General features: G+C 36.7%; 1 protein-coding gene across 1 annotated transcript; it reads right to left on the bottom strand.

Moving 5' to 3' along the window:
* Positions 1–13,815: 13,815 nt before the first annotated feature.
* Positions 13,816–69,965, bottom strand: HNF1B (HNF1 homeobox B). Its single transcript, XM_075195723.1, has 9 exons — positions 69,473–69,965; positions 56,024–56,223; positions 54,037–54,301; positions 50,031–50,275; positions 25,549–25,709; positions 23,842–23,983; positions 22,589–22,780; positions 21,456–21,574; positions 13,816–16,345 (listed from the first exon to the last, which is right to left on the bottom strand). Exons 1-9 carry the CDS (start codon positions 69,808–69,810, stop codon positions 16,325–16,327), a joined length of 1,683 nt encoding a protein of 560 aa, XP_075051824.1. The 5' UTR covers positions 69,811–69,965; the 3' UTR covers positions 13,816–16,324.
* Positions 69,966–72,089: the final 2,124 nt, after the last annotated feature.

Below are 72,089 nucleotides of genomic sequence, written 5' to 3'. Positions count from 1 at the left end.
TTAAATACTACAGATATGACAGAAGGTCTCAAGGAGTTTATCACTGAGTCTATCACATTCATTTTGAACAATAACTATTTTCGATTTAAAGATGAATATTTTATTTTGTTGTCTCCCTTTTATTATCCACTGCAATACCTTTGGAACATGAAATGTTTGAAAACTCTGGTTTGTGTATCTCTGATAAATACATCAATGCGCATGTCACTATGTGCAAAAACCAAGCCTCGATATGGTTTTGGAATCCAGAAGCCGCAGATGCCATTATGCGGTCATGTGACTATGCTCTGAATATCGATTGGCATGTATTTCCACGTGATCGGACATAATGAATATATAACACTGCGCTATTGCCCTACCATCGGCTGAGAATCGCTACACTGCACAGTAGAGAGAATAACCGGTTCCGGTAACTTCATCCTCTTGTCGTTTTGTGCATGTTATCTCAGACTTTTGGTACGCTGATAGAAGGACACCACTTCTATTTTAATGTTTTAATGTTTTATATTTGCCATCAATAAATGGAATTACACTATGTCATTCTGTTTTTGGCTTTATATATTCATCGCTGGAGTCAAGTTCCATAGAAGGACTTCCTTTTCACCATCAGAGATTTATTGAATGCAGTGTGAAAGAATTCCTCTTGTAAGCAGATACCCTGCGGGGATTCCCTCACGTGGTTCTACTTAGATTGGCCCAATACACGCTGCACACTTTACAAGGGATCCCCCCTGGGACACTATAGTCATCTATTTTTATACTTTAAAGACAGTACTGTGCTATGTATCTAATTATTCGTTACAGTTTTCCATGATTATCTGACGAATTTGTGTGTGTGATCATCCGTTTAGCGCTGTGAGTTATACTATTGCATCCATAACAGCCATTATTTGAAAGTAAGTGGACTTTCGTGTATATCTTTGGCAGCTTCTGGATATTCATTAGCGCCCATTTCTGTTATCCTCTGTTCTGTATACTGCATTTACAGTTTAATTTGGTTATGCACAAATAGAGGAAATCTATATCCTTTTTACCTTAATGGAAAAAAATATACTAGAACATGTAATTAAAAAAATATTTACAAATCTTACTCCTGTCTTCAACTCATTGGGATGACACGTCCTAGTCATGCTTTCGATATGAAAATGATGCATTTTGCATGAGACTTCGTTATTGTTGCAGAAATTAGATGGCCCTAATTTCAAATTCCCACCTTTTCCAAACCAAGCTTCCACCTTGTGTAGCTGCAGCATACAGTCACAAATAAAGACATTAAAAAGTCAGCCTATTGGCCCTATATCATTGCTTCTGTTACAATTCACATGTTTGGTGTTGCTTTACATGGGAGAACGAGATGATTACTTGTTAGGACACATTTCCAGGTTAGCATCAATTATTTAAGTATCTCTAGTTAAAATGCATTATTTCCTATTTTTGCCTGTTCATCCAGCTTTAATGCCCAAAAGTAATGTAAGAAATAAAATCAAGCTACTAAAAAGCCTTTGTAAGCCTCACCACATCACTTCACAACCTTATCTCACCCTCTATAATCACTGACCCTTACCACAGGGCCTCAGGTAAAGATTGAACCTGTGACTGAAGAAATAGAGCAGGATGGATACAAATTTTGGGTGGGCAAAGTGACAAAGTAACATCAAAATTAATAGTTGTATCTTCACTTCTTTCATTTGGACGCATAGATGAGTGGATGCCTATTATAGTGACTAATGATGCTCCAAGTACAACTTCTCATTCCATTCAATGTGAGACATTTGAACAACCACACTGTTGGCTTGAAAACACTGGAGAAGTTACAGGCATTAGGGGAGCCACTGCTTTTGTATGTTAACGTATCACATCTATGTCAACGCAAAATGCCATTTTTAGTTTCAGGCTGAATTTAATATTCAATTGATGTGTATTGACTTTTCATTTTTATTCTTTGAAGTTTTTAATAGTTTAGTTGACATATTAATATATTAAAAATGTCCTGAAAGGTTGTATTTTTAGTATGCTCCCCTACACCTATTCAGACCTCGTTTGCTGCTAATCCGCAGCTTATATTGGATAACTGGCCCAATATTGACATATGTGTGGCTTAAAAATTACTACAATGTTGGTAAATGTAAGGTTACTTACTGACATTAACAGGCCACAGTCATGCCAAAAGGAATCCAGATGCATCTAGCCCATTGTGGCCACTCGTGCAGGGTCACTGATCTTGTTGTTCAGCGATCACGCTGATCAGCAGTATCGCCCCATGTTTTTTTTTCATATGCATACAATTTTTTCCAGTGCACACACCTCATAGACTGGCGACTGACATCCCCTATAAAAGAGCAGACTGATCGCTAGCCAGTTGCAAGTTAAAAACCAGTTTCTCTAGACTAGTGCCATTGACCTTGTTCCATTCTGAGTGTTACCAATATTTTGATCTTTGGCTTTTGGACAACTGCCTATTTTACTGCCTACCACCTGGACCATTCTTTTGGCTGAAATTTAAATCCTCCAGTTTGAATACAACTGCATACTTGTAGTTGCTGAGTTATTACTATTTACACTCCTGCTAGTGGAATTCACCCATTAATTTCTGCATTATCAAAGGGCATTTACGACTTTATATAAAGATGTGTAATCATTAATTACTTGAAAGGTGTAGTGTTGAGTACTTCATTGTAACTGATCTGCAGTTGAGTTTTCTATGACTTTGCGGGAGGAGATTTGCACCAATGACTAACAAACCGGAGAAGGGCAAAATGTGCAGATAGATGGCACATTTATTTTTAGTTTTTATAATTCTATTCAATTTTTGCATTAGTTATTGACAATGAATGATATCTAGCCATGGTTTAAAATCGCAAGTTTAATATAATATAAAATTATTCCAGTTCTTTTCTTAAAAGAAATGTCTGATTACCTATAATTCACCCTAATAACGTAGTAGTATCACATATACAAGAAGTTGTCAGTACAAGTGAAGCACACTGTGTTGTTGGTTAACACTATGGCGCTGATGCTAAGTTGGGCATATGTCTGCTTGTTTAGTCTATAATCTGCAGTATATACAGCGCTTGCCCACAAAAAGAGCATACGCCTACATCCATATGCAGATCTGACACTTGCACCTCCTTACACTTGGAGAGGAGGAACGGAGAAGGAAGGGACTGTCAAACGCAGTTCAAGTACTATAAGCGCATGTTAACATTATTGTGACTGTAGCAGAAACGCATGGAGACACAAATACACCTATCAGTAACTGTTTTAAGTACATGCATTGATGATGATGATGACAGTCATCAGCACTAGTTAGGCACTGGTGATTGACTGATTGTGGATATCCCTCTGAAGCTCATAGGTGCATTTTTCATATATCGTGCCTATATTTTAGAATTTTGTGGGCTAATTATGAATTAACTTTTTTGCTACTTTCATTCATTCACGAGAAGGAAGATTATACCTGCAGCATAATAAAGGGTTTTTATTTAACTCAAACCTAATAATGAATGCACTTTTCATATTCGAAATCAATGTTTAAAAACTTTTTTTTGCGCTTATAACTTGGTTGGGTATAAGTGTATATGATGTACGCCTGATATAAACCTGGCACATTTAAATGCTTCTCTTTTATGCATGTGAGTCCAACTCAGCATCAGCCTCTATATGCTATTATTCAACATTTTCATTTTTTGTGTCATCTTGTATCTTTAATATGAAATTGAAAATCTTTCCTTTTAATTCCTAATGAAATGTATTCCATAAACATTGTATCCTTATTACTTATATTGCATTTTTATTTTATATGAAAGCTGAATTTAAACCAAGTGGGAAACATTGCCATTGGACCATTACATGGGTGCATAAAGATTTAGTGAAACACAACTAAAAAACAGCCTTTATTTTTATATATGTTAGCATTCTCCGCACAAATCATTAAACCTTTACAAATTGGCCAAATTTATTGTAACCATAAAGCTGTGGTACATCTTTATAGGGTAATTTCTGCATATGGGTCTTTACAATAATCTTAATGAGAATGTAATTACAAAAGCTGCCTAATTTCATTAAAAAAACTCACCATCTCATTTAAATAAGAAGACAAAACCTCACAAACAACTTTTGTTCACACATGTCTACGTTTGCATGATTTACAGTATAATTAGTCCTTCAATACACTGTTACACCCCAGCCCCTTTCCTATCAATCACTTTACAAGGCTTCACATGGGAATTTCTGCTGGGATGAAAATTGTATTGAAGTAATCTATCAAACTATTTTATATTTTCTCACAGGCTGAGCAAAGACAAGAACTGTAGTTTGTACATCTGGAAACTTTAGTGGTCTTAAGTTGGTCCTTACTGATCATGAAAGTGAATATATATGGGTTGCTGGTAAAGAAAATAACAATGTTTTTTTCATCTAAATTCCGTGGAAAATGATTAAGCATGACACTGCTAACTTTAATTCTTACATTTATTGACTTTCTAATTTCTTCTTATAGAAAGGGTAAGACAGTTGGATGCAAGAATATTTCAGGAGTAAGGAAAGGCATAAGGAGTTTGTTCAGCCTGGCCTGGATGGAATATGGGAATAGGTCTGCATGATATGGATACCTTCTGTATAGAATATCTTTTAATAAATATGAGACCAAAATTCAGCCTTAAACTTTTTAAATTATATAAACTGAATCTCTCAAATTTTACTATTGTGTGCTTAAATTAATATCATTATGAGACACCATTATTAATCACTTAAATGCATCAGACTAGTAAACCTTTGTCAGTCTTACATCTAAATGTTACATATTAATATTTTGGTATGACAAAACTACATTGTAAGGAAAACTTGGGAATTCCTCCATTTGATAGATGCTCGGTGCTTGGTATATTACATTTGTGCCACCAATCAGACATGTATTGGGTAGGTAGGATCACTGTGTTGCGTAAGTATAATACATAACTTTACCTCATTTTTCCAGTTATATTAATTAGAGAAGTAAAGTCCTCCTTGTAGAATATCTTATGCGCAAACATTTTAGATGAAGGTAAAGACAAACTAAATTTACTTCTCTTTATGTAAAGCAAACATTAGCGTAATATTTCAGAATGGCAGTTTCACTTTCAACCCATCCATTATTAGCATAATCTCGAAACAGTCATATAAATATGGTTGTTGCTGGTTTTTTTGGAAGCCATGATACACGTTATAAGAAGTTTGATCGGTTCATAAAAACATATATGCTTGCTTTTGGCTATCAACTCACTAAAATAATTATAGGATAAAAATATTTTGCTGCTTCTATATTCATAAAATCTCTATTCATAAAAAAGTAATACACACAGAATGTACTGATCCTCTCTGGGCAGATATAACATATTCAGTAGACCAGTGCTGGGGACCACAGAAGTTGAGTGAGATGTGGGACTTTCTCTGTGCAGTATTTAAGTCGGTACTTTTTTGTCTGATTAACAAAATAAAATGAACTGAAGAAAAAAATAAATACATTTATCAAGTGGGCTGCTGAGCGTGAAATTAACTGTGGGTGGCATAACATGAAGAACATGAGGGAATATTAATTGTGGATTGAAGAACAGCTATATTATTTTATTGTAGATTGGAAAAATGTCTATTCCTTACATTAATCTAATATATATGTATTGGCTAAAGATTACTTTGTATTTTTTCACCAGGTATGTTATTATATATTAAAAATAAGTGTTAAAACAATTAGGGTATAGCACTATGTTTAATACTGTAAGTAAAATAAATGTTAAAGCTTCATTTGCAAAATCTATGGTTTATTTAAAATGTTTATTCTAATAGTAGTTATTCTCTTGTAAAAAATAACACATATATTTACAAGACCATGCATACACAGTCAATATTTTTCTAAATCAATGACAGACTTTGATTAATAAAGATTTTGAATGTTTAGCTTAAGCTTAAAACATGGAAACACATAATAAAGCAAAACATGAATAACAAAAGTGACCCTTACACCTACACCCAGCTGCAAGACTTGCAATTATCATATCATATTTTTGATAGACACTATTTTATACAGACAACATACACAATCATGTAGCAATGCAAAGGGAAACTTAGATTGCTGCAGAGAGACATGTATTGTGTAGGTAGGATTCAACTTTTTACTTAGCTCCTTCCATGTCACCAAAAAACATTCATATAAAAATGATTCACCAGGAACCCTGATAGCTTAATGTAATACACCAGCTTATGACCATGTTTTTTCCGGCTGGGTATTATAAATATCTGTGGTAAACTACACTGTGACCTCTAATGTTTGCCATGTTGACGCATGTGCCCCCAGTAGGGAGTTGAAGGCTCGTAAGTGAGATCCAAGAGACACAAGTGTTACTACGCCATCCTTCTTGCCCAGAGCATCAAAACCATAGCAATAAGTCTCCAGACAAGTTTATCTATTTCACATTGATTAAGAGGGGTATATCACTCATACATTTTAGTCATCAATTTCTACAAAGTTTGTTTCATTTGGCTGAGAGTGTAATACTTTTAACATTCCACATTATATTGCTGCTAGCTATTATGTACCAAGTAAATGACATTAACTGTTTTTTTAAACAGAAATTGTGTCAATATAATTACCATTAATCAGAAAATCCACAAACCACCCAAACACAGCAACAGTAACAAATGATAAAAGCAAAGTAAAAACAACAGTAGTACTCTTCTGAATGAAGATGAAGCTGAACTCTGGTGAATCAGGCAAATAGATCAGGTAAGAAGAACTGTGAGCACATACAATAAAACTCATGCGACCATTTCCATAAATTAGCACATTAACAGCTAGTTAAGAATATAGAGATCCAATGATCTCTAGGAGCACGAAAGAAATAAATTAGACCTAAAAGCACGCTGGTGAAATTTCATGTGGTATCAGTCATCCTTGAACCAGATGCAGTGGAGGAAATTTATGAAAAATGGTGGCCAGGGGAAAGGTGCTGTTACCTATTACGGCCATTCATATATTAGCTGATATTTGTCTAGTGCATGGTAGAAAATGTTTAATTGGTTGCTATATATTAAAACACATTTTCCTGTGCACATGTCTACTCTCTCAGAATATCCAGGAGACTCACAAATTTTGGGTACTTTCAGGCCTTTCTCCCAGATCTCACCCACTTCTTTAGGAAGGGGCAAAAATGATGTGATTTATGTCACCCACCCCTGCACTTGCCACATGTCCACCCCTCAGCGATCTCTCTGAGGGGTGATTTCTCAACCTGAAAAGTATGTATGTGCATAATTTTTCCAAAATGCCCCGTAGAATCCTTACAGTAGCACACACAGATAGCAATGTTTGCGAAGGGTGGGTTCTCTTCCAGAAAGAATTGTGTGTGCTTTACCATGTCATATATTCTCAGAGTAGCTTTTTGTGCTTGGGGGAATTTTGTGTGAGCTTTTCATTTTTAACATTTTATTTTTAAGCAGTAAAATAGCCCACTGCTTTGATTCTGGAATGTCTATAATTTTAACAGTGGTCTGCTTCCATCTATTTCTATTATTGCCTGCATTTGGCAGCATTTAAGTGTAACTAACCCATAGCAACCAATCAGATGCTTACCTTTATAGTCTAACGTGTGCTAGAAAGATAATTGCTGATTGGTTGCTGTGGTTCAGTGCAAATTGTGCACCTAATGATAGTAATGAACCCTATTGTGTTGAATTTTCCAGGCTTTCTGTGAGAGATTTAATGTCTACTTTATGTACTTATTGTTATAGAAAGGGCATAGCAGTTCTTTGGCCACATTGAGTACATTGTATTGATAATCTAACACATTGCTGTCAAAGGTATTATGGTATTGCTTCACAGTTGTAGGCCAATTTTTTTAAAAAATTCTAACAATATATAATAGAGTTACATTTTTTAAAGGAGGTGGAGTGCACAAAAAAATACTTGTAGAGCTGCATCTGGCCCAGTTGCCATCATAGCCTTAATTTAGCTAATTTAACTCTTACTATAATTCTAAGACTTATAGGGCTTCAGTTTTTGTGTTCAGATCCTTCCTAGAAGTGAGGGAGCTTTTTTTGGTACTAGGTTACGATTGCTTATTTATACTAGAAGTTGAGCTGATTAATAATTAGCGGAAAGGTGTTCATAGACACTGGGATTACAGGCCCTGGTCCTGAGTCTCCAATTTATTAGACATTGAGTTGGGGGTCTGAGCCCTGGGTCTTCAGAGAACCTACTTTTTAACCACACAAGGCATCATATCAGTCAGTTACATCTTCGCACCGGTGCTAGAAGTTTTTGCAAATATTCTTTTAACATTGTTTGTACCGCACTTCAATTCAGTATAAACCATCTAGGGAAAATCATTGTTCTGCTAGTAACTAAAATAGCAGCTCATGGTTTGTTGCCCACAGTATTTGAAAAGATTAATAGCAAAAAAGCTTAAGCCAACAATTAAATATTTAATATTATATTATTTAAAAAACATATGTAAGTGAAAATATATTCTTTATGACCTTAACAAAAGTAAAAATGTCAAACATTACTGTATTTATTATAAAAGCTCATACATCGTACATTATGAAATAAAACAAGTCAGTTTATTTAGGATATAAGTGTATAATTATTACAGTTATGTTTTCTTAGTTAAGCTGAAAAATAAGTCTAGACACTTAATGCTAGATTTACTAAACTGCGGGTTTGGAAAAGTGGAGATGTTGCCTATAGCAACCAATCAGATTCTAGCTTTCATTTATTTAGTGCATTCTACAAAATGACAGCTAGAATCTGATTGGTTGCTATAGGCAACATCTCCACTTTTTCAAACCCGCAGTTTAGTAAATATACCCCTTAATGTCAGTCATCTTGAAATATGTAACTTTATACGTAGTACATACCTCCTGTATTTGTTAGTTTTAGGTATTTATCATCATTATACAAATGATTATGATTATACAGTGTAATTTTGAGCTGCAATATATCTAGTAAAAAAAAAGGCCATTTACGTTTACATTTACATTTGTTTGTTGTATTCACTCCAAAATATTGTTAAATCACTTTGTTTTTGCTGTATTGTCTCAACTAATATGCACATAACTACCAATGATTATAGCTGTGACTCATGACCTTAGACCCCTGCCGTGCCCTCCAAACCATTAGCAGGCTTCATGTCCTTTAGATCTCGGTATGACTTGATGTAGTGTCTATTCTCTTTGAGGAGAAAACATGCTCCCCTATTCATTTGGCCATTTCCACTTTCTGTTGCTTTGTCTTGTCCTTCTGTTCCCTGTGTTGTAACCTGGTCACAACTTCTTGACCCTGTGCCCCCTCCCTCCCCCCTCAGGTCTTACAACTCCCTATACAGTAAAAGAAACTTTTGCTTTTCTTGTTTTAGGCTTAGGGCAGTGAAACAACTTCCAACTGAGTAATAGCTACCTGCTTTGAACACCATTAGGTTAATTTCTGACTTAATTTAATTTGTAATTGACACATTAAAAACTAATTTGCATTTACATAATTGGCATAAAAACATGTTCTCATTATTATTTAATAATATATATTTTTTTATAATAAAAGAGGGGCTGAAAATAAAATGTCCCAAAATGTAGATATCCAATACTCATTTTATTTAACATGCCTGTTCAAATCTAAAATCATATCAGTAAAAAAATCATAACATATACTGTATGTTTCTAAGAAAAAAAAAAGAAAACTGAATAATAGCCCTGCCTGGACATCATATATCATCAAGAAAGTGATGTATTAAAATAAAAAACAGCAAAATTCACAAATAGCAGTCATCGGTGAAAATATCAGTGAACATAAAAAATAATAAATTAATTTAATACCCTGATCATCACTGTCCTTGCAGCTACCTTTTATCAAACATAAGAAACATCATGTACCATTGATTTAGTCCCAGACCCCTTTTTGACACCTAAGGCTGCCTGTGGCTGCACACTATGTGCAGGTCCGTTTGGCAGAGACAAGCAGGGACAGTGTGCTGTCCGGCTGCTCTGATTTTCGAACAGACCTGCTCATAGTGTGCAGCCGCCGGCAGCAGGCCCATGCCAGGTGGGGGTGGGGGGGGGGGGTGCATATTGTTTGCAAAAATCACACTGCGCATGATCAAAACCATATGATACGCAACATAACGCAGTCACAATCAAGTCAGCTTCGAGCGCAAATGACACTTACTACAGCCTACGAGTTAGCGGAGTGAACAGAGTGGGGAATAGGCGGATTCACGTAGGCAATATACTATAAGGGCATTCCCGTGCAGCCACGTACAAGTCAAACTCAGGTGCACTCAGAAGTACACTGGTTTACTGCCGTATCTAGTATGCCATAATACTAGTGCCGACTGCTGAGTATGTATGCTAAAACATGTGTTTGCAATCAGGAACAACTGTAAAAATTTATTTTCTGCACAGTAGACATTAAGGACAGTCTACTAAATGTTTTTCCAAAGGCAATAAAATATATTAAAAAACAAACAAACAATGTTTTTTAAAATTTCCATTTATAATCAACCATAAATGCCTATATTATTGACAGGTAACTTTAATTGCTTAATTTTTTTTCCTGTGAGTTCTTTTGAGATGGTATACTCCACATAGGTATTGTACGTATCCTGCAGTGTCTGGTCTAGTAGAGCAGAGTAAACTTACACACGTAGTCATCACCACACATATCTTTAGATCTGTTCCTTATTGACTTCGGGAGTATGCAGAACCAATTTACGTGCAGTTTAATGACTTTGAAAATTCACTTCAGTTTTAAAGCTCTTATTTTTTTATATGAATATTACATTCTGGGCTAACTAGTAATTTGTGAAGTAGTAATGTCACAAAAAACGTGTTTCTTCTGATCCGCAGACAACTCTGGGAATTTAGGGCCTGATGCAGAGTTGAACATATATTTGCATAGTGTAACTTGCGTGATTTTGCTCTGCGCATGCCCACAAAAAACTTGCAAGTATCTATACCTATGCTGAGTTGCATGCTTACACATGCTTGCGCCTGAAGAGGTGTGACACTAGGGGGAAAGAGACTTCCAATGTAGCTAACAGCACTAGCTAACAGTTTCTGATTGTCTGATTGCAATCTCACCTCCGAAGCTACTGGGTGCTTTCCTCATAGGCTGCGCATATATTATAGGATTTTTTGTGTATATTTCCCCCAAAAAATGTTTTACTTTCTTGCGTGCGGAAAAATTAAGTTTATATCTGCTGTATTATATAAAGCCTAATAGCAAATATTTTTCCCTATGAAAACAAATGTTTACAAAGTTTTATTGCACTTACAAGCACACCTGTTATTAACCTGTTGTATATTCTACATATGCAGAGTTGGATGCATCTTGAGATGCAAGGGCATAACTACAATAGGTGCAGGGAGTGCAGTTGCTATAGGGCTCACAGCCCTATAGTGACAAGGAATACGGGGTCCGTCTTCCTTGTCAACACTCCTTGTGTATATGTGAGTTTTTCAACATTGGGAGGTACACGGGAACCCATACAAAAATTTGCTATGGGTCCCACAAATGTCTACGTCTAGTTAAGCAGCTGTTGGGGTGCGTCTGATTCAGCATATGGGTTGAAATACCTTTTTTTTTTTACATGCACATATTTAGCCCATAAATTACACCCAAATTGGGTTCAATTTGGCATTAACCCTAGTGGTCGAAGTGGAAATGTAGCAATTTAGAAGCAGTGTTATGAAAAATGTAACTGAATAGAATTAAATAGTTTTACAATGAAGCCAGTATAGGAGAAGTGACTATATGGCATACCACCATATACGCCCCCACTTCCACCACTGAATAGGCCCCCAATGTCCAAAAATAAATTAAAAACTGTGTGAGATAAAGAAATTAACCCTGTTGTTAGCTGGGATTTAATACTTATATATTTCACCAATCTATTTTTAATTCTTTTCCGTTTAGTGTTTGAATGTCATTTCAGTCCTTTCATACACTTTTAGGAATTCATATACAGTCAACTATGCAGAATGTTATTCCACATTTTAAACATTACCAATATACCAATTGGGAGGGAACTTTCATACACATATTAATGTTCTCACATTCCAGTTGATTATCTGTCTTTATAATCCTGTAGCTGAATTCAATCTGTGCTCAGTTTATATAAAATTTAGCCAGTTAAACAGCGTGCACTAGGACTTTTCAGACTTTTCTGAAGACTTTGATTACCGCTCCCAACTGTAACAATATTTGTCATATTACAATGGAATATCTATGAGACACAGTGACAGCTGACGTCTGTGGGGCTCCTGATTGAGGTCTGCTGAGTGCAGGCACCATTGGGAGATTGGTTGTCCACAAACTCCTTATCATACACTGCCTTTACTTACCTGCTTCTCACAAGTGAGACTGCGGTCTATTGTTGGGTTTGCATTAATGCTTTGTATTCAGACACATTTGGTGAGTGCAAGTTTTTAACACTGAACATTCTGCACACTGCTAATATATTTCTGTGCACTGATTGATGCAAGGCACTAAGCTATTCAGAGCAACTGTATCTTTAATTAAGAGTATCTTAATTGTTTTTTATGTATATATTGAGAATGAAAACAATTTATTAAGGACTTTTCTGATTCAACTAACCTTATCTGATTCAGATAACCTTCTGAAAATACAATAGCTTGGGGCATAGTCTACTGGAAAGGAGTATGACATCACTGAGACAGGATATGATATCAGTGTGAGTGTGGACAGGGACTGGTGTCCTGAAGATTTGATGGTAAGAAGGTGTTAGATAATAGGTGTTTGTTCATAGCCTGTACATAGAGATAGCATAAATCTAGGTCTAGCAGATGATTTCCACTGTAAATGGCTCACGTAAGCAAGGAAAAATTTTAACGTAAGAGTGTCTTGGGGGAAAGCTGCTGTTCTGCAGATTTTTGGAGTCGTTAATCAACAAATAATAATAACAATACAGATTTAAAAATTCTAAACTGGACATTGGATATTATATACATATACTAATGTAAATAGATATAATTGTATATGGAAAAAAATATCTTAGCAGTCAAAGAAATAATAAGTTCCCTCACCACTAATGTTTTCATTGAATTCTTAAAGAAGAATTGTAGGCGAAGCATTGCATTTGGCAGGGCTGTAACTAGTGCTGTGCGACAGGGGCGACCGCCCAGGGTGCAACGATGAAGAGGGGCGCAATTTAGCAATATTTTAGGTTAATTTGGTTAAAATTGAGGGCTAGGGGGGCGGCATTTTTCTTTCTCGCCCCAGGCGCTAGAATTCTAAGTTACGGCTCTGGCATTTGGCCGTGGTCATGGGTTATGCTAACTTTCCATGTGTCTTCTAATAGTGATGTCTGTGAGTGGTGGTTCTGTGGAGTTGTGTGTAGAAACATTTTCTTTTGGTAGCAAATTAAAACAACAAAATAAAGAATTAGATACAAAAAATAAAGTCGTTCTATGCTAATCTGAGTGAGATCATAGATCACAGCTGTAACCATTCAAATCCTAATTTCTTCCCCAGTCTTTCAGCGTTATGGACCTTTAAGATAAAACATCCAATCCCATCACATCACATCCCTTCTAATTGGTAGAAATTTCTCAAAGATTTGTAATCCCGCACAATGAGTGGTATTATGTATTGTGGTGGTGAAACTTTACGAAACTAAACTAGTTTTATTTTCTATTCATTTTTAACTGTTACATACTTGAAAAAATGCAACCTGATCTATATCTAAACTGGATCTAGATTTTTATAAATATGAGAGTTTACAGAGCAAACATAAAAATTAGGCAACACATAGCATTTATACATCTTTCTGGTTTACTTGAAAAATTGACTTTACAACAAATATAAATATGATTAAAAAAGATTGGCTTCAATTTCTTACAAACAAATAATATATTACAAGAAATCATCAAGTGAAATCTTCCTTCCCTATAGAGGACTGGATCTTTGGCAGTAATTTGGTGGGCCGACATTTTGTCAAATTGTTCTTTTTAATTCTAGTACAGGTAAGAAAGCATTTTTGCAAAATATCTGTAGTGGGAAGAATTTATCCAGTGTGAACACTATGTTTGAGCATCATTGGATACACATATTCTTTTAAACATTACAATGAAACAAAAGACCTAAAGAGTAAATTAATACTGCTGCATATAAAACATTGTCAAATGATCCTTTAAAACATACACTGGATTTATATTGAACAGTTACAAATGCACTGTAAAATCATAAGGAGATCTTAAATAATACTGTTTATCATGAAATTGACATATCTGTAGTATATTATTTCTCTGCTAGGGTTTGAAACTGGCAACTGTAAACATCCTAAATCTTAGTTCCTTCTTTGCCCAGTGATGTATAGATGTTTGTTTTTTCCCCTTCCTTTCTCGTTGACCTTTGTTCCAATGTACTAATTTGATGGTCTGTATAGACTGTCAGTCTTCCAAAGACAACATTATAAAGGTGCTAGTTTGTTCAATGAGGCAAGAGAGCTGGGGGTCACATGACAGGGTCACATGACAACTCACTTCTGTTCTCCACTGCAGTGAGCAAAAACTAATGAATCTAACGTTTGTTACTGGTTGGGTAGCATGAAATTAACTGTTCTAATCTAAACATAGATTCGAACAGAAATAGTTAACCTAATTTGAGAATGCTTGGGGGTAACACTATATGACAGACTGAAAGATTAGTAATACACAAAGATAAAAGGGTTTCTCATATGTGTCATGAGGAGCCAAGTATTGTTATATGTAATTGCTTTTTAAATGTATGACAATTTCCAATTTTTCCATCATAAGGTGCACCTGTGATAAGATATATCACAGGTGCTGGAACTAATATTATATATTTTTTCACTTCCATTCCCATAACAGATTGACAAACTTGCTTCGATTAAACACTATTAACAAAAGAAGAGTTGAATTGCAAGTTTTTTGCACGGGCAGCTAGATCACTAGTAAATATATTAAAATAGTTTTGATTTTTTTATATGGTAACTAACAGGCAGCCGTTCTGTTTGACCTATGGACTCCACTATTTTGAAGAAACAATTAAAATATTATAAGATTGTGTTTGTGTACATCAAAAGAATATATGTGTATAAAGTACACATTTGTAAAGTTATTCTTATGTGTGTTCCTTCAATTACTACCATCCTTTTGGGAGAAAACTTTGAACTCAACTTTGGCTAGCTCCCCAGCAACTCCAGGTTAAGGTTGCTATCTGCTAAAGATACCATTTCCTGTCATGAGAATCGTTTTTTTTAATGGTATTAGTTTATATAATGAATAATGTTAAGGCAGTGATATAACAGTAATAAAAGTGAAAAAAAATCACATGGAAAGAATATGGTAACATCAGTATTTACATTGTTGGGCAACATGGTTGTCATAGATAAGTAAAAGTTGTTGTTCTTTAATGCTATACATTGGTCTGTCCTTTCTATTCAGATTATAAATTTGTGTCTGTCACTGGGAAAATATTTCACTTTTGTCATGTTTTCCTCTTCAGTGTACATTTATCTTGAAAAATGTCCTACTGCACAAACATTTGACTAAACAGAAGAATAAACATAAAGGCTAGAGTAGAAGTCTGCTAGGAAGCCCTATGTCAGTCACATACAGGTCCCAATGATGACAGCATGCCATGGACTGCATTAAATGCAATACACAACCTCGGAATACAGTTTTTGTGCAACACTGCAAATTCATCCCATGGCTTTATGCATATTGATCAAAGGTTTTTGCTTTTAACATGAATATTTGACCTTTCCCTTTAAACAAGCTCAAACATATTTATGCATTATGTACAAAATAATTGCACTTTGTTTACAATTTACAGCTATTCAACAGATTAACTTCTATGGCAATCATTCACTTTTTTATTCCAACATTTACAATGGCTCAGTTCAGCTTTGTGTACAATTTTCGGCTCCTGATTTTCCAGTTTTCATGGCACTGTTCCAGCAGCAGTCTATGCACCTCATGGGTTTGTAGTTCCTCTTACAAATAAGTAATTGCACTTTATCACACTCCATCTCCATGTCATGTCTGGGGCATGATATTGAGGAAAACACACAGGTCTTCAAATCACTGAGATGGAGACTGAAAATCAAGTATTATGGTGGAGATTACAGAGTATCAATCTCTAAAGCGTTTCCACCTTGATCAGAGACTCTGGCCCTCAAGTACATGCAGCCAGCATCTGAAACTGATCTTCAGTCAATTCCTCCTGGCAACATCTGAAAGTCCTAGATGTTACCACTGAGATGTTCATGTGATTGTTCATCTTGCTATGCAAAAGGAAGATACATTTGGCAGGATATCACCAGGCTTGCAAAGGACACTGCAAGGGAGAAAGAAAAAAAGACTTACTTTCTGAATCTATATTTTATTGTGATAAATTACCCTAATTTAGCAAAATGATTTTATGGCACAGCAAATGCATTTTATGACAGTGCTACTTGGCCATGAAATATGGACATTTGCCCTTAACTATATATATATATTTAGCTACAGTACTAAGATACATAGGTAAGCATGTAGAAGGATACAAAAGTACAATCAGCAGATCTGAACAAGTAGCGGGAGGACACTTCCAAGATATAGAAGAAGCTATAGGTGTAGAACTTTATTGTTATAGGGTTCTGTGAAGTAACATTTGTAATATTTACTGTGAGAGACAAATGGAAAGATCAAACGTGAAGAATAAAACTGCAATCTTGTCTATTTTGTTCTGAGAAGAGTAAACATTGTTAGCAAGTTAATATGACACCAAACACCAAAACCCTATGGTAGACCCTTAAATAAATAATATCTAGGGGTAAATGTATGAAAGTCCGGTTTTTTCAACTCGCCTGAAATCGGCGAGTTTACAGCTAAAATTTAAAGCGGCGATGGCTTGTAAAGGCAAACTTGCCAGCGCCGCTTTAAATTTTATCCCCTTGTGTTTACTTATATAATTTGCCCCTAGTATTTACTTATATAATTACTTATATAATTTGTGCATCTGAAGGATAATATGGTAAACTCGTGAACATGTTTTTTTTATATTAATGGCAATATAATGCAACACTATCGAGCCAACACACAGCATATAAATACTTGCTAACTAGTATTTCAGTGTAAAATTAAAACCATGCCAGACAGTATGAGATTGCAGTAGTTAATGTAATCTAATGAAGGACATAGAATGTGCACATTTATGAAATCCTGTGTGGAATCTTACTATGTTCATTAGGTTCTGTTTGAGTCAAACCAGTTTCAGTACTATAACCATAAATCTTCAAACCTCAAGCAACAGAGGTATTTAAGGAAAGCAACAGATTCTTTACACCAACAAATGGAAATATATTGTATGAACAGGCATTTGCCAGAAATGCTGGGAATAGAATGTTATATTAATTGGTGAACTATTGTTGTTGTTACTAAGGTTGTGCTACAGTTATCTCAAACAGAAAATTGCAACTCAACTTATAGTCAGAGGAAGGGACTGTCTCCTTATTCTAGTTACATGCAGTACCCTACTGCAAAAAACAAACAGGTACAACATAAAATTACTGGTCCTAGCATAGCCATATCAGTTTGCATGCATTAATTTGATCCAAAACTGTTATTGTGTGGATTACTTTGGCCAGTCTCCCATACATTTTATTCTTTACTAATAACATTTTTTAGTTACATTTATCATGTAAAATGACCCACTTACTCCACCTGAGGTACCACTTGGGGTACATTTCCCACAGGTAGATTCTAATTAGAAAGCAAAATGTTCTCTTCACCCACCAAAACACTAACGCCAGCTACCCACAAGACAATTTTGTTGGTCACCTTAGCTCCAACTGTCTGAAAGCACCGTGTGTACGGTCTTCCATGATCATTGAGAATGATTAAAATCTCATAGGAGTTTTAAGGAAAAAAATTGTCAAAAGCCCTCAATGTGTGTGTGGTCATCTGCTTACTACACTGACTGAGCACTACATGAGCTAATATGTCACCACATGCACATGACTGGGTTTAGCCAACATGATTATCTATTTAATACTTACTGGCATGCCACAGACTAAAAACTATGGTAGTGTTCAGCATGTTTCCACAATATTTACCTCTGTATACCTGTAACCATCAATTATGATTCTACATTTGTTGAGGCAACTCACCTAATACAAATTAAATACTTTAAATAAAATTGAATTCCATTTTATTTAACTTGACACCATTGCATTAAGAGCTACAGGACACTGTATAAACCAAACTTATTTAAAAGTACATTTTAAATGTTATACTGTACACTCAACGTTTTTGGCATATGTGTAGTATTCAAGATGAAAGAGTTTACAATTCTAAGAGTGAAGGGTACAATGAATGGAGAGGGCATATGAATAAGCATGTATTAAACTTGGCACCCACTTGTGATTGTGTTTCTTAACAATATTAAAAATACAATTGGAAACACTTGTCAAATACAGCATTACTAGTGGAATAGGCTTCCACAATGTGTTTACCCACTATAAAAGCATATGGATCGAACATTCTAAAAACTGTAATGCAAAACTAAAATTACTACAATGTATTTGATTAAAGGGCTTTGTACTCCTCACATTATCACATTTAACACCATCGGCTGGGAGAGAGAGAAGCAGCGGTATGCCTGGCGGAAGAGGGCAGCATGTGATGGGATTTGAGCATTACCTTTCACATCAGAGTTGATACATTTTTCTGTAAGACTTTAATGATGATTCAGACATCTCCTTTAGCTACAGCAACTGTCCAATATTTATATCGGTCCTTTCTTCTAATTGTATCAGTAAAATGTAAGATGCTATTCAAAAGAATCCTGTGCTCACAAATTACTTAGTGTGACATTAATAGGAGCAGCTTGGGTTCAGAGATTCCCAATCTCTGGAGACACAATATAACAACAGCGCTACACTTAGTTAGTTGTGATGGAATGCAAAATATACATGCTCATAGATGATGTCTTCTCATAGCCAAATTTTGAAATATGGATATGGGGTAGACACAAGTAATTATGGATTGATACTTTATGTTTAAGATTAAAAACAATCAATGATACAAACATAAGGTGTCAGTAAAATGTAAGGTAAATATTTGGACATTAACTAAAATAAAACTCTGTATAGTCTTTTATGACTATTTGGTGGGCTAAAAATTTATAACAAATATTATATTGGCCAAATGCCCAAAAATATTAAGAGACAGTCTGAATAAAAAAAAAGCTGAAAAATTAACGGATGGCTTGTTTAATGTAGCCCTTGTCTGACAAAGCCAATAATGAAAATGTAATTCAATGTACTCCTGGTTAGCTCTTTTTTAGATTTCCCACTCTTTGTAGTCAAGAGAAAAACATTTATCTAACCCCACAAATCATAATCAGTCAGGCAATCAAGCACATCAAGGCTCCGTGGAATACTATTTCCTTGAAAGGTCTTATCAATCCATCTGGTGGGCACTCAGCCCTAACCGAACCTGATTAATTATTCATCTTGCCCAAGCCGACTTTGATGCTTGTTGAAACAAGCCCTACAGATGCAGGACATAATTATCTAATCCAAGTGTATTACGATTCTGCCCGTTAGGATGTCATAACTACCAATAATTACTGTTCCATTGAATATGTCGTGATTAAGGTTTAATTAGATTGTCTTTACTTTTTATGGCAACATTATTTATTAGTACACTTTACATGCCAATCTCAATGTTGCACAATGTCTGCTTATCACAATTTTACACTTTTAAATTATTAGGTTATGAATTCCGACGTGGCAATTATATCTGTATCTTCTATTGCAAATTACTGTGAGGCTGCAAATTAAACTATAGACAAAATTGTCCAATTAATATTTGTATTTGCTATATTTAGTGAAGCAGCACTAGTTACATATTTATAATTCAGTGCAACATGGCTTCTGGAAATTGATAGAATTATTTTGGTCTAATGTGCTTAAAATCTCAATATTTCCTCAAATATGGTACTTTTGCTAAAATTTCTATTTCATACAAGGGTGTAACTACCATAGATGCAGGGAATGCAACTCCTATGGGGACCACAGCTGAGAGGGGCCCACCTTCCCTGCCAAAAGTACTTATGTATATGTGAATTTTTCACCATTTGGCAGCACTTTGGGGCCCTTGTCAAATTTTGCTATGAGGCCCACTAATGTCTAGTCACGCCCATGATTCGTGCATTTTGCCACTTTAGTTACACAATTCCAGATAAAATACACATGACAAAACAATGAAAGGTGGCACAGTAAATACCATTATTGGGCACTTTAGCAAGTTGGGCTACGTATAAAGATGGGTCCAGCTGAGGAGCTTTGGGAAAAAGACAAAAGACAACATGCAATGAGATGAACACTCTATCACCCACAATGGTGTCTGTTATTAGTACATTTCTTATATAAAGCCTGTTTGTTCCTGATGGGTAACTTTATCAATGAGGATTCAATCACAACTGAGTAATGAAATTGGTATATAAAGACTGTATTCAATATTTTATCAAAATTAGACAGTGGTTCGATTTATGCCCCAAGCTCCCACTAATGAAAATTTAAGTAGTGAGTTTTACTCTAACTTGTCTTATTTGAAAATTTCCATGACAGTGTTAGGAGTCTCTGAAACTGTTTAACTGCAGATTGTGGTTAGATTTGTATTTCTTTTCAAATCTAGATTTCTGCATCTAATTTTTTTTTCTGTCCAGGGTTCTTGAAACCTCTAATTTTTAGGGCACATTATCTGTGCATGCGAGAATAATTTTTGTTACATACAGTATGACTTCACAAGATTTTTTGGGACAAAAGTTACTATATGTTTTTTTTTATATCTGTTCTTAATTTTTTCTCCTTACTCTATTTTACCTTAAACCTTTCTCCTTGATGTGTCCTACCTATGGAACACCTTACCTCTCTGCCTATAGCAAATCTACTCCACCTCCCAATTGCAGCTAAGAAAGCTACAGGGAACATGAACATAAACTTTCATACTCTATTTCATGCTGACTAAGCATATACTGCCCAATAGCAGCATCACCGGCATCTGCAGCATTTATTCATCATTTTGCCTAAATATAATTTCATAGGTACACAAGGGGTTATGTAGGTTATAGAGTTATTTATTAGTTACAGGAATGCCATCATGTGAGTGGAGGAGGAGAGCGGGATTGATGCTGCACACGTGTAAAGCACACTGTGGTTCCCCTATCATTGTCTATATGGGAGTGCACCTGCCCGTGCTGGAGCACAGAGGATATGTATATACCCTAACAGAGTGATTCCATTCTAATCTACATTTAAAGTACTTGTAAAAATGAAACTTCCACTATACAGAGAATTGAGAGATCAAATTCTATTTTAGACTTTAACTTAACTAGTAATATAAATAACGAAAGCAGAGTGTGAAACCTATTATAATCTATAATATCTTGTTTTGCTTACCTGTTTACTGGAAGACATGTTCGATAATGTGCTGATGCTGCCGGAATCTGTGACCACCATGGCTGAAGGAAAGCGGGATGTGTGTGAATACTGGGGAGGTTCATGCTTGTGTGCATACACTGCAGACATCAAAACACAAGAACAATATTTATTAAATATTAAAAAGCCAGTGAAAATCGCAATGTTACAATGTATACAGAAACATAACATTTATGACAGGAAAGAACCTACAGGTTCACATAGTCCATTCCTTTTCACATGTTTTTTCTTTTTAATATTTATTATTTTTTTATTTGAAATGTATTTTATTTTATTTTACATTGTATATTATTGACTACTAATCTGCTTTTTTAAACATATTAATAATTATTGACAGCTAAATAACATTAATTAAAGATTCTATGGCACAGGAAAAACAAAAGTGATCATTTGAAGGCTGCAGACACTCAAGGTGACTAAAGAATTTGTATCATTATGGGAATAATTTAAAAACTAACTTTTTTATTACCAATTACAACTCCTCTACTAGTGTCATTTTACCGCTGAGGTTATTTTACTTTCCTTTATGGTAATTTCAGTCCATGGACAGTCCAAATGCAAAGAAACAGGGATCTGAATGGCTTTACAGATTCCATATTGCAGGAATCTGTAGAGATTATGTATTAACCCAAGTAAATATAATGTGACATTGGAGCCATAAATCTATTTACAGTGGTAAGCAAAGCATTGGGTGTGGAAGTAACAGGACAGACACAGGGTTATTTGCACTGGTCTTGAGAGCAGATGTAGCTATATATTGAAACATTTTCTCTTTCTTTATATTTATTGAAATGTAATTTCAAATTTACATTTTGTAACCAACAATTTCCACTGAAAAATCAACAGTCCCTGAAAAAAACCCATATATCTTTGTGGATATATGGACTTTTACTTGAGATTTCCCAGCTTGTTAGGTTTAATGATGTTATAGCCCTAATTCATAGGACCTGTTTCCCTTTCATGATACCACAAGAATAAACTGATCTTATTAGAGATACAAGCAAGTCGACAAGTGAAATAGATAAAGTTCAAAGGCACCAAAGGCCAAATCATGTGTAAAATGTCAAACAACATTACTTTAGCACTTTACTTACTGTGTGAATTCTGAAGTTGAGTCATTGTAGCCATAAATGGTTGTTGTGTCATATGAGCAGAAGAATGTTGCATTAATTGTTGTTGATGTGGACTGTGCAGTTGTGATGAAAACTGCACCGACTGTAAAGCTGCTAGGCTTCCTGCAACACTGTTGATGACAGGGACACTCTGTGCCTGAGTGGTATTTAAATCTAAGAACGAGAACGCCACAAAATGATTAATGTTTTCATGCATCTATTTTTGTCCCCAACATGACTGAACAATATGGATCTATGTTCTGGTGATTGAGTATTAACATTTCAACTCTGATAAATTAGATTACGTAACACTTATATATTTCACCTTAAAGATATCGCTACTGTGCTTCCATTGTCTCCATTTTTCAAGCCTATGGTCAGTATCATAAATTAAAGAGCAATTAAAACTACTTTTTGACAGTGATATATATATATATATATATATATATATATATATATATATATATATATATATATAAATAAAGCTAGCTATGGGTTTCTGAACTGAATAATATACCTGAAATAAATGGAAAAAGTCCAGATATCTAAGCAAAATATGTTTTGTTCAGTGTTAACCTGACGTTCTGCTGCAGGTGTTTTAAAACTTTTTTGTCTTACCAGGACTGTGCCTGTTTTAAAACAACATGCTCTAATTGCTACCCTTTAACATAACATCATAATAGCACCAAACATGTAAAACGATTAAATAAAATTCTATAAAACTTTTAGCTGACCTCTAGACTCAATCCCGAGCTTTACATTGCATGTGACCGAATCTAGGAAATATTCTCCACAGAGCTAAATTATAGAATAATGTGAATACTAACTACGCTAAAACATACTTGACAATTTTTAGGACCTCCAGTAGGGAACGTCAGGTGACAAGTGTGGGAGGGGGTCTTGCCGCTATTCACGGTACCGTGCAGCAGGAGTGGAGCCTGATGTGGCAAATCCTGTCATTAAGCACTGCCTCTGGGAAATTCAGGAGCCTTCCAGACATTCCAGGATAGTAGGCAAGTATGCGCTAAATTAAGACTTCATGGCTACATCTGTTTTCATATAATGATCAAATGATGTTGTAACTGAAACTAAACGCTAAAAACTGTTTTTTTTCTTTTGCTCAACTATTATCATTTCTTGTATCTCTCCAAAACAAGGGCAGAAATTTAATCTGTTTTTTGTAAGATTTTCATTTCATAAATTCTATGAAACATATCCACCTAATAGGTACTTACTTTGTGTTATTGCCATGACTCCAGAAATTGGTGCCATAATCAGGTTCTGCGATTGTTGAGAATTGTGGTGAACTGGCTGTGACAAACTGTGAATATTTGTCAAGGTGCTCACTGGTGGTAGTCCACCCCCAGAAACAGAGATCTGTAAAGATTGAGAAACTGTTTAATGCAATTTCTAAATAATATTTTTATCTGTGTGTTTTCCTTTGGAAAATAAAAATTCCAAAATTGTAAGAGTACTAATGGAGACACTTAATTGACTCATTTAGAACACTAGAACATCAGGTCTGACAGTCCCTGGGGGAGGTATCCTGGGAATGGGTTCTGCTGAAAATGTAGAATTTGTGGGGTTTATCGTTGAGGTAGTCTGTCATTTTTTCCATTGTGGCCAGGGTGTCATAGTTTGCTGAGGACCAGTTTCAAAGAGGGAGCATCTGGGCATTTCCAATGGGAGGCTACCAAACGTCTGTAAACATTGATAATCTGAACAGCTATCTTATCTGTGTGTTTATCAAGGCTGTTGGCAGGTGCAGGAGGAAGGACCAGGGGTTCTTAATAATGGAGATGTTGGTCAGTTTACTGAGGCCATCTGAGATCCCATCTCGAAAGGCCACAATTTTAGGACAGGATGTCCATATGAGCAGAAAAGAACCTATGCCACCGCATCTTCTCTAGCATGGAGATGCGGTCTAGAAATACATTTTATGTAATCTAATAGGGACCAGGTACCATCTCTAGTAACTTTGTAGGCATTCTTCTTAACAAAAGTAGATATAATTCATTTCAAAACCCTTTGTCTTATAGTGAACCAAACGTCCACCTCCGGGGGGGCTGCCTAGCACAAATCCCAGTGTCAGGTGCATTTTCATAGACAATGAGTTAAAAATAATGTTGTCAAAGTCATAAAATAGACACATCAGTGAAAAAGAAAATATTGGATCATGATACCCCTGAGCACAACGCTATAATGTTCAGAACTATGTAACATTCAGAGCTTTATAAAGATAATAATAACCATTTACAATTTTGAACAGTTAGACTAATAGTTGCACGTGGTCTCTGATCCCTTTCTCTGAATAACTTTGACAGACATCAGCCATGTTTATGTCATCAGTGATATAATCAACTTGTACAGGTATTTTAAAGACATGTGCTTGTTTTATCAAAAATTGTTTTCACCGAATAAGGTGTTAAACCTTGACTAGATTATTATCTCACTGGTAACATGGCTGACATCTCTGCATTGACTACTGAAACAAAAATGTTTTGAGTGCTGAATAAAGAAACAAATGACTAGAAAAGAAAAAGGGAAAGTAGTTTTACTATCAGTGAAAAGAATCTGTCCTGTCTATACCTAACCTACCCCTTTAAAGAGAAGGCTTTAGGAGAGCCAGTTTTATCAATGTGCATGTCATCTGCAAGGAAAAACAAACACTGTTCCACCCACTTTTCTACTTTGTAAGGTATTTAATCAATAAAAAGTGAACAGCTCTTTGTTACATTTGTTGGTCAGCTTCAAAAAGGCCTTAAAGTGGGTCAGAGTACTGCTTTTTAGTGCAAACTGTGCATTCAAGATTTTTAGTGTACAATGATTCTTTGTTTACTTCTGACCCTGTGAGAACCTAAAAAAAAGAATACTGTGTATTTTGCTTGCTTGTCTCTCTTATCTTATCAGCACTGCTGTTACAATAGGCCAGGTGTACTCACCAATTTACCATCAGGTGAAAGCATGTTATGGCCAGGATCCAAGCTCACTGGGGAGACTTGCTGGAGGACAGACTGGCTGGTCAACATGGCATTGTTACCATGGTGATTAATTGTTGATGAAGAAGTCACATCACTGTTTCCTTGTTGACTATATCTTACTCCTGCAAAATAATAGTCATATAATGCATAGTAAGTACTTGTGATACCACTTTTAAAAATGTATATTCATGAATAAAAGTAAACGTTATTTGAGCAGTGAATATGACCTGTCTGAATATTTATTCCCAAACCTAACTATTGTTAACACATAAACTCACAGAACAGATGCATCAAGTTTAGAGCATATTTACTGCATGAGGTATGAAGATCATGGGTTACAGTTTGTTTTCTGTTTGCCTAAGTACACCAATTGTACCCCTTTATAGGCAAGTAATTTGTACCCCCTTATAGGCAAGTAATGTAATAATAGAATCCTGTGATGTGTACATTTAGAAAAAGAAGAGCTGGGCCCATATAATTCATACAGAATTAAAAGCACTTAAGTACCATATTAACCTGGCTGGATACACCTCTTTCTCAAACCCTACCAACCATCCACTTAACCCCCATCTCCTCCGCTCATTCTCCCCTCTCTCCCATTCCCTCAACTGGCTCCTCTTGTGCCTAGTCTGTTTATCCCTCCCTTAGGATGTAAGCTCCCATGAGCAGGGCTCTCTTCCCTCCTGTCTCCTTACCCGTTCTTCTGCTCCGTGTCTATTGCATCTGCCTGCCTGGAGTTTCTGAAGTATTGGTACTTTTGTTTATTGTTCTGTACTGTTATACCCGTATAGTCTACTGTTTGTACTATGTGTGGCGCTGCGGAAACCTTGTAGCGCCTAACAAATAAATGATAATAATAATAATTATGTTTGTATCATGTAGAAGTGCATTTGACATCACAATGTTCCTGTATCAATTACACACAAACATCACTACTCTTGCTGTCATAGAATCTCGTTCCTCCCACTATGTATGTCAGTCCGTGGCCTCCTAACTTTTTCTATTCACCTTCTCACATCATAACACAGGCCCTATCCTCACACAGTCGCAGATTTGCCCTACAAGAACAGTACTTCTCAACTCCTAAAATCTTATGTGCTGCTACAAACATTTCAATGGTCATTGGTTACAGGTTGTTCAATCCCCACCCACTGCAATACAGGGTACACACAGAAGAACAGGAGATCAAGTATGAATACAAAGAGACTCACACCCTTGTCAGATGTACGTTAAAATAAAACAATCAAGGTGCACATATTACAGCTCTAGATATTATAATGTCACAACCCTCTCTATTATTTCTCGTTTAGTGATTGTTGTGTCAGCTAAATTCTCTGTGAAAAAGAAGTCAGTGATTTTTATTTCTACCCAAGGAAATGACCTTGTGTTTTACACCTAACAAATTCTTATACCAGGTGTGGTACATAAGAAAATTTTGCAATCAAAGAAAACTAGACTTCTTCAAATAATAATTTCTAAAATAAGTATTGCCACAACAGTATCATTTTTAATTGTTATTTTGCTCATTATTAAGCAGTTCTTGGGAAACAAAGATTATTTCTATCTGCTTAAAAATTGTCTTTACAAAAAGGAAGCAGACCAATACAAGAGCCTCAGTTTCTAACAGTGTAAACATTAATTAACCCAGGCAATGTTAGACGCACATTCTTCTGATGTATTTTTAACCTCATGCATAGCTGCATAGTTATTAAGCTTGAAAAAGGCAAGTCCACAAAGTTCAAGCTTTCCTCTATTACCCCACTGTTGTTCAGGAAAGGCAAACAAATCCCTGTGCTAACCATTTTCAATTTGACACACTGGGAAAAAAATGTGTTCTTGTCTACAAAAATAATCAGATTACTCTCTGGATCAGAAATTCCTCTTCACAAACAAACGTTCACAGGCATGTGTTTATGTACATAATCCATCCTATGAAACAAAATAATATGTAAATAATATACTGTAAATATTCCATTTTATGTTACTGTTTTTCTTGATCTGTCTTCTTGTAGTTTGTACAGGTTTGAAGCACATAACATGCTAATGTGTCTAAATAAATAATTTCATTGTAAAAGAGTCTCTAATCTAATATAAAGAACATATTTTTTCTTATTAAATGATATTTGTGCAATGTCTTTTTCATACTCTGGTGAGGAAACTTCTATACCATATGGAATATGAGGTAGAATTACACCTTACATACTTACATACATGTAGCAGTGTTTTGGGCTAGACTACATGGGTTACTCTCAGAAGCACCATCTCACTATTAATCTCATAACAAATATTACTTGTTTTTTAACTCATTGTTTATTATGTGCTCTACTAGGCAAGCAATTTTACCTCCATGCAGTGCGATGATTTCCTTTAATCGCACAATGCCATACATTAATTGCCTCACATGAACTTCAGACAATTACTATCCTCCATAAAGCTTAATGGGCTAAGCGATTTATCCCTATTTCAGGAGATATTGTATGATCCTGTGCAGGAATAAGAACTGAGGGATAAAATATAAGCCTGAAGGCAATGTAAAAGCCGAGGCTGTATCTTCAAACTGTATTATTCTCTGGAGTTAATAGTTAACTATGAAGTATGCCCATCTGTTGTCATTCGGGAGGGGTAGACAGGATCTATAAGTTGGATGTGTGGAGAATTAAGCAGTCTCTACATTCCGGACAATGACCACCCACCCTCCCTGGTTGGCGGTACTTGGTAGCACGGATGCAAGGCTGGATGCTTATCATGTTGTTGCTCAGTTATTGGCATACTGGCACGGCTGGTGGTGATCCTGGATGGAGATTTGCCATAAAGCTCAGTATTGTCGACGGCCAGTGGTTGGGGCGCATATTACAGTAGAGGGTATACTGAACCCGCCTCTCTTCGAGTGAATCAGCTATAGTCTCGGTACATGTACCTCCCCTGTGGGTTGTCCTGTGGTTGCTTTCCGTCTAGCCCAGCGTAAGGTCGGGTTCTGTAAGCACGGGATGCATGTCCCGCTAAGGTAGATATGTGTGCCCGAGGTTTAATTGGTTGTCCCCCACTTGAACCCGGGGTTTGAATGATTGTCCCCCAGTTGATGAGGGCCCATGGTTAATGCTGGGACAGTTGGGCTTTGCCTGGCGGACGTCGGACTGACTGCTCTCTTCTCCACCACCATATTTATATAAACTATTTAAATTTGCCACTGTTATGTCTCATGCCAGTTATTTAAGGATATAGTTAAATAAGAGTAAGAGGGCAAAAGAAGTCAGGATATCAGCCGTTAATTTATCCATACTTTAGATTAGCTACTTTTCCAATGTAGTCAGATACCAAATATGTATACCTTTAACACATATTAGGCATAGTTATATGATGGAGAATTTGATTGGATATTTTTTTTTAAATTACTTTACATTTTTGATTTCTCTCTATATGTTTCTTCAAAGTGACCTTCTACTGTATAGTCAGCACTGGAGGATTCAGACTGTCCTTAGCACTTCCATAGAGTTCTACTGAAGTGATTGAATGGCTTACAGAATGCATGTTTTGGAAATGAAAAAGTAGCGAGCTGGCTCTCCAATACAGGAAACAAAGAAGTTCACAGGAAAGTTCCTATATCTAGAGGCAAGGCAGGACAACCATTGAATTCTTTAGGTTTTCCCATTTATCTAATGTTCCACTGAAAGGGTTTTCTATTTAATAAGAGTCTGGTAACAGAATATGCAAAGAACTTGGTTAAAAATACTTGCCCATTGATTGGCTCCCCTGAATTTCTGTGCTGTGCTCCCAGCTGCCTATTGTCAGGCGCCGTCCTGCTTCTGCCTCTAGATGGACGCCTGCCCCCTTGTGATGACCGCGTCCCGTTCTATATCGACGGAACATTCTATATGCATGCCTACGCAGAGCGTGGTATTCCATCGCTTAGCGATAAGAGACGCTTCCCAGTTCTGTTCCGCACACTTGCGCAGGGCATCGCGTTATGTCGCATAGCGACAAGAGACACTATTTTCCTGATTAGCGGTTGGTTGCGTTTTTCCGTCGAAAATGGCAGTACCAATCAGGGAACACTTCTCTCTATTTAGAGATCACTCAGACACCATTAGGTGCCAGGGTATTTGGTCTTCAGCCTTGCTCCAGCGTTTGTTCCTGTGAAACTCTTGCTCTTTCGGATTCTGACCGTGGCTTGTTCCTGACTTCCCCTTTGGCTCCTGATTCTGGCTTAGAGTGATTTCCTGGTTCTGACTCGGCTTCCTGACCATTCTCCTGCATCTGATTTTGGCTCTGATGGTCTCTCTGGTTTCAACCCGACTCTGCTGACTACCTTGTGCATTGCTGCATTCAGACTTCCATCCAGTATTCTGGTGCTCCTTCACTGCTGCCTCCCTGAACACCTCTCCAGTTCACTGATATCAAGGGCCACGACCTGCACGCCTCTTGCAGCGGAGTCCGTACTCCCTTGCGGGGGTCCCTGGCAGGGGCGTGCTGGGCCGGGAGGCAGGGGGGCATCGGCCCCCCGGGCCGCTCAGATTTTGCGCTTTTAGTTGGTTTGCAACAGTGCATTCCAACAATATTATTATTACATAGTTACACAGTGAGGTTGAAAAAGACACAGGTCCATCAAGTTCAACTCCATAAATCCTAATTGTGTTGATCCAGTGGAAGGCAAAATAAAACCCCCATTGCAAGAGATCTTTATATAGCCTCACATAGGGAAGATAAAATGTTTACTGAGCACAATAAAATCAGATAAATTCCCTGGATCAATCACCCCCAAATTTCCTCTACTAGTCATAGCTAAAGATACCATTTCTTGCAATCCAATCTTTTTAAATTATATTTGTGAATTTTCCATCACCACCTCATTTGGCAAGTAATTCTGCTGCCGATTTAAGGTCTTTGATAAGAAAAGTTCATTAGACAAACCTTTGTATTGACCTTGGATATATTTATACACATTAGTTAGGTCATCTCCAAGGCATCTTTTTTTTCAACAATAAGCAATCCAAGTTTTCAAAGCTCTGTTTAGAATGCAACCCTTCCATTACTCCCATTATTAATGAGGATCCCCTGGAGTCCTCCTATGTACTTCTTGCAGTGCGGCACCCATATTCAATATGTGGTCTAACTAGTGACTTATGCAATGGTAAGACTTTATTTGTATCGTGTACATGTATTGTCATTTGTATGCTCTTTACCTATTAGCTTTTCTAAGTAATTTTTCTATCTCAAATTTTGTCAGCTGTGTTCTATTTAATGTGTAAGTAACATAGTTATTACCAAAGCCTAGCTGCACAGCAGTACATTTATCTACATGATATTTTATCTCCAATTTCAGGGTCAAGATAGCCATTTCGTCTAAATCAGATATGTCAAAATGACGGCCCGCGGGTTGCATGCGACCCAAACACAGATTTTTTGCAGCTCCGCATTACTCTTGGCAGACAAGTGGAATGCTGCCCGCATCTTATTTTATTTCACTGAATACGTCAAAACAGTTTGCATGTCAGTACAGTCAACATTCCCCGTCAGTGTCACGTGACATGTGTCCGCCGATTTTGCTAGTCTCTCTCTACCCGCTCTGCATCCTGGCGCCGCATTCAGAGCAGTACACTTTTGCAAATCAGGGGAACTGCTAGGCACTTGGTAATCGGTGACTGTGCTCAAAACATTATCATTATTCGTTTGGTAAGTTGGTGTCCAAGTACATTTATGATAGTCTGTTGATTGTTTACCCCTTTGTGCTGACAATGGTTATTTGTTTCTTTTTAGTTTTCTTGCAGCCCACACAATCTTAGACTTTGATTATTTGGTCCAATAGGGATTTTGAGTTTAGCATGCTTGCTCCATGATAATAGCCCAATGTAGCTTAGTGTCATCTACAAAATTAAGCTGGAAAAGCTGCTGTATAACAACTCAATGGAAGGAAGACAGGAAATGCAAAGGAATAGGGAGAGACAAAATGTATTTTGTCCCCAAAAAGTTTTTTAAGTATATAAATGGCAAAAGGATTAAAAAAGATAATATAGGACCACTAAGAAGTGAGATGGGTGAATTGATAAATGATACTAAGGAAAAAGCAGAGATATTAAACACGTTCTTTTCTTCAGTATTTACCAGAGAGGAACAAATGGCAGGAGTAATACATAAAAATGGAAATGAAACCATGCCATTAATTAATACTTGGTTGTCAGAGGAAGAAGTCCAAAGGCGACTGAAGAATATTAAGATAAATAAAGCTCCAGGTCCAGATGGCATACACCCAAGGGTCCTTATGGAATTAAACTCGGAAATAGCTAGACCGCTATTCTTAATTTTCAGAGATTCAATCTCATCAGGCTCAGTACCAAGGGATTGGCGAATAGCAGATGTGGTGCCGTTGTTTAAAAAGGGGACGAGATCACAATCAGAGAATTATAGACCTGTAAGCCTGACATCAATAGTGGGGAAACTACTGGAAGGTATTTTAAGGGACAGTATTCAGGATTACTTGGTACGCAATAAAATTATTAGTGGGAATCAACATGGATTTGTGAGGGATAGGTCATGTCAAACTAATCTAATTAGTTTCTACGAGGAAGTTAGTGGGAACTTAGACCAGGGCAGGACAGTAGATGTGGTCTACTTAGATTTTGCAAAGGCCTTTGATACAGTGCCACACAAGAGGTTGGTTTACAAAATAAGGGAACTGGGTCTAGAAATCAAAATTTGTACTTGGATCGAAAACTGGTTAGAGAATAGGGAACAGAGAGTTGTGATAAATGGAACATTTTCTAATTGGTCAAAGGTCTTAAGTGGAGTTCCTCAAGGTTCCGTGCTGGGACCACTCCTTTTTAATATATTTATTAATGACCTTGGTGATGGTTTAGAGAGTAAAGTTTCTATTTTTGCAGATGACACTAAACTCTGTAAGGTAATAAAATCAGAGCAAGATGTAGCTTCTCTACAGAGAGACTTAAATAAACTGGAGGATTGGGCGGCTAAATGGAATATGAGGTTTAACACAGATAAATGTAAGGTTATGCATTCAGGGATCAAAAACAAGAACGCAATCTATAAATTAAATGGAATTAATTTGGGAGAATCTATAATGGAAAAGGATTTGGGAGTGCTCGTAGACAGTAGACTTAGCAATAGTGCTCAATGTCAAGCAGCAGCTGCAAGGGCAAACAAAGTATTGGCATGCATAAAAAGGGGCATAGATGCAAGGGAAGACAGTGTAATTTTGCCACTGTATAAATCATTGGTAAGACCTCATCTTGAATATGCAGTACAGTTCTGGGCACCACTCTATAAAAAAGATAATTTGGAACTGGAAAGGGTTCAGAGAAGGGCGACAAAATTGATAAAGGGTATGGAGTCATTAAGTTATGAGGAAAGGTTAGCCAGTTTAGGCATGTTTACTTTAGAAAAGAGGCGTCTAAGGGGAGATATGATTACTATGTACAAATACATTAGGGGTCAATACAGAGAGCTTTCATGGGAACTTTTTACCCCAAGGACCATACACAGGACACGTGGTCATCCCCTAAGGTTAGAGGAGAGGAAATTTCACAACCAGCAAAGGAAGTGGTTCTTTACAGTAAGGGCAGTCAAGATATGGAATTCATTGCCAGGGAAGGTTGTGATGGCAGATTCAATAGATATGTTTAAGAAAGGGTTAGACAAATTTTTAGCGGAAAGGTGTATCCAGGGATACGACCGTTAATTTAAAATAAAGGATAATAGTGGATATAGGGTAAAAATTGGATTGCAATATTGAGTCTGGGGGGATTTTCAAAATTGAAACAAATGGGCGGTTGCCTACTCTGGATTAATTACAAATATAAGTGCAGGATCGCAGGAGATCCATAATAGGTTGAACTTGATGGACTGGTGTCTTTTTTCAACCTCATCAACTATGTTACTATGTTACTATGTATGTATGTCGTGGACTGAGTGCTATTCTAACCAAGCTCCTACTACACGTTCCAATGATGGAAAGTTTTATTTATGTGGGTAAACCCTAAACTCCCATGAGTTACTTTTTAAAAAAATCTCTGAAAAATTTAGAGACTTGAACCATTATGTATGTTCTTATTTTCAACACGCTATTAATGTCAGACTTACTGTTTGTGATCTGCCTTAGGCTAGGTACACACTGGAGCGTTTTCGCCCAATAATCGGGCAAATCAGCCAACATATGACTGTTCGTGGGAAGTCGGGTTAGTGTGTATAGTGACACGATGGTCGAAAGTCATTCCAAAGTGTCGAATGACGGTTCATTTGGATGGTCGTACTGTATAATATTTTCCGACCAATCACCTAACGATCATGTAGTGTGTATGCACTCATGCTCACGATCTCCATAGAGTTTGCAGAGTCGTGCTCTTTTCAGTCGATGCAGCAATGAATGTCCCGGTGAATAAATGTAGAGAGTGCTGTAGAAGGAATAATGAATTTGTTCGTTCTGAGACAGAATATTTAATTTCAGAGTCACAGAAGCTAACGAAATTCGTTAGGACATGTGGATAGCTGTAACAAGGCAGTTTTAATCAGTGTGACAATGGACAATAATGAATGTTGTGCTGTCATTCTCTGAAGACTGGAGGACCAGATGAAGAATACAGCTCTGAAGGTAAATCGTGTCAGTGTGTATGTATGAATCGTCAGACTGATCGGACCTTCAGTCGTAGGTACAATCGTTTGAGATAATACGTCGATCAGAAAATTCTTCAGTGTGTAGCCTAAGCTACAGTCTCTAGCTGAGTTGTGCAGTTAATAATTATCTTGTATATACTTTATCAATAGACCATTATATCAAACTGAATTGAATAGCCAAATCTCTCATTTAGAAACAAAATATTTTTGCACTGTGACACCTTTCAAGCTATTTAAGGGTAGGCCTGTAGTTACAGAATTTGCATGTGTTTACAGCCCTATGCCATAGTGGATGATATACTGAATTAGTCATTGAGAAGATACATTACCATAGCTCACTCTCTAAAGCTGGCACATAAATGGCAATACCACAACCAAGATTGGACAATTGGCCCGATATTGCAGTGTTATCCCAAAACAGCAAGCAGCGTGTGCAGTCCATCATGACTGTTCTAGATCTATGGCAACGTTTCACAGTCCACTGCAAGGCGGATTAGATAAAGTCTATGGGGCATATTCAATTGTCGGCGTAAATGCCGAAAATCTCGCGCTCCGCGCACTATTGTTATGGTAATAGTGGGCGTAAAAACCGTTATTACGGTAGTTTTCTCGCTAAATTTCAGCTCACAGCTCCCTGAGCCGCGAGCTGAAATCCAGCTTATCATTACCGTATTAACGGTAATAGTTTTAACGCGGCGGGATATTCAAACAATTGAATATGCCCCTAAAACTGTCCTGTGTTGGTAATATGGCCAACACAGGACATTTCCCCTCCAATGGGAGAAATAGTGATAAAGGCACACTAACCCTTTTTTATTCATGTGAAATAATCCTCTTAACATAATAGCTTGGGGTATAGTCCAGTAATGGAGGGGGGTGGGGGACACTAGTGGAAACAGTACCAGATCCAAAGCTCTAAAAACATAAGAGCGGGCAAAGGAATAGCCATCATAAACCTTTACATTTGTATGAGGTGAAACTGTCTTTTTCTTTTAAAGTGTGTTTAAGAGTATAGACATTGTACAATCAAAATGCTAGTAACAGCAACACTCTTAAACAAATAAAGACATTGTATTAGTGAGGATTCTTTGTGTGGCACAGAAGGCATTATATGTTTTGGTAATGCTCTCTATGAATATGCCTTCTCCTCCTGCATGATTCATTATTACAGGTTTTAAAAACAATATTGTTCATGCACCTTCTAGTACTATGCCCACAGAGTGCCATGAGTACACAGTACAAGGTGTGTACCTAAAAGTACAATAATAAGGCATATTTGTAAACGAAAGTCATTTCAATGCATTCTTTCCTGGTAAAATATGCTATCAATCAATAAATACTCAGCTTGTTTCCACATATACTAGGAGAATCATACTACACTATCATATTCAATCAGTGTATAAATGTGGCATTGTGCAAGAAAAGTTTATAGAAATCTTGCACTGCTTTTATAAATACTGTATGTTGCATTTGAGTCTAAGTAGTATATTTACTAAACTGCGGGTTTGAAAACGTGGAGATGTTGCCTATAGCAACCAATCAGGTTCTAGTTATCATTTATTTAGTAAGTTCTACAAAATGACAGCTAGAACCTGATTGGTTTCTATAGGCAACATCTCCACTTTTCAAACCCACAGTTTAGTAAATATATCCCTAAGAAACCTTCTTGATACTGGGGTTAAGCTGACATTAAGGTCCCTTATTCACTGACCTCTGTGATGGGCCGAAAAACCCTAACTAGAGGGAAAATTGGTGTTTTTGCCTGAGTAAGGGCCTCGCCCTATACATCAAAAGGTCTCCAGTGGCAAGAGCACTGCTATCGCAGATCCCGCAAGTAAGGATCACCGAGTCTCACCAGTAAAAGCTTCCCCAAGTCTGGGCTTTGAGTTCCACAGGCATGTGTAAACTAGATAGCCGGGTCACGCATTCGCCATTTGAGGAATGCCACCCTGTATTGAATTTGTAAAATAGCACATAATCCCATTATTTAAAGATTTGTTTGTGTGTTTTGTTTTGTTTTTTGTCAGAGATAAAATGCCTGTTTCTATTATTGTAAACTAATATCTCTTCTCTTGGTGTGATCATCTAATCATGATCATTATCTTGTTTTATCATTTGTGCTGTATATATTTTAAAAAATTAAAGAATACACAAAAGAATAAATAAGCAGTGTTGTGGTAGTGGAGTTCTCATAATGCGATGAGCACTAATGAATCTGAGCAACAGCAAGCAACTAGTGCTAGGGATTGTATTTAAATACTGGGAACTATTTTTTGCAGACATTTGAGGGGCAAGCCAACAACAACAAAAAGTGTCAAAATTCTGTAGGAAAAGCTAGATTTTTGTGCGATGTCATATTGAGAAATACAGGTATACCCTGGTGTCAAAAATTCTATTTATTTTACCATAAAAAGAATGATCAATTAAAAAAAGCATAGGACATGTACCACATCATGAAGTAAATTTATCAAGCTGCGGGTTTGAAAAAGTGAAGATTTTGCCTATAGCAGCCAATCAGATTCTAGCTGTCATTCTGTAGAATTGAATGGTTGCTAATGGCAACATCTCCACTTTTTTCAATCCGCAGTGTGATAAATGTACCCCCATGTGTTCTTTCTATCCATCTAATGAGAAAGATTCAAACCACTGTAGATTTTTTCAGGCTGCAGGACCCAGCAGGATTTACATTTTGGAGACTACATATTAGAAATAGCAGATACTGGTTGTCGGTAGGAGAGGTTGGGAGAGAAAGAAAATTACATTCTTTTTTTCTGCACAGAGCATTGTGCCTAGGATAAGTGGTAAAACTGATTCAATTGACCAATCCAATTACTTTTTTCCATGTCATTATTTTTATTGTGTAATTATTTTATTGCTGTGTGTGCTATTAAATGTAACAGTGGTCAATCCCTTCTGAACCTCTCCCCTTCCAGCAAAAGTATTTTTAAAGTGACAAATCCACATTTTTAAATCCATGTGCCCAGCCTCCCCAATGAAATGTAACAATGCTAATAGAAAATGCCTAGTTCCTTTATTTTATGTAATGTAAATGTATTAAGCGATCCCGCCATTGTTGAGCAGTGCCTGGCAACCAAGTGTGTCCTTATCCATAAGTCAATAAAGATAAGCAGACTGAGATGGGGAAGGTAGTTGAGCAACCATTTGCAAAACCACACTGACATCTGTCAAAATAAGAACTTAACCACATTCAAAGGAAAACTTCTACTTATATTTCTAAGGCAAAACATAAATACCTTGGGAGATAGTAACAGTTTACATTGGTCCTAAGTAACGTAGCCATTTAAATATCCTGACATTCATGCTCCTTGAAAGTAATTATGTCACAAAATGTTATAAAGTGTAGCTTTTATGTCCATCATAAACCTATTTATGACAACCAACCCAACCCACTAAGCAGTGGTTTCAAAGCTCTTATTACCCCCAATAAAACTAGAAGATTTTTCAGCATCAGAATGTAGTGACATGTCAGTAAAGTAAAATTTACTTTTGCATTAATCTGAAGTATTTCAAGGTTAACGACATTTCTTCTGAAATGCTCATACCCGTACATAACTAGTTGTCATATTTTTTCAATACTCTAATGCTTATAAAAGACAGGAGGCTTTGTAATAATTTGTTCCCATTTGATTACATTGTTTGGAAATATCACCATCATGTAAAAGATACAGCATTGTTCTTAACAATTTAAATCTAAACTATTTGACCTGATATTTTTGCTTTCTTTAGCTTTTTAGCATAATTACCTATATACAGTATGCCAATATAATCCCATGGTTGCATATAAATATCTTTGACTTTTCAAGCAATAAATCCAAATAAATATATTAAAATCAAACGAAAATAAAATGTTTATTTAAAAATGTAAGTAGGAGATACTTCTGTATATTGCTGAAGATGCCTAAGAATTATATAATTAGAAATAAAGAACCAAAGACTGAAGGATTAAACTTCCCCATAATAATTCTAGAAAGCCCTTATTGACCAACGGAGTGTTCAGAACGGCTGGCTTTTTAGCATGAGTACAACCAGAGACGCAGAGCTACAAATCTTTCGTTTTGTGGGATAATGCTGGTTGTTGTAAACTAGCTATGACAATGTAAATAGCTCTGTTATAGGAACTCCTACTGCTAACCCCTGACAATGCAGCAGGAGCATTGGGATAAATCTGTGTTAGTCTGCTGACCTTTACATCCAAACACTGCATGTTTCTGAGGTTCAGTTTCAGGAACATCAACTTGTATCACATTGATCACACTTTCAGAAAGATATCCAGGATAAAAAATAAAAATAAATAATGTGCTGTTAATAGGAGCGTATACTATTATATTTTCATCTTCCACGACAAAGTTACAATAACTGGTATTTAAATTCAGTTAAAGTTGATCCAATAAAAAAGTCATAGTGTGACACCAACCAAAAAGTGCTGCAATGGCAGGGAATTTTGAGATGGTGCCCTCATCAGTAGTCAGGATTTTCTATCTGTGATACTTCAATTCTGATGAGATTTGATTGACTAGGTTGATGAGTTTGGGGCCCAAAAAATCTTCTAAATTGTTTGCCAGCTTGGCCGAAACCAACAAATTGATAGACAATATCTGTTTGCACCTTGGTTATCCCGTTATGTATGCATCCCGTAATTTACACAGAATTCCAAGTCGCACAAATCCGTTTGACTTAGAGTACTTTGCAAAACACACCTCTTTATCTGCCTTATGGGCCGCTGTACACTTTAATGTAAGTCACAGCAGCCCTGTAAAGCAGGTAAATGAATACATAGTTTAATGTAAAAAAACATTTAGCCCTCCCCCTTCCTCCCCCAACAGCACTAGTGTTGGTTAAGCTGTTTGGGAGTGGGTGCACACCTTTTTTTTTTATTATTATTTTACTTCTTTTTTTCTATGGCTGCTTTTAACTGAGCATAGCATGTAAAGTGATTGAACATGCCTCTACATTGCTAGGCTCACCCACTACCTTCTCCGTTCCACCTTTCTAAGTGCAAAGAAGTGCAAGTGCGAGATCTTTCTCAGGCTGAGTGCAAACTGAGGCGGATCCTTGGACAAAAGTGCTTTTTGCGCTGATCAGTTGGACATGCGTCCAGGTCTACATGAGGCCCGTAATAAACAAGTGAATGTTTGGTTGTGATCATTTAAAGTTTTATGCCTCAATGTAATATTAGTAAATGACCCCTAATGATACAGAATAAATAAAGCATTGAAATTAAGAAATAGGATATGGTTATTTTATTGCTGAATTAACTAAGCAACCATGGGTGAATATCATCCTGATATAGGCCTGAAAAACAAGAATTTGGCAAACAAAAGTACAGCAAATAGGATGTTATCCGCCAAGTTACCTGAAGTCAAGATCTGTCTTTGGCTTTGACTGCCTAAGTCTGCACATAGATCACCATAGAGCTTTATGGGAGCTCTATTGAAGACATATGGGCCATATGTAATAAACTAATACCGCATTACGTGCATTCCAGCACCCAGTTTCAGGTAATAGTGGCCATTTCCTCTAATTGTAGTATGGCAAAGGTATGTTTTTAGGGGGGATGTCCAATTCTATCACGTTTAAAAAGTCCCAGCAAATTCACTGCCCAATCAAGTGAATCATCCAGCCATGTCTAAGTAATTCCAATCACATTGCATTTCTTGTTTACTGCAATAGCCTCCAGCTCTCCGGTTTTATAGTCTTCATGCATTAGCAAGCATATCAGGGTGTAACAATAGCTATTGCAGCCACTGTGACTGTTATGGGACCCAGAGGCATAGAGGACCCTGTACCCAGAGAAAAACATTTGTTACTATGGTAACCTTAAGTGAGGCAGAATATTGTTATATACTGTGAACAAGCTACTGTAGATTGAAGGAATATGGAAGAGTTTGGGCAGTCTTGTAAGATTGATAGCTGATAGTTTAAGCTATGCATTGTTTTGAGGTAATGGAACATCTTTGGAAAATTGAAGAATGATTTGCAGGCACTGGATAATTTATAGTTATGGTTCTCAAGCTTTCCCTTTATATTTTCCCAATTGTGCCATTTTTATTTGTTTAAGATACCATTATATAAAAATAGATTAATTAAGATTATCTGCCACTACTCCGACAGTGCCCCACTCTGGCGGCCCCTCTGTCTCATTATAATGTTCCCAATTTCTGATTCCCCAAAACACACAGTCCTACTTTAGAATGTTCTCCCATCTAACAGACCCGTCCCCCAACTTGGCAGTTTCTCATTTTCTAGAATGCTTACTGAATCTACCCACCCCAACACCATCACCTATGTTTACATAGCCGGTAAGGAGCCAGCTACAAGTAAATGAATGAGATGGCTAAAAGGGCAAGTAACTAAAACGTAAGGCCTTTCTAAAGCAAAAGTTGGTGCAACCTTATAGAGAAAGTATGAGCTTAGTTAAAGAGTGCCCTGTGATCAATAAATAATAGAAATGGTTTCCTGGTGAAATTTCCTATTACCTCACTTTACGGACTAAAGTTGTGACTAATGTTAATATGTTTAAGCTAATCGGCTCAAAAGAAACATCACTCAAGACCATGAGAACAACATTCACCTCCCAGTAGTCACTATTCTTCGCTTCAGTGCATTTGAATTTGATGTTTTCATGTGTTACATTGCTGAATTATATACATATAGGGGGTGGCAAATTTAAAATGTCAGGACAGATTTAGAGTTGGTTCAACTCTAAATCACAGTAAATTAGATAATAATTTGCACCATTTGCATTGCAACGCGGTTTGTCTAGGTGCAAATCTGCACTCTTTGGCTGGATTTGTTCCCATTAGTTTTATGACTAAAAGATGTTTCTTAAAATATAAAATATCAGGATCAGATTTATGAAAGGACCAGCAGAATTACAAAGGAAGTTGGGTGCCTCTTGTTTCAATATCTTGCCACATTTGAAATGCTTATAAATATAAGCTCAAATGAGGCAGGGACTGATGTGAATGAGTTCTCTGTACAGCGCTGCGGAATCAGTGGCACTATATAAATAAATGGTGATGATGATGATATTTACATTTGAAAGATTACCTGAAGGACCGAGCACCTCTGAACCTTCAGCAAATAATATATATTAATTTATAATATTTAGTAATAATTTATATTAGTACTTAATCATCATGGCAGCATGGTGGCGTAGTGGTTAGCACATCTGCCTTACAGCACTGGGGTCATGAGTTCAATTCCCGACCATGGCCTTATCTGTGAGGAGTTTGTATGTTCTCCCCGTGTTTGCGTGGGTTTCCTCCGGGTGCTCCGGTTTCCTCCCACACTCCAAAAACATACTGGTAGGTTAATTGGCTGCTAACAAATTGACCCTAGTCTGTGTGTCTGTCTATGTCTGTCTGTCTCTGTCAGTGTGTGTGTGTGTTAGGGAATTTAGACTGTAAGCCCCAATGGGGCAGGGACTGATGTGAGTGAGTTCTCTGTACAGCGCTGCGGAATTAGTGGCGCTTTATAAATAAATGATGATGATGATGATGATGATAATAATGCTCATTGTTTTTTTATTTACTATCATTTACAACATGTATTTTTCTTGCTCGATTAATTTAAGAACTCACAATATTAGTCAGATATAATTTATATCATATATAATTCAGAGTGCATTATAACGAATATAAATGTTATATATACCATTTTAAACTTACATTTTAGTCTTTAAAACGGCCATTTTTGCGTGATTTTTTTGTGTTACAATACACATGGTCCATAGAAAGTCACCGTCAGTATTCTAGCTATGCAGGGCCTGATTCATTAAGGAAAGTTAAGCAAAATTAAGTAAGGCAAAACCATGTTGCATGAAGAGGGAGGTACATTTAAAATGTGATGGCAAATATATATTTGGGGTAGGGCATGTCCTAGATCAACTTTAAATTTCAGTGTACCAATAAGCAATCAAGTATTTTTGTGCTACATGAAAAAACATACAGTATTTCCTTATGTACAAAATAATAAACTAATTTGCACCCCTTGCACTGCAACTTGGTTTTGTCCAGGAGAAAACTTACTCAATTTTTACTTAACTTTCCTTAATGAATCAGGCCCACAGAGATAACTCAGGTTGTCCAAATCTACCACATATTCTCTGAATCACCTAGACAACTTTAAGCATGACATGTTAAGATGAACTTGCTCAATATTGAAGCGTTCCTAGATGTTATTTTAGAAACTAGCATCTCTGCACTCTGATGCAGGAAAATTGCAATTTCAGTGCGCTGTTTAAAGGGAATAGAACAATCTAAAATTTGTTTAGCTAGATAAAAACATACTATTAACTGAAAGGTTGTAAAATAAAGGAAAATTGATCACGTCCATAATGGTAAACATATCCCTCTGAATACTGGGGAGTTAAAAGAATCCTAAAACTTAAAATTCAGTTTGATGCAATGTGCAAGGGCATCTTGTGTCATTTAAAAATATATATACATTGTCATGATGATTTGATCTAAATATCCATCTTTATTTTATTTTTATTTTCTTTTGGGACCATAATACAGATTTGTTTATAGATAAAAGTTTTCACTGAAGGTGTCAGGGTGGCTTCTCAATTCAACATCATTTCCATATGTATCTATTTAAAACTTTAGGGCCTGATGTAGAGTTTACACAGAAATCATAAGTGTAAATTGCATCCCATAATTTACCCAGGATTCCAGATCCCTGTGGCTTAGAATACTAAGCAAATTGCACAAACACAACTCTTTATCTGCCTTATGGGTCGGTGCGCATGATACACTTAAGTGTATCAGCCACAGCAGTACTGTAAAGCAGATAAATAACTAAATAAATTAATGTTAAAGAAAAACAAAAAATGGCACAAGGGTTGGTTAAGCTGGTTGGGAGGTGGTGCACACCTTTTTTTTGAAATGTAATTATTTTTTTTTACGTCTTTTTTAATACAGCAAGGTCTGTTGCACCAGGAGAAACCACCCGCAAAATATATATCTTCTAGAGACCTATCTGTGGATGTTTTCGACTTGGCATAGCTCGTAAAGAGCATGAACACGCCTTTACATCGCTAGACTGACCACTACCTTCCCCGTTCCACCTCTCTAAGCGCAGAGAAGTGCAAGGGAGAGAGCCGTCTCAGGCTGAATGTAAACTGAGACTGATCCTTGGCCAGAAAATCTGATCAGTTGGACTTGTGTCCAACTCTACATCGGGCTCTTAGTGTTTTAGCCAGTGGTGGAAGTGGGGGTGTATGCCATACTGCCACTTCTCCTACTGCCTTCACTGTAAAACTATCAAATTACATTCAATTACATTCCCATTACATTTTTTTTCCTTACAACACTTCTAAATGTCCACTTTGACCTCTGGTTTTAGCGTATATTTGAAATGTGTATAGAAAGCTATGCTTCGATTTCTGTTACACAAAATTTAGTTTCTAATTATATTAATATTAAATATTCACTGTTGACCATAACAAATGCTGGAAAGTATGGAATCTAAGATATTGAAAATTAAATATACTTTTAATTGGTTATCTTAGTGCAAGCAATTGACTTCTGAACTTCTCCCGGTCAGCTGTGAGAGATCTCCTGTTGTGCTATTCAATAGTCTTAGTATATAGGACTTCCTTGGTCATATTAACATGAAGCCTGCTGTGCATAGAACAAATTTGTTTCCCCATCCAATACAGTCTACACTCGCTTCTGGAATTTTTACATAAACACTTGTAACATGTAGCTCTTTCATAAAGAACGTTGTATGCTAATTTTCCTTTTATGTCTGCTCTCTGGGTTGCGCTTGCTTAAAGTTTTGCCTTTGCTCATATAAGATCTTGCTCCTCGGTAATGAATTGTTTTACCGCAATGAGTATGTGTAAACTGCATTACTGAAACTCATTTTAGAGTTTCACTTTCATATATATTTTCTCTCTTTAGTAATATCATGCATGTTGAATATTTCCAAACCTTGTAATCCACAGCTCAGAAAACTATTTGCTGTCCTATCGTGTCAGACAGCCACATCATACAGTTATGCTTCAATGTCACATAAACAAATGCCCTGTGCAAATTTCCGTCTTCTATGGAATCTAATCAATGTGCGCACCAGTCTCCAGCTTATTCAATCAATTTTCACACTGACCCTATGTGACCTCTAATTCTGTAACCACATTATGGAGGTAGCCATCACTCCTGTGTGGTGAAAAAGAGCCACAGAATAGGATGCCACTATACCTTCTATATCCTAGGACAGCTCCTGCTGTCTTAGTCTAGTGCCAGTAAAATAAACTACGAGTGCTAGAGGCCTTCTGGGTAAAGATAAATGAACACTAGTACAGTAATTGCAGTCCCTTTAAGAGAAAAAATACAAAGGGTGTCATGGTGTGACTGAGTACGCAATGGAAGGATGAGGGCACATCAAAGACTACAAGGCTTGTACAAAGCCACAATTTAATTGTCTTAAGTATGCATAAAGGCAACAATGCCATGACAACAGTAGGCTACATGCTGGTGTATTATAGCAAAGCCAGAGAACAGGACTGAAAACAGCTGACTTTGCTGACAGTGTTACATTTTGGGGCATCTTTTGAGCTATCTGTCTCAGAAAGCAGAACTTCTCTTCTGTCATTCTTTTATGTGGGACATTCCTGAATTAGGGTCACATTTTGGTCATCCCGACAGAGTCTGACAAAAATGCATTCCCATATCACAGTGTGGTCTAACAATAAAAGTAAACAGTGCGGTATATGCTTATCAACACTATATCTAACATTTCAAACATAGACACTACAGGTATGTCATCATTTGGAGAAAAAATGTTCAGAGCCCAATTATCCACATACCTTTCACTTCAATGGATGGAAACTGCAGTGAAAAGCTTGAAGACAATTTTACACTATATACATTGATTAATTGGCTGGAAAATTAAACATATGCACAACAATTTCTGCATTGATATTGGTTAGTTTCTGCACTGTAGGTGACTACAGCAGCACCAGATATTTACATTTTTGAATCTTTAGAGCTGCTTTCATACAGGAAGATAAAGATGTAAAAAGAATAATGGGAAAATAAACAGCAACAAGCTGCTGAAAACATGCAGGAACTATCCTACTTTTTAAGGATTATCTCTTGCATGTAAGATTTTTCTCTCCAGTGGTATTGTTTTGGGTTACAGTGCAAAATGCAATTTCTCCTCCTCTATATCCTGACTGCAAATTCCTGTATCTGTCAGTATTTTATATACTGTGAAGGTGACTGTTTGTGCATTTGTTTTTGTGCTAATGGCTACGTGGTGGTATAGGGCCAGATGTCTACAAAGAATATGTATAGACCTATCTACCTGTCAGCAAAGTGTCTTGAACTGATATGCAATTAAGGAAACAGAACACTGAAAATCATACAATGTTGCAGTACATGAATATTTTAAATGCATTTTTTGATAAAGTAGGTCTTTATGGAAAATTTGTGAATTTGTGCTGTATAAATCTAATGTTACTTCCACAAAGCCAAGAACAGTTTTATTGCACTTTCATGCACATTGCAAAGCATACACTACAGCCGTGTTTAGTTAAGTCATGATGGGGGTTGTAATGCTACAATGCCCACCCACAGAGTACTGCGAGTGACATGCTTAGATGCTTCTACTAGGTAACAGTGTACCCGGAAATAATTTTAAAATGTTGACATTGCTTATGGCAACACTTTTACATGGGTATGCCTATTATATGTATGATTCAGTTTTACTATGACAATTTGTATATAATTACATTTATAATGTGTCTTACTCTATGTTGCAGAAGGAGTTTAGAGTGAAACAATTTTTTGATACCTGGGAGAGCCTAATTGACCTCCTTCCCCATACTCTCCAGTTTCATATCTGGAAAAGTTTCCATCACACCTCTTAGTATGAGCTTAGGATATGTGGTAATGATCCTCTGATCACGCTGCAGCCATAAAGCAGATTTGACTGCCTCTGTTTATTGCATATATCTCTTTATCTGTTATGTTACTCACTGTACTTGTTCTTGATGGTTGAGTATACTGATGTTGTATAACCCTCGTCCCTGAAATATTTTCTTGATTGCTTCTGTATGTTAATAATGCTTATTACATTGTCTACCTCAATAAAAAATAACACTAAAAAATACATGAATAAAAAAATCTGATGTCGCCATTCAAGTATTTATCCATATGATTTAGCTAGCAAATCCATAAATAGAAACCATGAGAAGAAAGAGGCTCATTTATAGCAAATCTGGGAGCAGCATAACTGGAAGATATGACATCCGGGACACAGGTAAGCACTGCCTTCTCGCAGTACTGGGACATTGGTGGTATGCTTAGTGTTATGTTATTGCTATCATAACAATACCTCCTGCTCTATTAATCATCTCAGCTCACTTGGGCTTAGATATCGGCCTGTAGTCTATGTTCTCTCCATGTTTGCTTGGGTTTCCTCTAGGTGTTTCTGGTTTCATTCATAGACCAAAGACATACTGTGAGGTTTATTCTCTTTGAACTAAATTTGGCCCTGATGTGTATGTGTTTGCCTGTGGTAAGAAAATTAGACAGTAAGCTCTACAGGAGCAGAGAGTACGGTTGACAACTATTCTATTTATTTAGGGTCACTTGAATTACACAAGTTCTGTGGTTGGCTAATTGGCTCCAAGGGGAACAATTGCAAAAATTTCCCCAATCGTGAAGATACTTCTGATTTTTTTTATCACAGTAATTTACAAAAAAAAATAGCTTGACAGCTGAGCATGGTTTTGGTCTGTTTATATATTGGCGCCGGTAATCTTCTTTTTTCTCCGTCTATAGAGATTTTTGCCATTTCATAACTATGTCTCCACATGTGATAATTAGCTCAAGCACTCAACTCACCATCTCATCAGTTTCCAATCATCTACACACAATACATGCCTACCATATGCTTTTCTTATTAAAGGGGTGAGCTGGAAACCCTAGCAGGGATTTATGTGCCTGATTGAAGGATGCTGCTGGAATACATTGGCACTTTATAAATAATAATAGTGATAGTAATCTCATATATCAACAGAACCAGAAACTTGCAACACCAATGCCACTTGCAACCAGCATTAACATATTATTATTGATAACTAGTTTTATGAATCTATTATAGCAACAGTCCACATTTGTTCATTTGTCATCTTCATTTACATTTCATTGCAGGCCTTCACTGGAGCTAAGTAGTTAAATTAGCACACAAATGTTGGAATAAATGGGGCAGCTCTTCAGAAAGAGATGTGAGCTGTAACCCTGCTTTGACCCTGTGGTAACCTTTGTGCTTGTCAAAGTCTGCTTTCTTTTGTTTGACTTTTGAGTTGGCTGGTGTTTAGATTACAGGTAGAGGACAATGGGTGCTATCATACAATACCTCCTGCCCTACTGTTCATTTTAGCTCTCTCGGGCTCCTAGTCTGGAATCTTATCACCTGGACACATATCAACAATGGGATAGAATTGCTGCTATTCACCAAGTCAACCAATCACATGGATAAAATATACAATGCACTATAAAATTGATTACAGGAAATTATGTGTACACCATTACTATTGATGCATACAGACAGTGAGAATGTAAAAACAGATTTTTATAATACTGATTACAAATGCCACCATCATAAAAAATATATATTGCAAGATATACTTGTCTAATAACAAAATATGGAAGATAGCAATTTGTTCAGGTGGTGTGAGACAGGATCTTTGACCTCCAGATATAAAAGTGTCAATCATAGCGGCAATGTTGTGTTAATGCTGACACACTGAAGTGCAGGGGGAATACTCCTCCCCTTTTTTACGCTGGAGGGATTACTGTCACAAAATGCTGCATGCAGCTTGTCTACAGTTTAATCGCACCTATCACAGACCTAACCCCTTCACTTCAATCTGTCAGCATTGGAACAAAGTTAAGAATGCTAGTGGTTTTCTTGCAGAAACAGTGCAAGCTTTCAAAGCTCCCACCTGACATCCCCCTTAAATTAGAACAAGTTGTGTCCACAATCATATGGTCCACAAACTTACTCTGATACCTTTCAAACTGTAAAGTTAACCCATGTAGAAGGAAACAGAGGTGTCCATAACCTACAGGATATGCAATAAAATTTGGACATTGTTTCATTGGTCCATGAAGACACAGAAAACCAACAAATCTCTGACACTAATTGTACATGCCACATGAAGCATCTCAAGCAAAATGCCTGATCTGTATCTCATCATCATCTTCATCAGCATTTATTTATATAGCGCCAGCAAATTCCGTAGCGCTTTACAATTGGGAACAAACATTAATAAGACAATACTGGGTAATACATACAGACAGAGAGGTAAGAGAACCCTGCTCACAGAGTAGCTTTTCACTTATCGATATGAAATTGCAGTTCTTCATTTCAGAAACAATGATTATTGAACAAAAATACCAATAATTCAGAAATTATTTTCTTTCTTTATTACATATGCAGTATATTTGGTGGATATCTAGGAAACACAGAACACTATGGACCTCAAAGCAAAGTCCGTTTTAGGCGCATCCAACAAAAAAACACTACCACGTATGTGCAGAAAGCACCAAATCCGCCTGCATCTTGGACACAATTACCACTTGTGACAGCTTGCGACTCACTTCGAGAGAATGGGAGGAACTGAATTGTAAGGGGCGTGACCATGTAAATACATCCTAGTCGCAGTGAGATGCAACACACGTCAAAACAGGGCTAAAGCTGTGCGGCAGGAATTTGGTGGCGCAAGCGTTAGCTAGCTGCAGGAACTGCTCGCAGCTCGGTAGGGTATTATTATTATTATTATTATCCTTTATTTGTTGGGCGCCACAAGGTTTCCGCAGCGCCGTACACAGTACAAACAGTAGTACAAAACAGGGTGACAAAGTACAGAACAATAAACACAAAGTACCAATGCTTCAAGAACTCCAGGAAGACATATGGAGTAAAGACAGAGCAGAAGAACCGGTATGGAGACAGGAGGGGAGGGGGGGCCCTGCTCATAAGAGCTTACATCCTAAGAGTGGGACGCAACTGGGCTACCCTACCAAGCTGCAGCACACTCCCAACCCTACACTTCTTAAATGGACTTTGCTTCCGACTTTAAATGAGGTCCTATAAGTCTGGTCAATATCCTAACTGTCAGAAAGGTGCTAGCACTTGGCCAGATAGAAAGTGATTATAGCATCTGAAGTGTGAGTATTCTAATCATGTAACAAATTTCTAACAATGTCATAATAATTGAAGTGATTGTTCCTTTGTTTTTAATCTAGGTGTTTTTCAAAAATGTGATTGTTTTTAAAAAAATGTAATCGCAATGTGAGTCCCATAATTGAAAATGATCTAATTACCTAGAGAAGCAATCATTCATCCTAAAACAGTAACTGTGAAGGTCAGAACATAATTATTTAAGTGTTTTCTCCTTTAGCTAGTCACTTCCTGGTCCCACCACTGACTTCATGCGCATTCCAAAAAAGTGTGATGTAAAATGTACTCTTGATGGCCTCCTGTGAATGGCAGCATGCCACAGCAGAAGTAAAAGGTTAAACATTGTTAAACAAACGCACATTCCAGACAAGCACCACTCCTCCCAAAATACACTAAAATTGGATCATTCATTCCTTTGTCTTGTTACCTCAGTTACATCTCCAAAAAACATAATCTAGTGGAAAAATTTAAATTAAAATATAGCCCTCTATTATTAATTTTAAAGGAAACAATTAATGCTGTCCATTAGACCAGATGCTATAATTATATTGAGACCATGTTTGCATTATACACTTAACACTATTTTATTATTTTCTTACCTTGTAATTTGCTTGGTGGAGAAGAACTTGACTGTGTATGGTGTGGAGAGCCATGTGACATAAGTGGATTCAGATTGTGTGGATGGGAGGAACCTGTGCTGTAGGCGTCCATAGCTAATTTCTGTCTAAATGCTTCCTCTTTCCTTCTGTTAGCAAACCAGTTATAAACACGAACCTCTGTGACCAAATTTGATCCTAAACCATGTGCTTTTGATGGAGATACCCCTCGCTGTAGACATTCTGCTCTGTAAACATAAGCCACAAAAGGGTAAATCAGTAAAAGCTATTTAAAGGACTTTATTCTTCTTTTAATATCAGTACAACATGGAGGCATGTGTACCTATCTACACCGGATATACACATATATAGAAAAGATGGCTTGTAGCCAAAACCTAACACAATACTCACTTCATATAAAGAAGCTCATGGAGCTAATACAAAGGGTTGCAAGAAACAAGCAGTGTTTTTGCATGTGGTGGAGGTCGGCAAAAAATAAATACAACATATCGGATATGAAACCTGGTGAGCCTTACAAAGGTTCTGTAACCCATAGCAACCAAGTAGATTCTAACAGATCCATTTGCTAGTAAATTAAAGACAAACACATGTAAATTCTATGATGCAGTGTATTGCTCAAATTAGTCACCAGCACAACAAAAATAAATGCAAAGTGTGCAGTTTGTACAAGCACTAAACAGCAAACCAATTAAAAAGGAAAAAAAGTAATCAGTAAAGGAAGTACTGTATAGTTAACCAACTAAAGAATCTTTAGGCTATTTACTAAATACTTGCCAACTTTGGAGATCCCCACTCCGGGACATTTCCAAAGTTGGCAGTGTCTTGGGGGTGTGGGCACACTAACAGCATCATTAGGCCCCGTCCTTTGCTATACATTACCAATTTCAGCCTATTATAGCAGGGGACAGGGCCAAGATGACTCAATTAGCCTCAATTAGCCTTGCCCCCACCCACTTCACCAATGTAATGGGCAGGTTTCGGATATACCTGGAGAGTAGGCAACTATGATTTGCTATAATCTAGTTCAGTGGTGGGCGACAGGAGGTCCTAGGGCCGCATGCATTCCTTCGAGAATTCACCTGCAGCACCCAGCTTCCTCCTGCTTTATTTTCACATTTATTTGTTGTACCTTGTAACAATTTTTTTTTAAAACGCCTATTGATATCAGGGATGCACGCAGGATTTTTACTCCCCACCCACCCAAAAAAAGAAAAAAAAAAACACCTGAGAGAGCTGCTGCGCATGCGCAGAAGCTCCATTTTTGGCAGCACTGTACTATTCAGCGGCGGCGCTGTCAAAGCACCGCCGCGGACTCTTCTTTGACAGCGCCGCGGCTGCTATATAGTACAGTGCCGCTATGTAGGGGCACTTCTTTAGCGGAGGGGAGGGGTTTCTGGGGACCCAGAAACCCCCCCTGCGTGCGCCCCTGGATATGTTATTACAGAGTGGTATCTCTTTCTTTGATTAAATATATTGTTTTAACTTATTAGAGGCATTAATGGAAATGTCTAGGCCTTTTGAATGTTACAAGGCCTCCCATGCAATCCCCTGAAGTGTATCAGGATGCGTATTACTAGTCTAGCTAGAGCCAGGGTACAGGTCAAAATAAGTAACGAACTTACTATAAATTTTAGTCCACAATTTCTATTACTACTGGCTCTCAGGCATCAGTGGTAGGATCAGACTAAAAGTATCTAAGGCCCTGTGGTGAGGGCAACCATCAATTTATGTCATTCTCCAGCTGAATTCTGATGGCACAAAAACTACTAACCAATCTGCAGTCTCCTTTGTTATCTGTGCAGTGGCAGAATTAGCATCATTGATAATGGACAAAACAATGTGTTGCACTATTTAAGTGTTTGTCTCCAACACACAATACATAGAGTTGGGCACAGCTCTAACACTTTTATCCAATACAATAGTAATGCAATTTATTTTCTTTATGCTAGATTGAAATCTCAGTTTTTGTTTGTCTGGGTAAAGTTCATCATGTCTGACACAGATTATATATGCACCAGACAACCAGCAAAGTAAATTGTATTAAAATGTTGTGAACTATGTTCTCCTAATTGGGGTTGTTATGATAGAATATAAATAAAAAGGACAATGGTTCTGCCTCTCTTGGATGTGCTCAGATGTGAAAACAAAAGATGCCTATGCTATGATCGACTTACTAGGGAATGGAAATGCTTTCTGGTTTGGTACAAGGCCACAGCACGGAAGAGACAGTGTACAAGCACACAAGTTCATTCACAGACTGCTATTTCCCCATAGTCCTGCCCTAAAATTTCAGTCCCATCCCACACACTTTGCCAACTTCTGCAGTAGTGGCTTATACAGCTAAGTAAAAGTAACTGGACCCACGTGTAATGGGAAATATTAAATTAACTAAATTAATGCAGGAATCACACAAATTGTCCCACTTCACATGGCCCCACCAACAACTGTCATTTCCTGACACCCTGTTTTATAAAACGGAAAGAAAAGGCTGCCTCAACAAAGGGAAAATGAGACAACTTTTTATTCCTTATTTCCCCTAATTGTATTTCTATAATGTTACTATTGAGGTATACACATATACAAATACTAAGTTGTAATGATGATGCTATAAAGGCTGCTTGCAGAGTTCACCAAATAGTACACTTTCTCTCCCCCCATAATTCCTTTACTGCCAGAACTTTGGTCAATATTGAGGTGATAATCCTCTCACATTTCAATATATGTGGGGGTGACAGCAAGGCATTTGAGACATCATCGAAGGTGGGGCGTGCCACTATTGGGGTGTGACTAGGTTCAGAGAGGTCCAAGAATATGACGGAGATCTTTCAGATCAGGCAAAAGGGTAGGAGACCATGCACAGAAAGATAAAACTATATCTAGCATATACATTCCCATGAGCTAGGTTTAATTAAGTCTTTTTTGTAGATTAGTGTCTCTTTAGAATGCTTATTGTGGGCTTCTGCGTTCAAATGTGCAAATCTGCACTAAAAATATAGCAACTAATATGCGTCTGCTTTCATTGTCTAATCTGCATTAAAATCCAGTTTGGCGAACGATCATAGGAATGTCTGCCTAGGTAGGAACTACCACAAATGGAATAGCTTACCCCAGGGGTAGGTCTAACTGTTTTGCTACTCAAGGGAGCAAACTAAATGTGCCTTTCTTATTGATTACATAGCAATATTGTGTATACTAAAATACACATATTGTCACCTGTAAAAACTATGCCTATAAAACTCTCCTCAAAGATGGAAGACCAGCGCCAAATGACTGGAGTGACAAGTGCTAATGTACTGTGAAACGTTCAAATAAATAAAGTCCCATGAACCACTGTCTGCAATGATGAGGCTCCCAAAACTTGCTTATGTTTTTGGTTACGTGTTTGTGACGTAACCTGTAAAGGATTCTACTGCAGGAAAAAGTATAATGCTATGAGTTACGAAACAGCCTGCCACCCCCCCCCCCCCACCCCCCATTTGCAGCCGCACTTCTAAGTTTCCATTTGTGTTATGAATAAGAACAAACTTTACATGAGGCTATATGAGATATGGTGGATTTACATTGCGTGATAGTTGAGGGGAATCACATTAATTCATACACCCAGCATGTGTTTTACAAATATTACACTATGTTTTCTCCTCTTTCTTTCATTGCAAGCACTATTAATTCCATATGGACTATGACTTTCCAATAAATATATAGACACCTTTCAACACTGATCTGAGAATTGTTGCTGACACTGGAGAAACCACCTAATTTTGACATCCTCAAGAAGTGAACTACATGCATATCTGAACACTTCACTGAGTGTGCTACACATGTTTAATGATCAGATAATTGAACGGCAACACTTTAGGAACTATCCTTCTCTTTGGGTCCTCTTCATTGGATTTCTTTCCATAAATCTCTCTGCCTTCAACAGGGACCCTAAATTTGCCTCAGTAAAGGTACACCCCTGTGACCCCACATTAACATTTCCCCACATTACCTGTTACACTCTTCAACCAAAGCCTCTCTTTCTTCTTTGCTGGGATTCTTTTGTCTTTCATAGGCCTGGTAGAGGATGTGCTGGGACGCAGGCCCCCACTTGAAGCGGTTACGTCTCATTTTCTTGTTGGCGGGCTCTGAGCAAGAATCGTCAGACTGCCCTGTGACTTGATTCTGTTGATTAAATTCTGGAAAGAGAAACAGCAGCTGATCCTGGCTGCTTTTGTCTGTCATATTTCCAGAACCATGGACTGTCTGGTTGAATTCTGCAAAGAAAGGGAGGGAAAATCTAGCCACTGCAAAGATACATAAAGCAACATACAAAAAAAGACATACTGTCATTAGGTTCAAGTCCTTTCAGGTAGACGGTGGTTGCCCAGGGCCTACAACGTCATATAAATTGTTGGCTGCAATATGTCCCAAGTGTAAAAACATAATTAATGTTATTGTTGCTAGTGCTATTTTTTAGGTAGAGTAGGGAATGATTACCAATAATAGTTTATATACGGTCTTTAGTCATATTGTGGACACTAATTTAAATTGGTTTATACTCCCTCTGCTCTGGCATATAATATTGAAACCATGTATAAGAATCTATGGCCATTATATGCTGATTCTGAAAGGCTGGACAAGTAGTAAATGAGAGTTTAGGAAAGATATTGTCACTCAGTAGTGTACTCAACCTTATACTATCTACACTATACAATGAAATCATTCCATAGTGTTGTGGTGTTTGTGCTTCATATCTTGAACCGTGTGTCAAGATGAACCATTGATAACCAGATAAGTCTCCAGTTTTGGCGTAGTACTTAATGGTACTGTGAGAAGTGCTGCATTTTAACAGGACAATATTGAATCTTACAGTGTTGTGGAAAAATTTTACATACTAGCTAATAGTGAATGCATAAAATAAAAATGCCCAAATCAGCATATTGTATTACAATGCCACAAAACAGTATGTAGTGGAGCAGGGTAAGAACTGAGTACAGGGTTTAAGTCTCTAAGGGTTATGACGATTAGTGATAAGAATCTCTACATCTTTCAAAATTACGCCCTTTAGAATAAGTCTCTATTCAAGAACCCTTAAACCCAGTTTCTCTATTGTTTGTTTATCCCAACTGCCTCTCACATTTTGTAAAATCAGTACATGCCCATCCTGTTATCATATCATTTGTTAATTTCACCTATTAACAGCTCAAATCTACCAGGATAAGAGTAAACAAAATAACACAAGGGACATCCATGATAGACCCTATGTGGGCTCCTGATCAAGAGCCACTAAATATTCCATTCTGCGAATTTTGTTATTGTGATGCATCTTAATAGCCCAGAGCCCAGTAGGCACCCACCTCCGATACTGCATCAAGTCTGATTTCTGCATAGACGCATTGCAACTAAGACTTGGTACTCTTACTTAACCTTTGACCCTTAATAATACATGAGAAGGCAGGATGGAGAATATGACAGACTATTTGGTATCATGTTGTAGCTGCTTGGTCCTATATTGCTAACTTTCTATATTTACTTCCTGCATGAAGTCATTTTCTCTGCAGTTATAACTATTCATGATTCATGAATATTAATGAGAAACACCCCATGTGCTGGCAGAATGCTCACTGTGCAAGAGGACTGAAAACTTTCAGAACACTGCCTTTCTACATGATAGCAGTGTCACAGGATCTACTACCCACATCAACAGATAAGAGTTATGGGGCTCATGTTGAGCTGAACGCAAATTGCATTTTTGGAGTATAATATGCTTCTTTACATCTGAACATATGCACAAATCACTAGTTTCAGAACTAGTGCTTTGTACACCTATGTAGAAGTAAAAAAGTATATTATACGGCAAAAACGCAATTTGCATTCAGCTCCACATGAGCTCCTATATGTGTAATAATGTATATTGCAATTAAGCTTTTCCTTCAGGATATACTATTAATGTTTTATCTTTCAAAACTGTCTGGCACATACACTGTCATACTTACGTCTAAGTATCTCCCTTTGCTTCCTCACATACCAGGTATATAAAGCAGCGCGTTTTTGGGTTTTCATAGGAGTTCCTTTGTTGAGATGTTGTGATAAATGTGATTGATTCAGTCCTGTAATATCAACCACTTCTCTTTGTGGAATGTTGTGTTGCTGCATGTATCCTTTTATCATCTTTGCAGCTCTCCATGGATCCTCACTGTAAGGAATTGAAATCAGTAAAGTGAAAAGTCACATATAGTGAATGAGACATTGCACTAAATCGGCATCATGAATAGCAGCCAAAGAATGTGTAGCTAAACACACCATTGGTAAAATAAAAACTGTTTGAAAAATGAATTTTGTACCAACACCAAATGCACATAGAGAAGTCTACAAACTTTGATTGAAGGCTCTTCAAACACACATTTTTTTAAATATATTTTACTCAACTGAAAGAGATGATAATTAATTAAAATAAAACAAATGGGGCCCGAGTCACTAAGGAGAGCTAAGCAAAAAAATAAATTTGATCCTGGACAAACCATGTTACAATTTAAGGGGTGCAAATTAGCTTATTATTTTGCACATAAGGAAACCACTGGCTGCTTTTTCATGTGGCACACAAATACTTGATATCTTAATATTTACACTGAAATTTAAAGTTGATCTAGGACATGCCCTACCCCAACTGTAAATCTGTCCCCACATTTTAAATTTACCTCCCCCCTCCAATGGACCATGGTTTTGCCCAGGTGCAAAGTTACTAATTTTTTTGCTCTCGTTAATGACTCAGGCCCATGGTGTCAAATCGTGTGACTTTTTTATTATTAGATCTTACAACATTGTAGAAATCACAATTTAAATGTTAACAGCAAGGAAATTTTTATTTTTGAATTTATTCCATAAATGATGGTGCCCTCCAAAAAACTGCTTCCTGAGACAGTTGCCTCAATTTGTTTGAGATAGGCACATCTGTGCAACCTACTGTAATATTTTCATGCAGTGAATAACATGTGTTTCCCTTGGTGACAAATGTGTGTGTGACACATTTTTTTGGGTGCTAGGTCAACATATTATTTGAAAGCAAACAAGCTAGAGAAAGTATCAAATCAATATAGAATATGGATGTAGTGGTCTGGAATAAGGCCACGAATTGGCACTGGCTATATCCATGTAGAAAGTGGTTGAGCTTCAAGATATCCAAGGTAAGCTATAAATGTCATTTGAATACTGACGAGTATTACACATACTGATACACATAACAAATTAAATGTGAATTGATACATTTATTAGTAAAAGAAATCAAAGCAAAGTGCCGACCACATTTCAGGAAGTACAGTAAAAGCTAAGTCTAAACTTAAAAGGTTGCTATTATTGTGTTCATCTTTGGTGTGCATCAGATTCTCATATTCCAATACTATTATTTACTACTACACTGCACATACCCCATGAATTTACCCAACTAATTATTAAAAAGTGTTTAAAGAGACTGTATAGTGATTTTGAAACCTTAACTCAATCCAGACTTTAAATTGCAACCAGTTTTCTTTTTTGCTACAAAAGCAGGAGTAGCCCATATTTTGGCCTTATTTGAGACTTACAATAAAAGTTTTTTAGCTTTTGATATACATTAGGAAAATTACCTCTGATTTTGAATTTAATTTAACATATACAACAGGCATAAAACACATGTGTATGTTCTTTAACATCAAACAAAACACTTCATCTATTAATTAACTGAATGTACAATTAACGCAAATATATGCCCGGTGATTGACTTTTGATAATGTCAGAACTATATATATATAACCTGTCTTCACAAGTAAATGGCCCACATACAAGGACTCTAATCATCAGTAATCACATTTTCTAGCCACCCAACTAAAACAGGTATGCATAGAAAAAGATTTTAATTCATACTTAAGCATACTTACACAGCATACATAACCAAAATGTAAACAAAAAAAAGTTTTCAATGATTTTCAGATTAGCATATTACTTTTAATACTTATGTATGTAATATGTTAAATATGTTTGTCCCTATGTTATGCTAAATAAATGACTCTTCATCATCACTACATATGACACCAGTTCCAGGTATGCCCTCCCAATGAGCTCACTACATCAGGTATTGGTCCTATCCTGGACACTTACATGGAATAAAGTTACACATGAAACACAAAAGAGAACATTTATTATACTGCTATACTGTTGCTGGAGTAAAAACAAAAGTATAAGTGTAAATACCCACACTAAGGAAAGGTAATAAAAGAACCGTAGTGCAAAACTGCAGCACACTCTTTTGTGACATTGTGCACAGGACAAAACTTTGCTCAAGTTGATGGGACAAATTGGACGGATTGAGGGCATTCCTTGCTAAGTGTGAATTAGGCGCACAAGAGCGCCTACTTTTGCAATGAATTGCAAAAAGAAAATGTAACATTGCAGGATGGGATTTTTTAAATGAAATTGAAAGGGGAGAATTAACATTTACAGCTGTCTTCTCTGTTTTGCAGGAGGGTGCACAGTTTTTTCTCATTGCAAAAGGCCTTAAATTATCCACCACTATAGAGGTGTAATTTATCACGTCTAATCTCTGCACTTTTAATGTGGCACATCATGCACCTTCCAATTCCACCTCTCTGGTAAAAGGAATTTCTACGTGCACTAAATATAATAAAAACTTTCAAACACATTTAAGTGCAACACATAATAAAAACAGTCCCAAAGTTCCCTCATTCTCATAATTAACTTTAGTCATAAATCAGGTGAAACTGAGCAGTAATTTGCAGATTTATCTACTAACCCACAAAACTAGAGGCAGAATTGTTTGCGAGGCTTCCATAGTATGTGAAATGCTTATGGCGGACAAGTGGCTTTGGCACAGGTAAAGTAGCTTTTGGGTTGTAAATGACGATTAGATTATGCAACAATCAACATGTTAGTTAAGGGATGACTCATCCCTTCATTTGAACACAAGTAGATGCAGTAACACAGGCACACACTTAGAGGCGGTTTCCAGTTGCCCTGAACACCCCAAAAGCCCCCCACCCTAGCCTGGGAATGAGGTGTTTGAGGACACGGATCAGGTCACAGTATGTTTCTTTCCCTGAGACCAACAGACTTACAGCATTGCTATTAATTGAATGAGGGGCTGAGTTTGGGGAGAAGGCTAATTATTAAATGTGAATACTAATCACTTAATGTCGAGGATGTTTGGAAACTAATGGGTTTATTAGTGAATATTGAGTACTACTATTTTAATGTTGGGGCAGGTTGCAGGAAAAGAGGTCTATTTATTAAATCTGAACACAATTAATTTAATGTTGGCGCTGGTTGAGGGATATAGGTCTATGTATTAAGTGAATGTGCAGGCTATTAATGAAAAAAATCAGTTGTGATTTTTATTTACATAAATCACTGTAGCAGGGTATAGGAGGAATGTTGTCATTTACCATTTTCCCTTTTTTGCCAGTAGTGCACGCAGCATTGCCCATGTATTTTAATGGAATAAGAAGGGGCTAGAAAGCAATCTAGTATTATCTAAAATGATAGCCATGCCCTCACCTACAGTTCATGCCTACTTGCCATTGTGCCGTGGAAACCCCCGTTTGAAAGCATTAATGAACAAGTGGCATAAGTAGATTCGAAATTTGTTTGTATGGACTTAAGCAACCATTCTATGACAAAATCTTGTATGCAAAGTTTGACACATACAACTTAAGACAGTGATACATTGCTGTATGTTTACCAATTTAAAATATTAACAGACATTGGACCTCATTTAGAGTCGGACGCAAAGTCCGTTTTAGGCGCATCCAACAAAAAAACACTATCCTGCATGTGCAGAAAGCACCAAATCCACCTGCATCTTGGACGCAATTGACACTTGCGACAGCTTGCGACTCACTACGAGAGAATGGGAGGAACACGGATATGTGAAGGTGTGACCATGTAAATACATCCTAGTCGCAGTGAGGTGCAAACGCAACACACGTCAAAACAGGGCTAAAGCTGTGCGACAGGAATTAGGTAGCGCAAGCGTTAGCTAGCTGCAGGAACTGCTCGCAGCTCCATAGGGTATTAAGAGTGGGACACAAATGGGGTTGCTTGCCACTCATAATACACTACCAAGCTGCGACCAGGGCCCTCTTAAGAACATCTTGGGCCCCCGGGCACCGCAGTGCACCTGGGCCCCTATATATACAAAAAGAAATAAAATGATTATATATATATGGGCACGTCGCGCTCCGCAATGGATGTCGGGCGGGCGTGATGACGTCACGCCCGACATGCACTGCGAGTGCGACGGAGGAGGAGACCATGGAGGGAGCCGGATCGCCAGCTGACCGCAAGGTAAGTATTTTCTTCTTTTTTTTCAGGTTTTTTTTTTTTGCTGCCTCCGACAAGCCCCCCTGGGCTGCAGGGCCCCCGGGCACCTGCCCATTGTGCCCAATGGGAAAGACGGCCCTGCCTGCGGCACACTCCCACTCCTACAATTCTTAAACGGACTTTGCGTCCGACTTTAAATGAGGTCCATTGTGTGCAATAGTGAAATAGGCATTTGTACATCTTGCAGAGAGGGTGTAAAAAAGATTTTATGGCTGGATCAGCAGGTGTGTCCACATTGCACGTTCATAGACAATCGCAAACCAGCGACTGGAATTTTTACCATAGTTATCAGACATCTCACCTAGTACTTTATTAACTCTACAATACCCTACAGAAAGGATGAGACATAGGGCATAATCTCCTGCTTATGGGCAGAAATAGGATTGAGTTTTAGTATTCTATAGTTGCTATGTTTGTGCTAACCTTCTTTCACATGGCACTTTCATGATCTGAAGTCTTCCAGCAATGAATATGCAGCTTTCATTACCATAGTTCAATGGATAACTTGGTATTACATTTGTCATGGTATACTGGAAATAAGACGCTGATTCTGTGCAAATAATTATGTTGAAGACCACATAGAGAATGTTTGTTTGGTTTCAAAAAAGTGCCTTTCCTCCAAAAAACAAAATGGGATGGCAAACGTGCATGTGCACAGGTCAAATAGACTCATTTAAAACAAAAATCAACTTGATGAGCGACCACCAGTTTGTAAATGTCCTTACTGTGTACATAATATTACAAGAACACAAGACATATGGATACCATTTACCATGTGCAAACACATTATCTTTCTACATATACACAATTTGCCAAAATGCAGTTTCATCACATGCCAGCTGCTACATACTCTATAGACAGCTACTGTGAGTGCACCACTTTAATGATCCTCAGAAATGAAACTATATCAACTATATCATTGCAGAACAAAAAATAAAATTAAACTTTTCTTATTGTAAAAAAGCTGCCCAAGCTTAATAAGTCTATAACAGAACAACAAATCACTGCATCAATTTACCAATATGCCCAAGGCAAATTTAATACTCCCCCTAGGGGCGTCATCGTCAGTAGGGCTGCACAGGAAAAATAAGGTCATCAATTGCTTTCAGAATAGACATTTTTGCCTCCAGTCACACTTCTGTAGAAGCAGTAACAATTAGCTATGTGATACCAGTATAGCATTAACATGCTTTCTAGTTAGTTTCAGGAGGACTTTATGAGCTGTGTATACTGTATGTTCCTTGCTAGGCAGTGAAAGAACTATAACTGGTTAATACACATGTTTATACAGGCTATTTCTTTATACATTCCACTGATATCAGATGAATCGTTTATTTTGTAAACATGGTGCTAGCCAAACCCATCTAAACTCTTCTAATTAGATCTGTATAGTTTAGAATATGGTGGCAAAGTGTTGATAATAATTTACCGTAACATCTACATGTTTCAGGGACATAACAATATAAAATGTGAGCAGGCCCACAACCCCAAGGCAATAAAGGGACCTCTTTCTACTAACAAATGGTTGGGTGCAAGTATGGCAGTGACCAGGGCACTAATTGTGTGACATTTGTATGTCCTCCCCGTTCTAGCGTGGGTTTCCTCCGGACGCTCCATTTCCCTCGCACATTCCGAGTACAAGCTGCTAGGTTAATTGGCTTCTGACATTAACCATAGTGTGTGTTTGTGTGGTAAACAATCTAGACCAGTGATGGGCAAACTTTTTCAGGAGCGGGCCAAATAAAAAAGAAAAACTTTAGGCGGGCCAAAATAATTTATTAAAAAACTCAAATATCGAAATATATAATAATTTTTTTTGAATGGGACGGGAGGGTGTTATATAGCAGTGTTACCTCTATAAGTGCAGTGATCGTACAGACACAGCACTTATTTCAGCAGGTTGTTGCAGATCCGTTTTTCTGGTGAGCCACTAACTGACAACACAGCAGCCAATCGAAATCCGCCTTAGTATATGGCCCAGCCCATCTCTTCTCACATGACTTTCAGCCATTAGGGGGCGGGCAGGTGTTTCAGTGATTGACATACGAAGTGTCCTTTTAGGAAGGAGGATGAAGTGTAATGAAGGAAAGAGCTGGGAAGGCATAAAAATGAAGGTTCTGACACACAGGGTCGGCCCTAATAATTTTATGCATATTTTAATGAATTTTTTTAAAATATTGGCGGGCCGGATACAACCTCTAAGAGTGCCGGATCTGGCCCGCGGACCGTAGTTTGCCCATCACTGATCTAGACTCTAAGCTCTATCAGGGCAGGAACTGGTGCAAATTATTAAATATTCTCTGCAAAGTGCGGCCTAAGAAGGTGCTATAAATAAAGTCAATAATTCTGGGCTTCTGTTGCAGCAATATCAAGAAGCAGAAACTCACGAATGAGAGCTGACAATCCACTGTAAGGGAACAAACCAATACTAAATGCCACAATTCTCTTCACACCAAATTGGTGGTCTACGACAGTATACATTTTCCTGGCTGGGTCATTGTAAAACACAGCAGAAACATGATCCTAAGTAATTATTGACAAACATGTAAGAAATGAAAACAAAACATTGCAGCATAATTTTCGGAATTAACAATGTAATTGCAGAAGAAACAATAGAAAGGCACATGTTAAAAAATGCAAAGTATTGGTACTTCAAGAAATACAAATTATTCTACAGAGAAATACACTTCAGTGACTCAAAAACTGTATTTTGCAGCATTCCAAATAATACAGCATAACATCTGTGCATTGTGACCTTCTTATGGCACTTATATGTAGATAATATGCTTGGACAACTGTGAGTTTGTCTAGTTCAGAATTAATCTTAGCTTTCTCATCATACAGATAAACAATTTGGATTAGTAAATTCTGGCCAAAAGGAACAAGTATTCCTCATTCTCTATATATGCAGAACAAAGCGTCCAATTCTTATTTTACTGAACAAGGCCAAACTGTGTTTGTATGCTTTCCAGGTATATACCTTTATAAAGATATGATTGTACATTTTAGCAGATTTACATGCTTAAACTGATTTAAAAAAAAGTTTATTATATAAAATAAAAAGTACTGAAACGAACGTAATACAATGATGACAAATTTAAGCACCAGACACTTCTGAGAACAAATGAAGTGTATTTATAAAGAGGAAAAGGAGGGAAGCCAAGAGGGAGATTGGCGCATGAATCCAGAAGAGGTGCAGCCACTTCAAAAGACAGACAGTTGAAAGGTAAGCCGCACAGAAACCAGCTAGTACAACATTAGGAGGAAGGAACTTTTAAGGGCTCAATCTGCACTCCTCTATATTGTTGCTTAAGTATATTTATACCCCAACCAAGCCCAGTTTCTTATAATCACCGATTTAGACTGCCTAATTGTATAACTGTCCCTGCTCACAATCAAAGATAATTTAATCAAGCAATGGATGACTGCTGTGTGACCATGGGGTTTTGCTAGTTTTCCCACTGACAAATGAGTCATTAGTAAATTAAAATATTTATGCAATGGTACAGCTTATAGCCAGTGCATCCTGAACAGACAGGTTACTGCTGGAAACCTAATGCCAGGCTAGCAATGTGTACTTTATGACGTCCTGCATATGTGTGCGGTCATCCATGCTCTACAGAGGGACATTCCTCAGACTGCTATCAATCTGTAAATATAAGACATGGGCAATATTCACCGTGAGGTCATAAATAGCACCGTCATCCAAAATGTGAATTTCTCATGTATATTACCAATATAATAGACATATGTTATTTTTTTTCCAATTAAATACAGTGAATATTACCAATAATAATATTAGCATAAAACATGATCTGCATGGATTAAATAGGGTTCTTTATTATCATCCAATGATAATAGGATAAAATAACACCTTGAAAAACTATACAGGATATATTCTCCTCAGCATTACAAAGATAAAACTGAAAACAATAACTGCATGAGGGATTATTGATATGTTTGTACAGGAACTGCACAAAACATTCTTCATATAGTGTAAAGCACAAAACTATGTCTAATTTCATTTTGCAAGTTAAATCATTTTACACATTTTTTCCAGGGAGAGTAATGTAATTCTGTCAGTTTCTGGGGTATTGTTTTCCCTATGTCTTGAGGGTTTTTTTCTACAAGTTTCATTTTTTATTCTGTTTTAAAAGTCAAAGAAACTGTATAACTCATATAATTGTGGACAGATGAAACGGCAGTGGAAGAGTTGCTTGTCAAGGTCTACTTAAAACACAACACATATAGGTTATTTTGCGCCATTTTAATAAATATACACGGCTATTCAAAGCTATAACTCCCATTCAAGTGGTTATTTACTAAACTCTCCCAGTAATACAAAGGTAAACACCGAGTTAAGATGGACATCGGAGACTTAACTTGTGTATGAACTTAATTCCAGAAAGGTCATTAAATAAAAATTTAATTACCATGGTGAAAGGTCAACTTCCTGTGGAACCCCATGGTGATTTGGTGTTTCACCATATTTTAGAGTACAGGTTTCCTTCTGATGTTCCATGGTCTTTAAGTATAAATGAGATTCTTGTCCATTTTGCTGCCTATTATTCTGTAACTTTTCTTTTTATTGGTAGCCCATCTGATGGGAAGGATAACCTTACTAACTAAATTAAAAATTGGATTATTATTATATTGCATTTTTTTTTTCATTTTGTGGCTGGAAAACTACTCTTCAGCTAGTGTCTTCATGGGCTCCTTGGAATATGAGAGTCACCTACCATCTATAAATCTTACACTAAATATTTAGCAGAAAAGGAAAGACATTTTAAAACTGCAGTCCCTTCCATTAAATCAATAAAATGACCAATAAATTACCAACTTGAGCACTAGAGTGGTTTAAATACGATACTGTACTAATGGTATTAACCTGTTCACTACAAGTATATAAATCTTTAGCTACATTGTATTAATTTAAATATGAAATAATAATATATAGTTTGAAAATATTCTTACATATATAATTTTGTCATATTTATACTTTTTTGCTTAACTGTTACATGGAGTCACTATCCTTATAATAGGTGAAAGGATAATAGACATGGTGCAGAACGCTTAATTTGTAAATAACAGAAATTTTTGTCCATGTTAAGTCTGTGTTTAGTTGTGCCCATTAGCAATGACTGGAAAAAGAATTTATAAGGTACATGGCAAAAATGTCCTGCACAAGACACAGTAAATCAACCCCATAGTGTGCATGTTGGTACCTATTGGAAATGCTATATCACATGTAAATAAAATATTTTATATCAATTACTTTACGTAAATTGCAAATTCTACAATAATCAAAGCCATATTCTAATTATATCTTAATATCAACAATTCATATTTCTGGCATACAAATTATATTCTGTATCTCTTGATAGGCAATAAAAAAACATAATATAAAATGATAGAGATGTAATAAACAGGAAAATACACAAATAATACTGTGAGAAAACTATGTGGTGGAACGGACGACATAACATATTTAAGTGCTGTCATGATTTGTATATGGATTTTTTATAGAAAAATATAGTGATATGAGCTGTAATTGGTAATAAAATGCCTTCCATCTGCTTGCCTACATGCTGGATGTAGCCTTCTACCTATTGATAAAGTGGTCCACCAAATGTTAAAACCTTCTTAAATTATTTTGTAGGAAAAAATTATTTAATGCGACCCATCCCTTGAATATGCATGTGTAATATATATCAGGCTATTATCTTTGTTATAGTCTAGCAGGAAAAATAATAGGTAGGTGTTTTCTGCTATAATCAGTGTTCCATCTTAAATCTTTAGATTAAAAAAGTGAATATATGGTAAAAGTACACAAAAACTGTTGGGTAAGTAACCACTTTTAGAGACCTTAAAATCTGATGATTGTTGATCTCTAATGATCTCTCACTCTCATTAACAGTCAGTGAAAAATAAACAGCATAGAACTTTAGAGCAAACCTGTTTCAAAGAGAAGTGAAAGCAACTGGGAATGATTTTATTCATAATTTTAAACACAATTTAAAGATTATTTTAAAAGGTCATCTTGAGTAAGCAACAGATATGTTGTTACATCTTTATATTGCTTTTCAATACATCCTTATGTAGTTAGCATTTACATGTATGTAATATATTACATAAATGTAATAATATTTATATTTACAAATTCCTGCATTTTGTTCCAGCATCAGTAAATAAGCTTACAGTGGAAAATTACATTCACTAGTACAGGAGCAATGTTTTTTCAATTCCCTAATGAGCCCTTTACTAATTAAAGTTGCTCCCTGTGGAATGCCAAAGGACATGTCTTATGGCTTGCGGTACATTAACATGACTAAAACTGGTCTGTAGGGTTAAACTAATATTCAGATACACTGTAGATCTACATATGCAGTAAACACTGCATAGTAAATATATTAATGGGATCTACAAAAGGTAGATTCCACTCGCAAGACTATCTAAAGTAACTAGGTTATTAAGTATCAGCGCAGAGAATGTTGTGATGCTCTTGTGTAACGGATCGAAACACCTATATTTGTAATACTGTTATTGAACGCGTTTGCAATGCACTCTGAAAAGTTTCATGCGATCATAATAACTGACTCATGAATTATTTTCAGAGCTATTTTTGTATCAATTGTTAGGCACTTATCATGTAAAACTAAATGCACCTAAGCTATACAGGTATGTACATACCTTTACAAATAAGCATGTTTCTCAAATGTTTCTCTCATCCAAATATAAAATAAAATACATTCTAATATTACTCTATTTTACTAATCGCTAGTAGTGGTGGGAACCCTGTTAACAAAGCATTGTATACAGATTGTTTCCAAACGTTCTACATATGCAAATACGATTTAAACTATTATTAATACATCGCTTCAAAAATTAAACGTTAGCGCCATTACACTTATGATAAAGGTGCTGTGAATGCAGATATGTGTAACTTACTTACCTGTCCACTTATCAATATGATATCATACAGGCCATGCATGCACATAACTCACACATTGCGCATGCACATATTCATGTACCTCTCTTACATGCCTCTACGCATAACTTAGTCCAACGCCATTAATCACCACCTATGATGTGATAAAGTACTTTCACTCAGCACCCCACAAGCAGGAGTAAAAGGAAAACGCCCTATTTACCCTAAAATAAATGATATGAGTAAAACTACTACTTCGAATCTTTTGATTTATGTGTTTTGAAAATTAGCTGCATATTCTTTACTGTGTTTGCAAAATGTAATTACCACAACCTGAAACAAAGGCTCTTGCAAAAAATGTTTTTTTTAAAAAAAACTCAATCAATCTTATATTTTAAATAGCTTTACATATGTTAAAAAATGCCCCACGATTGAGAGCAATTTCTATAAAACATGTTTTTGTTGCTATTTTTTTTTTGCTTTTTTTTAAAGTGTGTATTTTATGTATTGATGTTATGATAATAAACATATTTAATAAAATACTTCGGTCATTTTTCAAGTCTAAAGGACCTGTGCATGATGTAGCCTTTGGCAGTGTTTGCTAATCATATTAGAGCTAGAAACATTCTCCGTCAAGGCAGATGTATTAAGCAAATATTTAAAAAGAAACAGTAAACATCAGCAAAACATGCTCAATTGTGTTAAGTAAGAGACCACGGTTACATTATTTATTAATATAATTATTCATTTTACCATTTATTTTCTTGTCTTTATTTCTTTTTTTTACAAAATAATATAGAACTCTTTAAATTAACGTTAAGTCACTGTATGGAAAATAATCGCAAAATATTTTTTGGGTTAATGAACGAAAACTTGATACCAGGTCCGTGTCTCAGTCTCACAAACTGTAACATATTTGTATACATTAGATTATTTTAGTAAATAATTATATGAGGCTTTGACAAGTAATAACAGTGTGCAAATAAACTTAGCCATATTCTTAGGTAACGAAAAACTCAGCGACAACTGCTTTGATACATTTCCTGAGTGGAGAATATTGTTTCAGCTCTTTAAAGTTGCTGATGCACATCCATGTCTGTAACACCTGCAGGTACCGAAGATTTAACTTTCTCTCCAAGTTTTACAGAATTACAACCACATACGACCCCACAGCTTGGTAGCAGTACTAACTAGGGAAACTTCTTACTTTGACAGGTATCGGTGGAATTGCATGCAGTTTACTATACAAACCACAGCATGCTACATAAATTAAATGTGTTTCCATTCATAGTTTTATTACATATATACCTGATTTATGTTTAAAGCGTATTCGCCTATATTGATATATTAGAATCTAAGAGCAATGTAAATTTCTAGCAAAATATGATTTTAGTAGAAATACCTGTCGCAAGTACACTACTAAAAATAATACATGAAGTTCAATTGGCATGCATTTTATTACCACAAATGTTGTAATCAATATAGACTTTTTTTTTATTATTAGTATTATTATTATTATTATTATTATTATTATTATTATCATCATCATTAATTGCCTATGTGAAAGTGTGATGTTTAAACAGACCGCACAGTATCATATATTTTAAACCCTTAATAAATACCCTGATTCCTAATACCTGCCTCGTTGCTATTGCACACAATTCAGATAACGAGCAGCTATCCTGATAAATAAGGTGTTTTGTTACTGCCGGTACAATTTGCAGAAACAAAATATAACTTTATTTTATATAAAGCAGCAGACAGGTAAAATAATCTAGACAACAAATGTAGCAATACTTAATAATAAACAGACAGTAGTGCGACAAAGTTATTTAAGCATAATGTTGCCATTCTACCTGGAATTTAACATAATGTATTGTTACATCAAGTTTCTAAACATTTCAAAATATATGTTTGTGTCACAGAAAGGGGACTGTGTGACTTTTAAAAACGTGTACATAAATCTAAAGTGAATGCAATGTATGTCCCTGCAGACATATTTAGTTTCTAGTAGCACAAACTCATGAGGTTACTGTATGAGACCGGACTCGGAATAATATTTTGAAGCAAGTTTTTGTAGAAATAAAATAAATAAAAAAATTAAAAAATAATAATCGTAATAACTCTAAGCACTTTTACTCCTTACCTTAACATTCTGTCCACTTCGGCTCTTTGCTCGGCCGCCTCCTCCGTGTTAAGAGACTGAAGTTCCTTGAGGATTGGTGGGGTGTCAAAGTCCTCCCCATCCTCCGAGCCTTCGTCTCCAGACAGTTTGCCCTTGTGGTGTCCATTTGTGAGTGTGTGGAAGACGGGCTTGGTGTCAGGATCGTGCACTGGAGACATCTGCATGTTTTCCAGCTTCACCCCAAAGCTGGGTGTGGGAATGATATCTTCCAGTGCTTGGATCAGAACGTCTTTAGTTATTCCAGAATTTAGGAGAGCATTGAGTAGTTCCTGCTGTAGAGAGGATAATTTGGAAACCATTTTACAAGGATAGGGGAGGGAGGGAAAAAGTGAAGGCAAAAAAAAGAAATCCCCTTGGCACTTAACACCTGTTCTTCTGGTGCTTACAGAAAATACGTAGAAAACCTTCTGCAAAGGGCCTGCGCCTTCTAACTAGCCATGCTCTCCTCCATCGGGCAATATAACACATGCAAATGAGTGGGAAGGCAGCACAATCATACAGAGTGCAATGAAAGGAGGAGAATGGAGGCTGGGCTCATTTGCCCTGTTTATGCTGGTGACAACACATTCATTTATTGGCTCTGTTTATCGGTCAAACTTTAGTTGAACTTTGGACTTGTTAAGCAAGAAACCACCAAGTGCAAAACGAGAGAGAAAACACTTTATTCACGGCTTTCCATCAGATTGTCTTCATTCAAACATTATTGCACCTGAATTCGCTGTACTAGCAGATGTACACGAACATTGCACCAGGTCTGATAAATATAATACACGCTAAGAAAAATGGTCAACGTATATTATATTTGCCAAAAATTAAGGAGAATCTTGTTTTTCTGTTTCAAATGTGTTTGTGTCGATTTGATCGCTTAATGGAAATGTCTTTATACAAAGAACACTGCTTCTCATGTAGATATTTCTGTATAGGTGTCTATGGTCCAATAATCAGTGCAAACTGATGTAGCATATATATATATATATATATATATATATATATATATATATATATATATATATATATATATATATATACATATACACATATATTAATTATAGCTATTTTCGGGTAAGTACTAACTGTAGGCTATGGTGGCCGTAGTTACAGTGATTTGTAAACGGCTTATTTTCATGGGGAATAAGTTTTACATTTCACTGACCACAATGTGTAGAGTTTGTACATGTAGATTTAATCTTGTAAGTGAAATAGAGGATAAAATAGTAATACTGTTCTCAATCATTAAAGTTCCTTTAATAAGGTTATCAGTAATTATGTTATCCTGACATACACCATGTTCAAACGGATTGCTTAAACAATACCCTGTAGGACATCAATTCTATTCTAAGTGCATTGTGAATATAAAGTGCACAAGTGAAGAGATGACCCTATTGGTCGGGTTCTTGTTAGTGACCTTTTCAGAGTATGCACGTGTTAGCAGAACAGAATCATCCAAACAATACACACTGATTTTTTTTCCTTGCAAACAATTGATAACTTTAACACAGTGGCAATGCCACTTGTCTTTTCTACAGGTAATCTTACTCTATCACTTACATTGATACTACTCGTTTCCTACAGATAAATACAAATAGGGTATTACTACGAGTTATTTACTAGTCAATGGCAACTGAATTTATGCTATTTTGACATAATGGGCATAATTTAGAGTTAGACACAAGTGTTTTTGTGCCATGTAATTACGCGTCTCGCACCCAACATTTACACTACCTGTGGAGTCATTTTCAGCTGTGTGTATCTGACACTTGCAGTGCCTCGAGAGGCAGAGCAGGGGCCTTAGTATCAGAAACATCCGATAGGCAAACTAGGCTCATACCTAGGATCCAGTGGGCACTAAGGGACACGTATCACACCAACCCATTTTTATGTGTTGTATGTTGATAAACGGATGGAGTAAGCAGTAAACCAATATCCTGCCTAGGTCCCCATGGGTTATTAATCAGGATCTGGTTCACATGCCAGTGGAGAACTATAAGCACTTGGACACAAGTAAGTCCTTTGATGTGCATCAATATTTTTCCATACATGTATCTGTACAAACATTACTTTTGAAGCATTCATTCTGGGCCTAAACAAAATCCAAATACAGATGTGAAAATGTAAGTGTGCAGAGGCAAGTTTGCTATACACAAATTAAAAACTATTATGTCCATCTCTGAATCACACCCAGTGTCATGTACTGCAGTGTGTGCTTAATGGTATTGCAGTTTTGCTCACATTGCCCAACACAAAGCCAGACCTTCAAATAATATGCAATACCCTAGCTTTCAAGCCTGTGGTACATCTCAGATAGATTCAAGGGGTACTTTAGGCTGCTAAATATAACTCAAGATAACAGTAAACACATGAGTAAATAATAAAATATATACAAAACTAATAGGAAATGTTATTTTTAAAACATTTAAATGCATAATGAGTGGCTTGGTATACATTTACTCACAGGGTACTTTGTATACATTTATATATATATTAGGGTACTTAGTATAAACAAACATACTTTAGGGGAGTACTGTTAGGAACTCCCAAGCCAGTACAGTGAAACTCGGGAACTACTCTGAAGGCCCGG

Source organism: Mixophyes fleayi, chromosome 2 (genome assembly GCF_038048845.1).
Source record: "Mixophyes fleayi isolate aMixFle1 chromosome 2, aMixFle1.hap1, whole genome shotgun sequence".
Taxonomy (NCBI): domain Eukaryota; kingdom Metazoa; phylum Chordata; class Amphibia; order Anura; family Limnodynastidae; genus Mixophyes; species Mixophyes fleayi.
This window is presented reverse-complemented; position numbering and strand designations above follow the sequence as displayed.

Bases quoted from the DNA above. Each gene is read 5' to 3' on its own strand.
- HNF1B (XM_075195723.1), bottom strand. From the start codon at position 69,810: ATGGTTTCCAAATTATCCTCTCTACAGCAGGAACTACTCAATGCTCTC. The intron at 54,302-56,023 runs GTAAGTATGACA...CTTTCTTTGCAG, and splicing joins GCAAAGGGAGATACTTAGAC to AATTCAACCAGACAGTCCAT. The intron at 50,276-54,036 runs GTAATGTGGGGA...TTATGTTTACAG, and splicing joins TTGGTTGAAGAGTGTAACAG to AGCAGAATGTCTACAGCGAG.